This window comes from Falco peregrinus, chromosome 2, assembly GCF_023634155.1.
Source record: "Falco peregrinus isolate bFalPer1 chromosome 2, bFalPer1.pri, whole genome shotgun sequence".
Classification (NCBI taxonomy): Eukaryota; Metazoa; Chordata; class Aves; order Falconiformes; family Falconidae; genus Falco; species Falco peregrinus.
Window position 1 is genome coordinate 41,350,909 of NC_073722.1, and position 71,763 is coordinate 41,422,671.

The 71,763-nt window shown below is 46.7% G+C and overlaps 1 protein-coding gene across 1 annotated transcript; it reads right to left on the bottom strand.

Annotated features, from left to right (window-relative positions):
• Window positions 1-6,152: 6,152 nt before the first annotated feature.
• On the bottom strand, window positions 6,153-56,850 carry ADRA1D (adrenoceptor alpha 1D). The gene is made up of 2 exons (XM_005230652.3): window positions 55,712-56,850; window positions 6,153-10,662 (listed from the first exon to the last, which is right to left on the bottom strand). Exons 1-2 carry the CDS (start codon window positions 56,676-56,678, stop codon window positions 10,094-10,096), a joined length of 1,536 nt encoding a protein of 511 aa, XP_005230709.1. The 5' UTR covers window positions 56,679-56,850; the 3' UTR covers window positions 6,153-10,093.
• Window positions 56,851-71,763: the final 14,913 nt, after the last annotated feature.

Sequence of the window (71,763 nt, forward strand, 5' to 3'; positions counted from 1 at the left end):
ATTATCAATGCTAATTAACCCAGCCTCATTCCACTACGCTTACCTACGATAAATATTTGCCTGAAATCCAGTGATGGAGAATCCACATCCTTTCTAGGTAACTGATTTCAGTGACGGAATATTAGAAAACTCATTATTGATTTCTTCATCACCCAGATGGTGGTTCAGCTGCTGCACTCAACGGGCAGACTCTTGGGTGGCAGCTTCCCTCTCAGGAGGGCACAGGACAATGGTCTGGGGATGAAGTTAGCCCCAGACAGAAGAGTGCTTTTTGCCAAGACAGCACAAAAAAGTATCTGAAGGGTAAAATCTATGCGTATTTTTATACATGTGTAGCTCTATGTAGACATATCTATTAACACATACATAGGGAATGCATACCTATATAAAACTGTATATACACTGACCACCCCCACACCCTAAAGCTTTGAGAAGCAAGGTTTAAACTTGCAAGCCTAAAATAGGTTAGAAATGAAAACGCCATAGCAATTGAAGTTAAATTGGATCCGTACTGTGACTCATCTGTTGGAGACTATAGTAATAAACACGCAGAAAACAAGGGCGATTTGCTCACGGATTAACATAAATGCTGTCAAGGCAGCAAACGTTTTACAGCCGTAAAATTACCTTGCTGTGATAACAACAGGGCTACCCGAGGGCCTTCCTTTTCCCAAAGAATTTGTGGAGAAATTACAATCTGTGTCAAGGCAGCTTGTAAATGACAAAGAGCTTTTGGCACAACGTGATGCAAGTACAGTTTTGCCTTGCGTGTTCTAATCGGTGTATGCTGGCTTGTGGGCTTTAGGGGGTCTTTTCTTCTGTTCCGGTCAGGTTTCTGTATTTCAAACACCTTCTGTGAAACTCTGGAAATGGAAGGTCTCCGTTGACAAGGAGAAAGGCTCTTGCAGTGGTGTTCTTCTCCAGCCGTGCCCCTTGAAGCCTCCATGAATGGGACTAGGCTCTGGGACCTTCTTTTTCCAGAGACACCCTTCTGCCACAACAGAACTCAGATTTCTGATCCATGTGTTAGTCTATCTGGTTTTAAAACAACCACTGATCTGCTAGGAGAGAACAGATGGGTTTGAGCAGGTAATGCTCTGTCTCTGAGCAGTGGTGCTGCAATGAGATTTCTGAATCAACTATAGCCCTTAAGGAATATTTTTTTTCCATCCAGAAAGCAAAAGCTGTGGAGAAAGGAGAGTAAATACTCAGTACAGGAGCTGGACTGGGCCTTGATTTTTTGTGAAATATCCAAATGCTTTAAGGTCTCAGTGAGATTTTTAGCATCGGTCAGCTGGACCTATCACAGGCAGAGTTCCTGCCTTTCCTCAGCCTTTTTGAAGGTAAAGGAGAGCAGTGCAGAAAGTCCAGCAAGTCCAAACTGTGTGAAATGTCCTACTTGAGGCTGTGTTGTGAAAATGAAATCAGAGATCTGGGGATAGTAAATGCAATAAAATGTTCACAGAAAATACGTAAAAATTATTTTTGATGCCTGCACCCTACCTCGAAACCCCAAGACATCTATTATCCACCAGCATTGCACACAGAAAATCTTTGAAGTTGGATAATTTTGGTTTATTGAACTGAACAGAACTGAACATTTTGCTATAAACTCTTTTTTTTTCTGGCCTCATGGGACTTCAGGGTAGGTTACTATCTCTGACTTGTCCTTCCCACCCTCTTGGCAGGACTCTCCTAAGATGCCGTAGGGACTGGGTGGTGTGGTCCATCCTGCAAGTCAAGCGTTGCTCTGACTTTTGATCTGACTTACATTCAACCATGGTAAATATCCTGTGTCCTCTTTACCCTAGGGAAAAGGGAGGATCAGACCTTCACTTTCTGCCTGTTCTTTGCCCAACATTTACTTCTGCTCCCAGCTTACAGATCAGATCCTTCTGCTGTGTTCCTGAGTCAGTGTTCCACAACAGGTTTTCTGTCCTATTTCCCAGCCATGTCTTGGCCACGGTCTTGGCTAGCCTAGGATGGCTCAAATGGCATGAAACACCTGTATTTAGGTAAGAAGTCTGGTTTTTTTCCTCTAGATACTCATAATGGAGTTTAAACATCTGGTTCATAAACAGACAACTTTTAGAAATGGAGATGTCTCAGCCTGTGGGCTGAATCCACTGAACGTACCTAGGAAAAGCAATCCCGCTTGTAAGTGGCCTTAATGTCATTATGCACGACGTGTGTCTCTATGGAGGGACAGTCTGAGGTCTGAAAGCTGAAAAGAAATTGAGACCTCTGCAGAAGATGGATGGAGATTTCTTGGGAAATCTCTGGGCAACTCCCAGCTACAAGCCTGTCCTCTGTGCAAAGATCTTGAATGTCAGTCTCTTGAGGAGGTGGCTTTCCATTTCCGAGTGGTGCTCAGTAACAGAAATTTCCCTGTGGGAACTGGCACATAGACGGCAAAATGGTCTGACCTCGGTGATTTAATGTGCCTTGGAGACTAACCTTGAGCTTTCTGTGTATTTTCTCATTCTAGCCCATGGGCAGAGAAATGAAGGATGAGGCTGTGGCATGGCTGGGCTGCCCAGCATGCAGATGAAGGGGACACAAATGGCTGTACTGGTTCAGAGCCTGGGTCTAGCTGTGTCCCTGCTCTCTGATGATGGAAACTTCAGGAGGGATACAGGGAAAGAAAAAGCCTGCAGTGAATATCCCTTGAAATATTCTCCCAGCTGATACCAATTGCTGCCTCAGGGACTTCTCAGCTGAGAGATTATGCAAAGGTTTCCAACAGCCCTTGATGGACTTTTCTGTCATGAAGGCACCTGACTGCTGTTCTGACCCCTATGGAATTTTGGCAGATGCAGGATCTCGCGGTGATGAGGTCCACCATTTAAATAAGTGCTGTGTGAAGAATTACCTCACTTTGTTCATTTTGGTAATTGGGTTTGATGTCATTTAGTCCTTGTATTATGAGAAGCAGTGAATAATCATCCACTGTTCATCTTCTCCCTGACACTCCTTATTTTATAGACCTTGTTTGTGCTCTTCCTCAGTCATCTTTGTGCCTTTTGTGATGGATGTACTTGACCCCTTTTTTTAAGGGGATTTAATTGTTCTTTGGGTAGAAACTATTACATATCTTTGGTTATCTGTGTCAGCCTTTTCTGAGCCCTAAGTCCATTCTATCCTTCCTGATCTGGGCTAATCAGAAAAAACAAACAGTAGTCAAATTACATCACAGATTTATTCAGAGATGCAGAGATATTTCCAAGGTTGTTCTCCATCTCTCCCATTCTCCATGTCTTTTTCCAGATTTCCTAACATGCAGCTTTCACTTGTGACTGCTATCAAATATCGATCCAATGCTTTCATATTATATCCCCTTTTGATTTTCCCTTTCCTGTCTCAGATAGATATCACATACATATTACACATATATATGTGCATGTGTCTCTCATATATTCCAAGAGGTGACCCTCCCCAAAACCCCAGCAGCATTTTTGGTAAGCCTTTGCAAGTGCTTTACTATCCTTGGCAGGTTTTCCTGGTGAGGTTCCCACCTCATGATGTGCCAGGCTCAGGGTGTGCAGGCAGCCCCATAGGAGGGTGCTGAGGAATGGACCACCTGCATTTGACCAGCAATGCTGCAACCCTGGAGTGAAAACTTCTTAGGTGCAGTCAGGGGAACAGAGCTGTGGGTCTTAAATAGGCAAAACAGCTGGGCAGGATTGAGGAAAGGAAGCACAGGTGTAGCAGGGTGAGATGATATGTTGGCTTTAGGCTAGCCAGATCCAAAGAAAACTACTGAAGGAAGCAAAGAGAGACCAAGATGAGATGAAATGAGATGAAATGAGAAAGCAGAAACTGCCTAGGGGTATCCAGTGGGACATCCAAGTGGGGATGCAAAGTAACCAAATACACCCAGGTGGCAAAAATGTCCCTTGCTTCCTAAAGCAGCAATAGGCTTTTTGCGGTGTCTTCTTTAACTACCACTTGTCACTGACAGGGTAATGCTGAGCCTACTCAATAGGCTGGAGTAGGATCTGGAAGAGAGTAAACTTTTTTGGGAGCCTGGGTGGTCAGGCACAGGTCACAGGGCCTAGTGAGCTCAGTTGCCCTCTTTGACCTCAGAAGGGTGCTAAATGAAGAGGCCATCCCCAAGAGTATACTGATGCTCCAACCTCCAAGGCAGTGTCCAGGCTTTGCCCAGGTTTACTGCTGGGACCCAGATACAGCAACTCAATGAAAGCTAGATCTCAAATTCTGACAAGTCCATCACAGAATGGAGAGCAACCCAAATACCAAGTGTTGGCTTCCCTCAAACCTGAATAAAAATGAAAAAAAAAAAAAAAAAAAAAAAAAAAAAATAGTAATTAACTTTGTTGGACGGTTCTTGCCAGGCTTTTAAGGGTGCACCTTATTTCCCTGGCAATCAAAGAGCACATGCTCCTCATAATGGACTGTGCTTTGGGTCATGGCCAGTGGTAGGAATATGTTTTGCAAATCACCTGCCTACTGGTTGTTCATCTGAGCAGAAAAAACCCTCTTCTGCATCTGAAGGTTGTCTAACAAGGGCTGTGCTGTGGAGAAGGGGCATCAAGGCCTCGGGTGAGACAAGGGAACTGAACTCCCACCAGGATCAAGATGCCCCAGCGCTCTTCTTCCAAGTGGATCCATCCTGTCCAGGCAATGCCCAGCCAGCAACTGGAAGGCGTGAGGAGTAGGACTGTAGATTTTGGTGGGCAGAAGGAACAGATTTGGGGGTGCATGGGGCAGGGGAGAGAAGGGGGCACTGGGATTGCACAGGTCACTTATGATCCCCGTGAGGCTGCATGGTCTTTATGGGCTACTGTGAGATGAGATTGCTGAGCCAGACCAGCACCGGCCTGTGCTCTGACAGATGGCAGGATGGCATAGCCCTGGCCCCTGATCCTGTTTGCATTAGCTCAGGCCACGCAGTGTTCTCAATGTGTTAAACCTGGGGTGAGGGAGGATGCCAAAACAAATGTACCCAGCCTAGCCCTGTTGCTCCAAAGGCTCCTTCAGTCCTCGTGGCCACGGCATAGGTCTTTCTTACCATATCCTTGGAGAAGTCAACAGCCAAACACCTAACGCTTGCTTCCTGGCATCCAAGCAAGGCAGCAGCCAGTCTTGACAGTCATGCAGAAGGGAAAGAAAACCCTTTCAAAATATGAGCATCATCAGTCAAGAGCATCCTTTGCTGTGGGTTTGCTGGAGAACACAGCATCCACCTCCCTTCCCCAGCATCAGTCTGGCTCCACCACGCACGGGCATTAGCAAAATGCCCAGTGAAGCCATGGCAATCTTTCCCTGGAGCTGTTGAGCTGTGTTTGGTGGCTGCTTGCTTTGCCTCTGCCTGGAGTCATCCCTGAAGGACAGCCAGCCTTGAGCTGTGCTTCGCCATTTGTTTTGCAAAGCAAAATACTTCTGGAATACTTGTTGGATGTTTTCAGAGCTCAGTTTCTCCCCTCACTGCATTTCAGACTGCTATGTGATACTGCTCTAGTGTCCTACAAGTGAAGCAGGTGTTTTATCTTCTTTTGCTGTTCTCTCCTTTGGGCTTTCCAGCTCAGAGTCCTTCCCATAACACCCAGCTCGGAGACACCAGTGCCCAGTTTCTAGAGGTGCCATCAGGCGGCATTCTGTGAAATGGAGCACCTGGAGCGAGACAGGAGCATAAGAAATGCTATTTCCATTTCACCATGGGTAGTAGTTTTGTGAGTGACTCTGGAATTTTAATTTCAGCAGAAAAATGAAAATTTTCCTGGGAAAACTTTGAGGAGTTAATATTTCAGTTTTTATTTTAAAACCTTACTCTGATGGAAATCCTTTCACCAGAGCTTGTTTCCTACCACCATCTGCACAGCAGCCTGCCCTCCTCCTGCCCTCCTCCACTCCCACGGGTCATGGCTGCATCCGGATTCCTCCTGCAGCATCTGGGAGAAGACAGGGCTGGTGCAACTCCTTCATCCCTGCATGACGCAGAACTGAGGCTGTCCTCTTCTGACTTCTTTTAATCATAAATTCTTGCATGTGGGAGTGATTACCCTTGTGGAATTACAAAAAAGTCTTTGAGAAAAAAGGAGGTGGATAATTTGCAGGTTTTTCTTCTTCCCTCCCTCCCTCATCGCCTACAACACCTGTTTTAAAAATCAGACACAGAAACAATTCACAGCGGCGTTTTAGACAGGTTTGTGCATGTATTTGGTACAAAGAAACAAAAATATGTGCATTCTGTTTCATAGAGCTTACATCAATCTGACAGAACTTGAATCACAAAACAGAAATACTCTGGCTAATAAATACATCTGGGGATGAAAAATAAAAATCTATACATAAAAAATTCCAATGTCTGCTAAAGAAAATGTACACTTATATACACACTGTAAACAATAGTAATGCAACCCAACGGCAGTCCAGCTCAGGCTGACAGACCTTCCTTCTCCCTTAAATAGGACTCGTGAGAGTCTACAGACGTTAAAAGCGGCTGTTCACCATCTTCAGCACTCAGTTTGTTGAAGCAGTGAGGTCTGACGATGCAACAGTGACATGAAGCCAGTGCATTGAGGTGAGAGCTGCTGGGTGACCAAGGTAGAGGTGTGCTGGGAAATGGCCTGCTTGGCAGATTTGGAGAAACAGGGCCATACCCTCAGCTACTTATACCCTTGTGGGGCCAGGGGAGTCAGTGGGATCAGACCAAATTCACCTCCTGAAAGTTTGAGCCCCTTTTTCCAAACCTGGGAGACCTTGGAGGTTAAGGGAATCAAAAAGAAATGCAGAATTTTAGATACTCGGGTCATATTTCATACATTGTCCTTCTTCCCTGCCAGCAAAGGCATCTTTGTCTACTCTACATCAAGTTCCACATGAACAGCCTCAGAGTCCAGAGACATTGCTGCTTCTGACGAAAATACTAAATGAAAGGGGGCTCTGGATTAGGTGGGAAACCAGTATTTTGCCTGAATGCAACACAGCAGAGCTCCAGAGTCACCTACAGCACCGTCTAGGGTATTTCTTGGGGCCAGATCAAATGCAGTAAGTAAAAGAGCCAGAGCTGAGGCATTTATGTGTGTGTATGCATATGTGTGCTTAAACCGACTTTATCCTTATTTTCTCCCTTGTAGGCCTGTTAAGAATTGGGATGGAGAAGCAGGAAACATCCAGACTAATCCATCTTTCCCTTCTGGGTGCTGTCAAGGGGCTAGAGGCTGTAAATATAAGTATTTCAAAATTGGAAAAAAAAAAAGAAAAGGAAAAAGTATATTTAAAACATCAGGGAGAAGCAAAAGCAATAATGTCAACTCATTCATGGGAATGTCAGCAATTGCTAAAAGCCCCTGCAAAGTCTCCATTTCTGGGAGAATGTCTGCCCATTATAGGAGGATGTCTGCTATTTTGGGGATGACGCACATATATAAGTATAGTAAAGTGTGTATGCGTAATTGTATGGTCACGGGTGCACATTACTGTGTCTGTGGGTGCCTGGCTGTGGAAAGACACCAAATAAATCTGCTCCTGAGCATCAGAAAGCACTTAATAGCGGATGTCCATCTTCCTCCTTGACTAGACTTTCACTTCTGATGATTTCTCTATCAGCTCATTCTAAACTGTGCCCGCAAATTGCTTACATTATACACTTGCACGGGTTAGACCTGTAAGACAGTGTCACCCAAACAGGGTCCAACAATGCAGATCTGGGTGCATTTTCTCCCTCCAACAGTGGCATGTGTGCACGTGGATCCCGAGAGGTGATGGAAGGCAGGAGGGATAATGCTTTCACTTTGACCTTCCAAACATCTCTGCTCTTCAGCAATCACCCTCTCCCTGATACCTTCTCTGCTATGTCCCCAGTGCCAGCAGTGTACTCTCCCATTAGGATCCCCCAAAAGCCCAGGAAACTCGTGGCAGCTGCAGACCTTAGGCTGCAAAATGTCTTTCTGTGTCACCCTGTTATCACTGTAGGGACTCACTTTCCTTGAAGGCCAAAGAAATGGGGGGAAAAAAGATGCATTTCCACACAGAGGTTCTCATGGGGTATTGGGTCCTTGCTTTGAACTTCTTAACCTAGCAACCTCTGGCTGATTTTGCAGATGCTGGCTAACATGCAGACAGTAATGAGTCTGGGTTTGGTGCAGGTGCAATGCTGCCCGTGTGCCTTGGTGCCATTTGCTGCTGGCAGGAAAATATTTGGATAAAATCTGCAGGTCTTTGTGCAGTAATTCATCCAGTTTGGAGTCTTGCATGGAGTAAAGGGCAGAATGTTGTTAAGGGTGTTGAGACAGGGCCAACTTCAGATATCACGTCCCAGTATGCACAGTATGAAAAAGTAAAAAAAAAACCTTTTCCTCTGTTTTGATTTCCTTTAAAGCAAATGGACATCAGAAAGAAAGGTGGCGTTCTCTTTGCTCTGCCTAGGAGCCTTTCATTTTCCTTTGGTAGCCACCCTTAAGAAGATTAGCTAGATGTGCTGTAGGCTCATTCATGAAAGACTCCCAATGGGTTTGAGGGATAGAGTGCTGAAGTGGATGGGTTTCCATCCAGGACACACTGAGTGCCATGTTTCCACCTCTTGACTTCATGTTCCTATTCTTTAGTCACCTGGCTTGAGACACTGCACCTCAGATCCAGACTTTGCCTCCCCACCTACGTGTGTTCTGCCCCTTCTCACAGCTTAATCTGATGACAGCTTTTTGTAGCTTATTGCCTGTGTGAAAGTTGATAAAACCAGTGCCTGCAGTACATGGCCAAGTAGAGTTTGGGTGACCATTTTCTGAGTTGCAAAGCATGATTTGTGTGAGCCTGGCTGAGGCAGGTCATGGCTCCCACCTCCCTGAGGTGTCTGGAGGAGGCCACAGTGCACTTCTGTGGGACATCATGCTCTGGGGCTGTGAGCAGGGCAAAAAAACCCCTTATTGGCATTTCTTTTGACCATGCTAGCGGATATAACCAAGGGCAATTGTTGATAGCCACCAAAGGCTTCGATGTACCAGGTATATGAGAAGCCACTTGGGAGAAGAGTCACGGGTGTGCCCCTGGATGAGGAGAAGATCCGTCTACATGAGGGAACTTCAACTGCATGTCAGCTCCAGTTTAGCTTTGACTCTACGGGTAATAGGAACAGACCCCAAACTCAGCAATCGACCTTTCCTGAGCCACAGGGCAGGCTGACATGGGCCTGAGCGAAGCCCCTGGGATGTGTCTTTATTCCGTGGTGTTTGAGCGAGACAACAAAAAGAGCAAGAAGGGGACAGAAAAGGCTGGGAATGACTGACACCAAAAGCAGCCGCTTTCTTTCTGTATCACAGAGGAATGTGCACTAGAGCAAGGTGGGCTGCAAGTGTTTCACCAGAAAGTGAAATGAGAAATGTATCAGGAGTTGGAATTAGAAAGAGAGACCTGCACACCTGCTGGCATCAGTGTATGCATCTGGACTGCTCCTCTGGCCTAAACCCAGGTTATGCGGAAGGGGTAAAGCTGTGGTTGCTGCAGACGTGATGACTGAGAGCCAAGATCCCCCCACCCTGCTTGGGAACACGACAGTCTGCTTGCCCTCCAAAATAAATGCCTTTGCTGGAGGTCCTGTCTGGAGGTCCTGTCCTTGCAGACCTGCAAGCTCCCAACCCATTATCTAAAGGATCAGAGCTAGCTACAGCTCAGCACTGTCCTTTCTGGGTGGTGCCTCTGGATGGAAACGTGATCACACGTACTAAGGCAGGGTTGGCATCTTTTGGGGTTTGATCTTTCCATTAGATTTTATGGTGGTGTTTTTAAGGCAAAGGAGACATCCTGATTTCCCTTAATTGCACAGCTTCTTCCAGAGCCAAAGATAATCATCCATTGGAGGAAACAGCTCTTGTCCTAAGGCCATATCCACCCCACATCTTCCCCTCCTGCTGTGGCTTATTGAAATGGGATATGCTATTGGCTTTTGTTTGAGGAACCCATCATCCCACAGAAGGGGCTGAGCTCTGCGTAGGGGATGCTTGTATAACCTTTGGGCAACTGCATTTTATACCTGATTGCTGCTTCCAGTCTGCCTGACAGACCCACAGATGATACCCCTTCACGCTTCTGCTAGATACCTCTAAAGAAACCATGGACAGCTGTCCCAGTGGCTTCAAATATCTGTTTCCCTCAGCCCGCAGCAGTCTGTTAAGTCATAGGTTTGATAGTCAATGGTTTCTGTGAAGTCATGAGGGATCCCAATAGAGACAGACTCCACCTCGGTTTTGTAGGTGGCTGTCACCCCCCCTTTGCTGGAGCCACCCCGGATTTTGTTAGAAAGGCTGTTCATCTTCTCCTTCAGCTGGGTGGATGCTGGTTTCTGGAACGGAGTGAGCATTTTCCAGCCCTTGAAGCTGAGTGTTCGCCTCTTACTGGCTCTCTCCTGCAAGGAGGAGTTAAATATGAACGAGCTGTTCAGGGTGTTAATCCTGGGTCTCAGGTCTGTCTCAGAGTCTTGCACCGAGCTGTTCATGGAGGCTCCTCGCCAGTGGTGGTCATAGACACGCCAAATGGGCCGTCTTCTGTGGTGGCATTGGCACTTGAGCAGCCTGATGAAAGCTCGCTTGAACTCTTTGCTGGAGCAGGGGTAGATGATGGGGTTCACGCAGCTGTTGAAGTATCCCAGCCAGAAGATGATCTTGAAGACAATTTCAGAGGGCTTCAGAGATGGGAAGAAAGAACCTTGGAAGAGATTAAAAGAAATATGGTTAGAAGAAGAGGGAGGTTGTGGCAGTGCAGGGTAGCAAGGGTGGTGGTCAGTCCCCTCTGGAAGAGGCAAGACCTGCAGAAAAGTCTAAATGTGTGATTCTCCTATTAGGTCCTTGGTTAGCGATGCTGTTGCCACCAGACTGAAGAACTGGTCACTCCAGGACAGCAAGGCAATGATCCTAAAGTGATAGTGATGGATCACACTGTGTCTTTGGCAGGGGTGTCCTATCCCCCACTGCAAAATGGCTCTTAGCAATGGACCCAGCACCCTCAAACACATCTGTGAGCCATTGTGGCAAGCCCATACAGCCTGGAGAGAGGCTTTTAATTGTGGTAGAAGCTACACAAGTATGAGCGGTAGTGGGGATGGAGGGTTTTTCTCACACATCTCTCCAGAAAACCATCCAGCAACATCACCCCCCACCCCTCAAATCCAGCATAAACTGGGTTTCGAATAGATTCCATTCTGGAGGAGAAAATCCTGGTGCAGGACCAAACAGCCTCATGGCCAAACATGTGTACCTCATTGTGAGTTCAGCCATCCTGCTCTGAATTGATGCAGGAGACTTGCACCCAAGAGGTATCTTCCACAACTGGGGCCAGGCTGCTTTCTGAGACCCTATAGCAGGGGCTGAGGGCATCACTTTGGGGAACAGGTTCAGTGGTCCCATGCCTCCCTGGCTTATCAGCACAAGACCACCAGCCCCTGTCATATTTCAGATCAGACAGAGAAAATGTGGCTTGGCTGGTTTGCATGGAACGGTTCTTGGTGCCTGCCTCTTCCTATGTGTCCACTGTACGGTTCACCACTACCACGTACAAGGATGGATACAACCCTATTGCTGACACTGATGGAAGAGCAACACCCCTTCATCTCCTACACATGTATTTTGGGTCATCATTGTCACCCACCCTCTGTTCAAATTTTGCAGTGATGCTAAGGTGGACTCTTGAAGTGGGCTTAGGTAACATCCACTGCTCCCAGCTTGTACCTGCTACTCGAAAACTCTTTTGTCCTCTCCAACCCCTGTCTATGCTTTTGTGCTAGAGGTTCCTGCTGGTTTTCCTGGTGAAAAAGCTGGAGATCTTTTTTGCAGCCACAAGATGTCAGTGTTGCTCCCACATGGCCCACCACAGCCTTCCCCACTCATCTGAAATAACTTTCTGACTCAGCCTTAATTTCTTTTAATTTTAGCTCTGGATGACAAATTGTGCCGCCATGTGACTGAGCGTTAATTTGTATTTTAGTAAATAACATTAGCTCTGGATATCGTTATTATTTGCTCTGTGCTCAAAAGCCTGGTGTCAAAACAGTAAAGCCGGTGCCAGGAGCCAGAAATTCGGGACTGACACTACAGAAAAGGTCCCCAAGCTGTTTGCTGGAGAAAAACCATCATCCAAGAAACCCAGAGCACTGGTTTCAGCCAAGCTTTCTTACTCCCCTCCCTAAAAAGTTTAGAAATTACAGCCAGACTCAGCATTAGGTATGTGGGCTATTCCATCACAGGGACGAGGGAGAAGACAGATCTCAGCATTTTCTGATGGTTAGGCAGGGAAAGCACAGATGCAGCCATGCAGCTTAAATATCTGCTTAAGGCTAAGCCAAGCTATAAGGCTGGAGTATGTGCCGGCTGTCAGAACGTGCTGAAGGAGTCGATGAAATAAGGACAGTGAGCAGGAGTGATGTGTCTGCGCTGGGAAGACCCGGGGCCATCATGGGAAGGGATGGCATGTGCCATTCAATGAGCAGCTGCTGGTGTTGCAGCCTGTGGCTTTGAACAGAGTACTCATGCCGGGGTTAAGTTTTGTAGAGGCAATGACCCCACCTTGGTTGTTTTGATTAAAAGGGTTTATTCTTTCTGGGACAGTGGTGAGCTTTATGGGTTGGTGCTAGGCTGTTGGAGTCCCCCCATCCAATTCTAACCACAGCAGAAACACCAGCCCGAGTGTTTAGCTAGGAGTTTTTAAAACCCCCAGTGGTGCTGGGGACAACCCCCCTTTGCACTGCACGTAGCATTTCCTCAGTCCTCCATCCAGCTGTGGCTTTGAGCCTTCCCCCTCTCTCGCACCACCCCCAACCCGCACCCTGGAGCTACAGGCACCATACAACGCTTTGGGCAAAGTCGACCAGCGGTGGCTTTCCAAGCCCAGCATCAATTCCTCTCTTCAGTCTCAGGTCCTGGCAATAGCAGGTGGCTGTTCTCCTGCCCAGATCCACCCTGTCCCCTGCCCAGATCCACCCTGTCCCCATCCTGCCCGGGCAGCAGCCTCTGCCCAGAGCCCCCTGCTCTCTGCAAGGCAAGCCCTGGCTCAGCCCTAAGGAATTGCCTTGTCCCTGCTTGACCGTGCTCTAGCTCAGTGTGAACATTTGGGGCCAAGACAGGTGAAGGACTTCATGAAGCATGTAATCCTGCTCATTCCCTTGTTGGGGAGAGGTTTCATGCCTCAGTTTCCCCTCTGGAGAAAGAGGCTCTTTTACAGTGTTGCTGTGACCCCTGTTTTGCAGCACCCTGAGTTCTCAGAGGAGTCGCATCTTTATGTGGCCTTTTTAATGTTAAGAGAGAGGAAAAGAAAACAAAAAGCTATGGTAACAAAGCAAATAAAAGAAGGGTCTATTTAGAAATGAGGCTGGTAATTATGCTTGAGCCAGGCTACTTAAGAGATTGGTGCTTGCTTAAACAGCCTGATGGTTGTTAAAATAATAACTTGCATCTAGTGTTTAGCAGTTCATTGCACAATGCGGTTTCTGTACTACATGCTCTGTCTTTTGCATCCAGATAAACCCCACAAATTTAAAAGAAAAAAAAAAAGCTACGAATTCTCTGCATTTCATCTTTGGCTAGAACCTTGTGTACATCTGAAGACAAGGGCCTCATTACCATGCAAATAAGCGTGCCTCTTGGAAGAGACGTGTACTGAGTGCATCCACAGTTTCCCCATTTGATCACACTGGGATGAACAGAACTAGACAGGGAGTCCCCAGAATAAGGTCCTTGGCTGGTGAATTTGCACCTGCTAGAGCATCAGGCTCTCTTGATAGGTGCTGGGAGGCTGCATGTGAAGAAGGGTGGTGGGGTCTTATTAAAGGAACGTGTAACGAATGGAAGAAATTAGCTCTTGCTTTCATACACACGAATATGCAACGATATTTTGAGAGGGAGGGGTTTTGACCTGGGCTGTGTAGCAGTTACTGTGCAAGAGCATGGATGTTGTTGAGATGTGTGGAAGACAGTACTGAGTAATGGACACTTGAAGAGTTCAGGAAACACATGGATGTGTCAAAGGTCCAGAAACAGAAGATGGGAGTAAAACATCAGATACAGCAACACAGAGTGATGCACCAGCACTTTAGCCTGATACCTCAGTATAAGAGCACTTTTTGATGATCTGGCCCCAAAAGAATCAAAGCCGGAACAGGGCAACATCAAAGAACAGCAAGCCCAAGTACTGTATGACCTGTGCCACAGCACAAGTTTGTGAAACCTGTTCTTGTTTCAAAGAGGAGCTCTTCCTACTCACTCAAAATCAGCCCTCTGGACACGTGTTTTGAGCATCCAGCTCAATGCTTCATGGCAAAGCTTGGTGTACTTTCTAAAGGAGAAGGTAGTGACACCTACCTTGGGGACATCCACCCGTAGGGTGGTCTTGGTGTGGTGATCACCAACATTATGTACAGTATGTATGCTGGGATCTGGCAACTGCCTGCCATGCTGGAGCATCTGGGACTTAGAGAAAGGACAACGGAGGCCTGGCTTGCCCTTGCTGTGCTTGAACAGGACTGCTGCTTGTGGGGGTAGTGCTACCAGCAGGGAAGTCTCCACCCAACCTAATCAAATCCATACGTGAGACACAAGACAGCCTGGGGAGTAGAGACAGACCTCTGAGGTGCCCCTTCTCCACCCTGACTGTCTACTCAGTGATGCTCGCTGTCCTGGTTGATGGAGGATCCTGGTTGTATCTCAGTGTAGGATGCTCCAAGGTAGAGTGGGATGCAGAGCCTCATCCTTCATATTTCCCACTGCCTTGCTGAGAAGGCTCCATGTTGGCTTATGGAGATCCTGCTGAGGATTTTGTCTTCTAATAAATAAAAATTTTATAATAATACTGCTGGGGGGTTGAAAGTCCATTTGGGACCTTTATAACTTTTGTCATTTTATAAAAGGTCATTCCACATCTTGCAAATCTGAATCCTAGTGGTAGAGCTGAGTCTGAGCAAGGGTTGCAGGTCCTGTTGTAACCCTAGATAATTATCTTCAGGGTCATTAAGAAATTAAGAAAGTTGCAGGGGAGCTCAGGAAAAGCTTGTCTGCACTGTGCAAAGTTCCTGGACTCACAAACTAAATGTGATTTGAAGACTGAATTTCATTTTTTTGAAGGTGCAAAAGTTGAGCCAATAAAGTATGTGCTCTGAAGTGAAAGCAAACAAATAATTTATTTGCTCTTCTTCCAGCATGTGTGTATGTGCAGGACATGCATATGTGTGTGTTTGCTGTGTGTGTGCACCTATACATTCTTTTTCCTAGTTAATGTTACCCTGCTCCTATCTGGGGAAAAAACAGCTAGGTACAAATCTCTGCAGCCACAGGCGTGCAACACCCTGTGTTGGGTGGTTAGGGGCTGCAATCTTCCCTCCACATATCCAAACACATATTCCAGGGTTTTTTTTAGGTTGTTTGAGCACAATCTCATGATCTTTCCTTGTGTGCACTTCTCCACCCTGCCCTCCCCATGACTCACTTGAAGGTGATATCACTGGATTGTTTGGAGAGTTGCTGGTCCCAGTGTTCAACACTCAAAAAAAAAAAAAAAAAAAGCAAAGCAAGAAAAAAGACAAATGCACAAATGAAAATGGATCCGGTCCAATCTAAATTCTGGCCCTGGTTCCCAGTACGCAGCCAGAATCTGTGAGCAGGCTTGCTTTCTGCCGCAGTTGGCAAAGAGCATCTTTGTTTTAAAAGGTCCCTGCTTTACAGCATGTCCTGAATAGTCCGTGGCACAAAAATGCTGCAGATGTGACAGCAGGTGGGAAAAACAAAGTGCCAAAGTCATGCCCCAATGCCCTCCCACCTTGAATGGGGAATATGGGGACTGGCAGGGTTGTTCATGCTGACAAGGGGCCTTGCTGTTGCTTGGTGTGGGCTTTGTAGCAGGAACGGCCCTGGACAAAAATAGCTTATGGAGGGCTGGACCTTGCAGGTGTTGGTGGAATGCCATGGAGAAGGTAAATAGGGAGGTTTATTCACTACCTTTTCTGCTACAAGTGGCATCACAGGAGGTGGAGACCAGCAGGTGGTAGGTTAAAAGCAAAGAGGAGGAGATGGTTCATCTCACAGCATGTTGCTCAGCTGTGGGTATCCCTGCAGGAGGAGGCTGTGGATGCTAAAAAATGGCCAAACTCATGCAAAACATCTCCCAAGGTGCAAACTACTCATGTTCTTCAGTGAGGAAGCTCCAGAAATCCATATATAGGATTAGGCCTGTGGTGGGGACAGGTGTCCCATCACATGAGCTTCTTCTGAATGTGGCCTCAAGGGCCAGGAGGGGTCTGAGGATCCCCCCGCAAGATGCATCAGAGCAGCAAGTCAAAAGAATTGCAGCTGGTATAGGAAAACCCCTAACATAAGAGGTACCACAGCTGCTGAAGCTCACTGTGGGTTCTCCTGGCCAAAGAAATAGTCAGTCTCTTCTTTTTTCCTGGCTCTTACAAAGTGAATTCATTAAATCTGGTCTGAAGTCATAAAGATCTGCCACTTTCTGCTCACTACACAGCTTGCACCCCTCCTTGCCAACTCCTTCCCAGGCCCCCATGATGGACAACCTCCTTCATGTGACTGCTAAGCTATGGGAGAACGGGCTGGAGATCAGCAAGGATTTCTGCCTGTGTGGGGGACTGGGAGTCTCAGCTTCTCTTTCCCAGCCTTCTCCTCCATCCATTACTGACCACCTCCACTCGGCATCTGTAGGCGTACCAGGGTCCCTAGAGGGTTAACACCTCCTTGCAGCTGGTGGTGTGTCTTGGAGTGATGAGGGAGTTCACTGCCCTCCTAGCATGGATCCAAGAGCTGCTTGGCGTAGGGAGGAGGACAGCATGTTCGCAGTGACTCCGGCGTTTTCCCTAGAGGACGATGGCGTTGGGATATCGGGTAGAATTCCTCAGGCCTGTGAGCCTTCCAGCCAACCCCACATAAACAATGTCACAGATAAACGAAAGCTTCCGTCATGCCAGTGCAAACTCCAGCAAGCTGCCTGCGTGCCTCTCTGAGCACAGGCATGCTTGCTTGCTCCATCTTCTACACTCTGACCTGGCTGAGAAGTAAAGTGGGGAGAAGTTACCCCTCCCCTGCCCATTGCTGACCTTCTAGGCACTGTCACGTTGACCCAAGTTGATGGCTGGAAAGGTGATCCCATGGAGCACCTGGCCATACCACAGCCCATGGTGGGATGTGCTTATCTGGCGTGCGAGGTCCCCATGAGGAGGGAGGGCAGCCTGTGGGGTGGTGGGGCTCAAGGAAGCATGGTTTAGTCTGGGGGTGGTGGGGAGGTTGCAAAGGTGGGAAAGACCAGTCTTGTGTGTGTCAAGGGCTCTGAAAAACACCAGTACTCTCAAGCAGGATCTCAAAGCTGAGGTCTGAGTGAGGTCTGCTTGTCAGCATGAGAAGGATAATGCAGCAGAGCCTTGTTCTGCTCATTCACTGGTCTAATTCATGGTCCCCAAAGCTGTCCCCTGACCTCTAGACAGTATGTTTCTAGTGATGTCTCCAAAGCTTTCCTCTAAGTTGCAGCACATCAGTAGGGCTTTGAAATTGCCCTTCATTCCTCTCAAATCTCATGTTGGAGCTTTTCTCAAAGCAGTCCTGTGAATCTGGATCCCTGATGGGAGTCACTACCATAACGGTGTTTCTGTGGCATCACATTTCCTGAAAAATGTGTGTCTCTTACGTGAATCACCTAACTGAATTTAGGTATCTGAGCAGGTCCCTGGGCTCCTCTTACCGTCAATGGTTTAGTCGGTAGACTCTGCAGTGAGAATGGAGTGACCCATCTCACTGTAAGTGTAAGTCTGTACCGAGCAGGTGGATCACACTAGGTCTCAGATGACTGGACCCAGACTCCTGGCTCATGGGCAACCACATCGTGGGCATCCAAGGTTACTCCTGATGGATTTCACCCTAAATGTCATTGGCAAGAGATGGTGTCCTCTTCTCTTAGGAGGAACTTCCATAACTTCCCAAGCATCAGTTTTTCTCCTGTGCAGGACAGAACTCTCATCACAGGAAGAATTTCACCAGTGAGCCTCCCACAGTGGTGAAGGGTGAAATAACGAAGAGTCACACAAGAGCATCTACACCTTTACCCAACAGAAAGCCAACAATGTAATTTCGAGCCTTGGATTGCGCACACTGCTAATTTGCTTAGCATGATCCAGCTAGACCTCACCACATAAATGTGGTCCAGGGAACAGTTCACTCCAGATACCATTCCCAAAAAGCCATAAGGACCTGCCAGTGCAGTCCTCCAACATTGTCCCAGCAGGCTCTGCACCCTTAAATTACCTCCATATACCCTCATGCCACATCACAGGTCATGCAATGCAAAGCGTCTGTTTCAGACTGAAGATCCGCTCTGGTGGGCTGCCACACAACACACCCTGCTCTTCCAGAGATTCACAACTCTACAAAAAAGTAATTATGTTGTAGGGACACTGGGACACCGCATGGAGCCCAAGAGAGGCTTTGGACCAGGTGCTCGAAAGTGCTTTGCTCTAGTCTGCTCTACTGCCCTTGCTCTGGGGGCTTGTGGCCATAAACATTCTATTTTCTCTTTTATTTTTTCAGCAGTATTGCTGACCCCTAGTAGTTTGCTTGGTTCCTGAGCAAGTGGTAGTTAAAACTGTCATTTGCTGGATACTGTTTAGAGTGTGATGCTACTATAGACAGGTGAGGGGACGCACAGAAGGTTCAATATGCCAGGTTTCTTGCAAAGGCACTGGCCCTTTGGCTGGGGGCACATAGCTGAAAGCAGCAGCGTATACCCAGAAGGTCATTACATTACATTCTCCTTCCAAGGACCTGGGTGTCCCATGCTAGCACCATGCACAAAACTTCGTTGCTCTGAACTGAATATACTGCATTGCATCCTTCATTAGGGATCTATAAAGGAGAAAGTTGTGCTCAAGCTAATGAAGGAATAATTAAGAGATTGTGGCCTGCTAGTGTAGAGGGGTTGATATATAGAGCCCTGGGTGTGAACACGGGTCAGGAAGGGATTGCTGTCAACCCTGTGGCATGATGACAAAGCCATCCTTTTGAAGTATATATGTCAGCAGGATCAGGATTAAGAGGAGCACTGTGAGCAGGGATTGAGAGGGCGCACAGAGAAGGTGTCGCAGTTTGCACCCCTGTTGGTGCAGAAGGTCTCGTGAGAAGGGCCATGTACCCTGCTGGTAGCCCCCACAGCCCAGGGAAGCACTCTAGGTTTCTGCCAGGATGGTGGGCACTCGTCAGAGTTAAAACCAGTGTTTCTACAGAGGAAGCCCCTGAGATGTCTGACACTTCCACCTAGATGGAACTCAGTACAGAGGGTAGGTTGAAACAAGTGGGCAGACCCTTCTCCTACAGAAAAGGTAAGCACCTGCAAAAGACGTGCACAGGTTGATGATCTGTTATGTCAGGTGGCCAAGTTGTAGAAAACAGTTAAAAGGCTGTGTGATATTAGAGGGACCAAGACACAGAGAGAGAGGTGTTTCCAAAGCCGTGCTCCTGTAGTGCCCGCCACATGACAGGATGAGGCACCACACCAGAGAATGAGGCACTTTGGATCCTGGTGGCCCACAAAATCAGGACTCTGCTTCAGTTCCTACCCTACAGTATCACAACCAGAACCAGATATGAAGCTTTAACAGCTGTAGACAGCTCTGAGCAAGGTCTGCAAGGAGAAATTGTACCAGAAGCACACAGTGGATACTGCAAAAATAAATGTTGAATGCTCATAGTGGGTCGCTCTGTTAAGGGGCACCGAGGCTCTCATCTGCCAGCGTGATGGGGAGGCACGTGAGGTACGGTACCTCCCGGGAGCTAAGGTCCAACATGTTGCCAGAGGCTGCCAGAACTTGTCAAGAGTACAGATTACTGTCTGCTGCTGCTCTTTCACGTGAGCATGAATGACACTGCAAGCTGGAACCTGGGCAGAATCAAGGAAGGCTACAAAGCCCTTAGGGTGCAAGCAAAAAGTATCGGTGCCCAAGTTATCTTTTCTTCCAATCTGCCAGTCAGAGGAAAGGGTGCACTCAGGAATAGAAGTACAATGCAGATCAACTTCTGACTTTGTGGATGGTGCTGTCATGAAGGTTTTGGCTTTTATGGCAATGGAACATTCTTTGATTACTATAGCCTGTTCGGGAGGGATGGGATCCATCTGTCTAGTAAAGGCAAGGGAATCTTTGGCAGCAGGCTGGCCAACTTGGTGAAGTGGGCTTTAAACTGAAGGCTTTGGGGGGTGGGGTCCAAAGTGGCAACACTCACACTATTGCAACCAAGGAACAAGCCAGGCCAACCAGAGCAGCAACAAATGTTCCTTAGCTGCCTCCCAAGAAGAGAACCAGAAGACCAACCACCTCAAGTGTATGTATACCAATGCACAGCACCTGGGGAACAAACAGGAGGAACTGGAGCTCCATGCTCAGAAAGTCATGATATCATAGAAATAACTGAAACCTGGTGGGACAACTCACATGACAAGAGGATGGCAATGAATGGCTATAGACCGTTTTGTAAAGAAAGGGAAGAAGAGGAGGAGGAGTTGTGCTCTGTGGTAAGGAGAACCTTTAATGTATGGAAGTCAGCTACAGTGATTGAGGAACTCCTATCAAATGCCTCTGTGTTAAGATCAGAGAAGTTGTCTCCAAGGGGGATCTTAGAGCAGCATCTGCTGCCAATGTCCAAACCAAGATGATAAGGCCAAAAAAGTAATATATGGGTCACTTAAGCAATGAGAACAACCAGCCATTGGAATAATCTCCCCAGGGAAGTGGTGGATTCCCCAACACTGGGCACATTTAAGATTTGGCTGCACAGGGTGCTGGGCTATCTTGTCTAGACCTTGCTTTTGCCAAGGAAGGTTGGACCAGATGATCCTTGAGATCCCTTCCAACATGGTGTTCCATGATTCTACGAGTTTTTCCCTGCTTCTTAATTTTTAACAGGAGCTCTGTGGACCCTACCCAGCCAGGACTAGGCAGAGGAAAAGGAGAGAGATTTTGAAACCACACCTGCTCTTGCATACTGCAAACCAAGTTCATTCTATCACAAAGCTTTTAAAAGGGTTAAAGCAATGCTTTCATCAGGGAATGAGGAACAGGACGAAATCTCTCCATTGTGGAAGGCAATGCTGTCCCGTCAGCTTCCACATGCCTGTGATGAAACCAGGACTTAGGCTCTGTGTAAGGACTGCTGCTGACCATTAATCCTGGGCCACCCGATGAGCCCATTACCATGAGTATTTTGCTTACTCTGTGGTGAAGAGCGTGGCTGGTTCAGTGCTGGAAGGGGACTGTACAGAGGGCTTGGTAGCCCCAAGCTTGGTGTTAGGCATTATCCTCCCCATGCCCTCAAACCAAGCTGTCCATCACTCCTGTCAGCACTGCCCTGCCCAGGAGCAGCCTTTTTAGCTGCTCGGTTCATCCTCCATAAAGACCCTCCATAAAGGGCAGCAGATTCAGAGCCACAGACAATGCTGAATACATCAGTCAGTAGGAAGAAGGGCTTTGAAAATGAGTCAGAGAATTAAAAAATATTATCTAGCTTCTGGTACAGAGTCCCTTAAAGGTAATATTTTTGCAATGCTATATGTGTATCCAAGTGCCTGTTCCTTAATGATAATAGCCTGACTCCAGCCCCAAAGAGGGCTTTAAAACCAATCTTAAAATCATGAGACTCAGCAAAAGGATATAAATAAAATCAGGAAGGAAAAAAAAAAAGCCTGGAAGATTGGCCAATCTGGCAAATCCAAAGGGAGATATCAGGAAGGCTCTTATTTGGCAGATGCAAATGAAGAAAAAAAAAAAGAAAGAAAAAGTCTCCTGAGAAAAGGAAAAAGTCAGGATAACTGAGTCGCATGTCAAAAGCTCTTGTCTTGCTGCCTGAGCAGGAAGGAGACTGGAATCCATGTGCTGATGTTAGAGTGAGCATGGCAGAGAGCACAGTGAGATTCTTGCCTGGATGGTTCAACAGAGGAGACACGCTTGGGGCTGTCTTTGAAAAGAAAATTTCCGTCTGGCTCAGGATCTGAATGCACACAATGGCCTTGTGGGGTTGCTAGGTTCCCTCCAGGCAATGTAAAAACCAGCTTGTCATTCAGAGAGGAGCACTCCCGTGGCTCTCGTCCTGCCAACGCGGGAGCATCCTGAGCATGAATGTCTTGCTGCATCCAAGCCTAGGAGTCTCTTCTCCACACCACAGCATCTCGGCCACGCTTCTGGGTAACACAGACAGTATGACCAGTCCTCGGGGAAGGGAAGCATTTATGGATGAGCTGACTATCTGCCAGTTGCAGCAGAAGTAAGCCGTAGGAAGGACAACTCGTGGACAGAGGTCCAACCATAGGCATAGGTTGCAAATAACAATTATCAGAGATGCTTCTTATTCAAATCCTGTGTGAGTTTACCCATGACTCAAACAGCATGATGGCAAACTGTGTAAGTTCTTGGGCTTGGATAACTTTGTCCTTAACTGCTGGCTTGCGTAATGCTCTCTTTCGGTGGACCATAACGTTTCACAGCAGGAGGCTATGTTCTTACCTTTCTGCTGCTTGAATTGCTGTCTCACTGGTGTGATGCAACTGGTTAAATATAGGAGGCTAGAGCCATTCTAGACAGCCTGGTGTATCCTGGTGTACTGGTAATGTTTCAGAAGAATGTAGGTCTTTGGTAAATTGTCTCATGTCAGCCAGACCTGTGCAGGTGCCTCAGAGATGCTGGGGTGGTTCAGATGGCACTAAAGACTGGTGTTTAGGTTAATGAATTGAGCCCTGGATAGCTGGCTTTTTTACTCTAGCACAAATCCACCTCAGCAAAATGAGTCTCATACAACTGGTGACAAGTTACCTTGGGCTTTGATCTATGATCTCCCAAGCAAACCTGTGTTGTGCCAAGCCAGTGTCACGGCCACGAAGACCTTTAATCCAGTGCTTTTATTATGCACAGAGAAGCAAGGGAGGTTGGCTACTTTGGAGTCTTGTGGTAGCTGGTTTGGGAGTGCAGGAGGTCACCCCCACCACAACCAAAAGCCTTCCTCTCCTCACTCTGTGACATGAAGAATTGCCTCAAGTGCTGCCTTTTAAGAAGACCCAAGCACAGCTATCCAACACCAAAGGCCATCACTACCATCAGTGCCTGCCGCAGGTTTCTATTCCCTTCATGATGGGCTGCAGGATTAGTCAGGAAAATAAATTCTTACATGGGATTCCTCTGGAGTGGAGGCAAATTCACCGTGGGGTTGGTTAGGAATATAACCTTCACATTCCTGTCTGGCCAAAGCCCCCTGTAAAAGGTGGTGTGTGGGTTATGAGGGAATTTCTACCTCTTTGGGGTCCCAGGCACCTCGCATTAGGATTCCAGTGGATCAGTGTTTCAGTCTTTTGCCCAGGCATTTCAATGGCTGACCAGCCAGCTGAGACACTGTCCTGATATAGCCTGAATCCATCTTACAGGGTTTAGCTTTCGAAGTCTGAGATAAACAGAGGGAAGAATTGATGCTCTCAGGCAGGTGGAGGTTGCAGACTGTGGAAGGGACAAATGTTGGGAGAGGTTCCCCATGCACCTTATGGTAATGTAACATCTAATTGATATTTGGAAATACTGCATCACATTCTCTCTTAAATGTTCCTTCCATGGACTACTCCAAAAAATCAACAAAAACTTCATGATCATCAGCATTATTACTTAAAGAGATGAAAATATTGTATATAGAGGGCAGAGAACTTACGTACATACTGAACTAAGAATAAATGCCAACAGCCAAGCAAGAGAGGTGCCAAAAAGGACTCTGGAGGGTCAGCTGAAGATTCATCACAATAATCTATTAGAGAAAACCCTAGGTGTTATGACGAGAGAAGCAATGACAAACTTCCCAGCAAGTTGGGTAAGTTAGTAGAAGCATTGCTGTGGCTTAGTCCTGTGATAACACTTTTGACCTACATATTTCATGGAATATCATCAAAGGTGGTTTTTTTTGCAAGAAGACAGCAAAAATGTTTCTTCAGCCCTTGCCACAAAAAGCTGTCTGCTTCTGTATCTGTAAATAGTGAATGGACACAGCACAGGGTTTCAGACCAGTGTTTCTCCAGCTTTTCTGAATCAAAAAAATCATCTTTTTTTGCAGACTGGCTGGCTTCCTTAAAATCTGGTTTTCCATGAACCATTTACCAAACCTTCATGGACCATCAAGATCTGGAGACCAGAGTTTGGGAACCACTGTTCTAGACTACTGGTTCTCACATTTGTTGGCAGACACAAGGGCACTTTGTGGTGAACACTCCAACCGGCTGCTTCTGTGCAATGCCTTTTAACAGCTTCCTTACACCTCCCTTTGCCAGTGGCTACTGTTCCTCTGTGGCCACTGTAAACAGAAACCTGGCTTCAACTCACCTCCAAGATAAAATGTTCCTTTCTATCAAGCTGTCTCTTCCACTCTGGTCCAAAACATTGGGAACGTGTATTTTTTCCAACTAAAGAGCAAGCTTGGGAAATCCTGTGGAGGGGAATGATTCTCAAGCAAGTCATCCAAGTCTTGGAAAAACCACTGTATTTGCTGGGTCAGACCCAAGACTACTCTTTGTTTTTCCAACTCAGAAGTTCTTTTCTCTGCACTTGGTTTTCTAAGAATGTGAACTCACCCGCCCCGTCCTGTTTACAAGCTCGTAAATATGTAGATCAGATTTGGCTGAGGGGTAGGCCTTGGAAGGGCTGAATCCTGCTGGGAACACATGGCATTTTATGTACAGCGAGGCCAGATCTGAGCTGCACAAAGGAAAAAGGCAATTTTTCATTGGGTCCAACCCAACCCAGGAAAAACTTCTCCCCCAGAGCAAAATGCATGAGTCCTAACTTTAATTTACAGCATGAGGTGAGCAGAACTCACCTTGGGTGAGCATCACCAGGACCCAAACAGAGATAGCATCATTGATCTAGAAGGATGCTACAGTGGAAGGTTTACTTAAGCTGATTGCAGGTAACGCTGGTGGCTCCGAGTCTGGAGAACTTGCTAGTGGCGGGATGCCAATATTTGGAAAACACACTATCAAGGGGAGGTGTGGGAGCTTCCTCAGAGTGTTTCCACTGCGCCGGTCCCAAGGACATTCTGTTTATATCAGATTTGAGCAGACAGCACGTCACTGGCCATGGAGCCTGGCACTGCAGCACTTGCAGCCCGCGTCCCCCTCCCGACGTCGCTGGCTGCAAAGGATGCTGAACAGCATCCTCCAGAGAGCCGCACCGCTGGACCCTGGCGCTGTGACGTTGTTGAGGAAAGGGTGGAGAAGAAAGAATGGGGGAGGTTGATATTTTCAGCTCTGATGAAAAACTGGGACTGGCTTTGCAGGCTCTGGAGGGGTTATTGAAGACCAGCCAGCCAACTTCTTGTTTCTTTTCAAGCTTGGAGGGGAAAATCCTCCAACGCCTGCCCTGTTTCCGCACCCAGCTCCAAGGCACAGCCCTTCTGGCTATAGCTTGCAAGGAAAAATCTGCAGTTTCTCATTGCTTGCATTCTCAGTCTTTCTGTTGGTTTTCTTTTTCCAAAAAAAAAAAAAAAAAAAGAAAGCTAAATTTTTTTTTTCATATTTCCTTCTTCTCACCCAACCTGGAATTATTCAGGGAAGATAGCAAAGAGTTGCTCTGTCTTGCCCCAGCCCTGAAGGCCACCTTTCAGCTGATACCAAATTCGGAAAACATTGCACGTCAAAAGGAGATGTTTTCCCTCTCTCAGAAAACAATGGGTCAATGTAACAGGGCTCCAAAAATATAACAGGAATGGTGAGATAACAACATCCTCATGGCTCCCGACAGTTCCTGAAGCCCTTAACTTCATAAAGCCTTTAACTGATAAAGTCTCCTGGTTAATGCTGCATCGGTTGTCTGCAAAGCATCCCTTTTACTCAGTCCTTTCCCCTGTCTCCATGGGGAGGGTCATGTCATCTGTCTGATGTGACCAGCTGTACATCTCTTATCTGATTAGTTGGCAGTGATGCACTTAAGCCATATCTCTGCAGGTACAGCGAACAGGGACAGGATAACAGACCACATTTTGACTGAGGGGCAATAGGCTGTTAGCATGGTCCCTGGCATGACTTTGTCCTGGACATGGTGCAATGGGTAGCAGAGCCAAGGGATGTACCAGATCCCCATTTGGGAGGGTTTATCTGTGGCAATGCCAGGCACATGGCTAACAAATTGACCCTGATCCCTTGTATTTACTAGCACTGATGTGATGGGGGGACCACACTTTGTGTTTGGTGCTGTACAAACAGAGAGTGGTAGGAAAACCAGTCCCCGAAGAGGGTGTTTGCTGACTAATGCTGAGCAGGGGTTCCCTGCATGCCTGTAGGACACACAGAGTTTGTACCCCAGGATTTGTGATCCATGACAATATGTTTGGCAGCTTGGATGGGACAGACTCCACCATGTTAGGAGAGGAGATTGCTTGTGATGCCTGAACTAGAGCAGTCCCCAGAAGAGTTGGTGGCATGGTATAACCATGCACAATGGTGTCAGTACCTGTTGGTGGGAAGGGGTGACAAGCCCAGAAAACATAGATGGTTGGTATTTTTATTACCTGAGCAATCCACCCGAATGTCATGGCTGAATAGAAAGTAAAATGACATAAAAGGCAACAACTGGCTGCCTGGTTGTCTAAGCCATAGAGCTGAGCCTGGGACAAGCACAAAGATGATGCTGGGGAGGACCAAGAAACGTAGCAGCAGACCAACCATTGTAGCATGGTGGTTTTGTTTAAGCTTTACAGCCACATGGAGTTTTAAGGACACCTTTCAGGAGAGAGAATGCAAGAAACTTCCTGCACTGCCTGATTTAAATACCTGCACAGGGCAATGGGATCTCTGCTGAGAAGAGATGAGTGTCTCAAAGTGCTTCATTATGGTGATGAGGCTCATTCTCCACTGACATGCTTCCTGCTCCATCTCTGTCCTATCTCTATTTCTTTTTAAATCTCTGATCCTGAAGGGAAAGGATGGAAATTCGCATGTAATTTTCATGGCAATTTGAGTATCTCCCATGAGATATCTGTCTGCCTCTCTCTTGCCTTTTCATTAGATAAACAAGACTTTTCACCTCCTCTGCTCTTCACTCACTGCTCAGAAGTAACAGACATGAGATCTGCGGTGCACCCCCTGTCTTGATGTGGTCTTAACTCCTAATTAACTTTTGGATATGCTAATTTTGCATATTAACTTCTCATTCCAGGGAAGTGACCCTAAGTGGACTTCCCACCCTTGCTTAGGAAAGTGCTCCTTCTGTGGACAGCCCCTTTCAAGGCAGGAATCAACCCAGGTAACTATCACCTTCTCTTCTTCCATCATCACCAATGAGTTTCTGACTTGCCACCTCCCTCTTAGGAGACTTTGATGGGTCCTCATGTCAAGGGAACAAAACCCCCATGCTGTATATATATAACTTGCTTTGCTTGTGCACTCCCGCCAGCAATGTTGTCTAAAGGCAGGGAGTCTGGGCGTTTGACAGCAGGCTCCCAGTGGGTCTCCAGGATGCCTTGGTCAGTAGGTCCTCAAGCAGAGGTATTCAGTATTTTCTTGTGCAATGAATCTCTGGCTGGGTAATGAGACTATATTTGCTGTGAGAGAGGAACCAGATTCCCTACAATGCAGATCCCCTACAAATTTTGCCTCCAGATATTCATAACCCTGAAAAGAGCAATTTCCCTGGCAACTGAAACCATATATGGTTTCACCAGTCATATACTTCTTCAAGACTACCAACTTACATGCACCTAGAGACAAATATCTTGTAAGAGTGAGTGAAGCTAAGCCACCTGATGATCCTTAACATGGATGTCATGGTACAGGCTTTAAAGGCAGTTACACATTGAACTCTCAATAAACTCATGGGCATTAAACGTGAAAATATCTTCTGAACATGATGGTACCCAATGCCAACCCCAGTATTGCTTACATTAGCAATACTGTCAGTTCTGGATCAGTATTCATGCCCACCCTGAACAGTAGTATCACATGGGAACATGGTGCAACAGTTCGTTAGAAGAATATTTTTACTTCCAGTAATTGTTGATGACTTGCTTTTACAGCTACCTCCCTCACAGAAAGGCTGTCAAGGGTGCTGGCAAAAAGGCATGTGTGATCCACCTAGGAGTAGCATTTCACAGAGCGTTAAACAAAAGCTCAGATCATAAAAAAAGCCAAGAACAGGAATATATCAACCAGACCAAGGAAGACTGAAAAATGGAGGTTGCTCGTATGGAAAATCATGTCCCATTTTGGTGCCTACAGTGCAGAAAGGAAGTCAAGGAGACAGAAGATGCTCTAAGGAGCTCTGCAAGACAATGCAAAAGTCTGGAAAACTTTGCTTAGAGCATGAGATTAAAGGATTTTGATCTACTGGCATTATCATGAGAAATGGAAGTGACTTGCTCATGCATTGTGGTGAAGTATAGAGGAAGATGTTTCTGATAGCAAACATATCTTTAACATAGCCAAGGATGGTAGAAAAATGTAATGGCTTGAAGTTAGAGCTAGATAAATTTACCCTGGAAAGAAAGCAGTCAGTTTTAGTAGCAACACTAGAAAGCAGTTGGAAAGAGCATAACTAGAGACATGGGTTCTCCATTATTTGCCATCCTGAGTTAATGCTGAGTGTCTTTCTAAGGAGAAAACTGTTTTTGAGTAATGAGGGAGCTGAAGAAATTATCGAACAAGTTGCTTAGGGTTGCAGTCATCTGTAAATCAGAGTAGGTAGTTGGAGCAGCCCCTTCTAGCCTTGCAAACTACAACTATCACCTGCAAACTCCATTCCAAAATGCAGTAGGTCTTGAATACAGAAGAGTTGTACAAATCATCATGTCACAGAGGGTCTTCAGAGACGATAAGTGCAAGAACTGTTTGGGAAACAGTTGGTCTGTTCCAGTAACTGCTTTAATTGGGAATAGCAGTGGCCCTTTATTCCCCATTGTGAGATCTTTCCCTGGGTTTGACACATGTACCCTGTGATGTCTAAATTTCTATGCATTTGATCTTAATTAGAGGCACTGACAATGAGTCAAGCATCTGTGTCAAGGGGTTTAATTGAGTATGATGAAGGTTTTGCTTGTTGGGGATCATGTCAACATTTAATTAATTACAATGAACTGCAATGTTGGTATTTGAAACCAGTTAGTCTCTCTGTACTCTTACATCCAGAGCTAATATCCTTTGGTGTGCTAGTAATTACGCAGAGCAAACAAAGCTGGGAAGAAATAAGCACTACAGAGTGCTGTCTGGGACCTTCCTCTCAAAGCAAGCTGCTGCCACTTTCTGACACTGATGGCAAGGTCTGCAAGGATGCCATGAACAGAGACCTGAGCCAGCTGCGAGCAGTTATTCAAGTTCCAGCAGCATTAAAGCTGCATTTTTTGTGCTGCTGAAGGAATCAATGTGTGACATGCTAATATTGCTTGGCAGCTCTGGGGGCAGCGTGGGGAGAGCAGCCTGGGGTGTCCTTGTGCTGTGCTGTTTGGTCCCTGGCTACCTGCTCTGCCTTGTATTTGTGGGGCCCACAGCCCACCTGGGAGTGGTCCTAAGGACCCCCAGAGGAGCTGGAAGAAAAGACATAGTAATGTAAAACTCCACGAGAAAGAGCTTTTCTAACAACACTCCTTTCTCCTGATGTGTGAGCTTTCCCCTCTCAGTCCAGCAGCAAATGTATAACCAAGATCAAGAGAAGAAAAAACCCTCAAGCAATTGAAACGGCTTATTTTTTTTTTTTTTTTTTAAAAAAATCTCCCTTCTTCTAGTGCATTCCCTGGGGAGACTGTCCTAAGGCCCCCACAAAATTATCTCCAGGGCAAGCAAACAGCCTCTGCCAGTGACCCTCTCCTGTGCTTTCCTCCCTGCAGCCGCGCCCCGCGCTGGCAGGACAGGTGCCAAAGGACACATGCTCACTCCTGACCATGCCCAAATGAGGCAAATCAAACCCAGGGCAGCCCTGCCTGCAAACACTCAGCAAGCCCTGCCAGCACCACAGTCCTGCACAGCATCAGCATATGGCATCGAGAGGCTTTGTGACCTGGCCATCCCACCACCCTGCATTGCTTCTCTTCTCGGTGATGGGCAGGTGACTGCCTTGTTCCTCCATTCCCTCTACATGATTCCTCTCCCGAAGGTGTTTCCACCTTATTTCCTTGGCTCTCCTCTTCAATGCCAGCTGCCTGTGGCCTTTTCCTCTGCCATGCCCCTGCCACCTATAAGGAGTGAGGTAGACATCTGCTGAGAGCCTCAGAAATGGAGTTAGCCATGCCAGAAACCAGCCTAAGTCTTCAAGATAAACCATAGGGAGAAAACCAAGTGGCAGGATGGCATCATAGCTGCTCTCATATTTTCCCAGAGATACATTAGCTTCCCAGAGATAGATTAGCTTCCCTCCAGGAGGATGTCTCAGCCTCATGAAGATAGGTCAGGGAGAAAGCAAGGAAGCTGTTCTCAAACATCTCTCAAGGTGAGTGCATCTTGCACACCTGCCCATGTAGATCCAGGCAAAAAGAGGTTGTTATTGCAGCTTTTTTCACCTTGGATGAATCCTTTGACTCCAGGTGTCAGACACCTTGTAGGAGATACAGGCTTTCTCATGAAAAGATCTCAAATCCCATGACTCCAGCACAGAAGCATCTGGGGTATTGTTGTATCCTACTGTGAGTCTTCAGTAATCACCACCCTGCTCCTGACTTTGAGAGGTCCCCTCAGCTTCTGCTGGCCCAGAGGAGATGGGGCTGCTCTTCTCTGACTCATCTGGGGTCCATGTCACCTGGACCTCTCGCTGCAAGGTGCTGAGGGAAATCCTTGAGGGATGGAACTTTCAAAACATGACTGCTTTTCTGGGCCAGACTGGGCAGCTAGAGCTGGTCCGCTTTCCAAAATGAAATTAATACTAAGAAAATAATGGTAACAATATATCTCTGGCAAATTGGCCAGGATGCTTTTTGGGATGTAGGATAGAGAGGCTGAAAACCTGAGTGTGAACATAGAATAGCAGTGGCTAGGACGTGAGGCTCTTATGTCCCTGGGAAGCAAGAGTCAGCATAAGACTATGAGAGAAGGAGATGGCTCTTTTTCAGTGAATACCTAGAAAAGTACGGCAGGCCAACAAACATACTTTCCTCAACACTAATCTCCAGCCGGAGCTGCAGTGCTGGACTTGTCCTGGATGGCTGGAAAGGGGGGTACATGAGGCTATGAAAAAACAAACCTGTGTCTCAACACTCCTCTTTTCTAGGAGCCAGATCTGCAGGTCCAGCCGGCACTTCAGAACTCTCTCTCACCACCGTCCCCCTTTTTAGGGAAGAACAGAGTGTTACTCTGAGGAGCCAGCTGCAGCTCTAAGAGGCTTTACAGAGCCTGGCCTGGCCTTGTATCTCTGCCAAGCAATCACCATTGATGAGTGCCTTTAATAAATATAGTTTATTCTAAGTGTACCTTGGATGCTGAGCTCTCTGTTGGGCGAAGCCCGATGGCACACAGAGTGACCTCCTGGCATTTGTCTCTAGAGGAAAGCATAGTCCCCTGATCCCAGCTCTTCCAACAGTATATGCCGATGGATGCTATCTCTCAATTATGCATCAAGCCATGCAGCATCACTCGGATGCCCTGGTCCTGTCAGCGTATGCATCTGGCTTCCAGGTGCACGACCCAAGACAGCGGGGAGCAGGGCAGCAATTGCTGTTTGCAGCCAGACAACTCCTCTGCTGTTTTAAAAAAAAATGCTATTGCTGTTCTAACTGAACCAAGCTCTCACTTAAAATCTGGATGTAAGCATGTATCTGTGTTGGGGTATGTGCATGAAGCAAAAGGTGTTTGGGCTGCTGCTCCTGTCTGTGGGGCCCAAACCACAGAGAATATATGAGGCGGGGCACTTCTGCCTTCTGCCTTGGATATCTGGAGGTGAGGCCTTCCCTAGCACCCCTGGGCATTTTTTAATCCTCCCATTTAATTTAGAAGGCTCAGACCACTCCGCAGATGAATTTTCCATGAAAGTTCAGCTTATTTGGTTCCAAAACTGCCCACAGCCATGGGGCTGCCCAATGTCTAATTTCCAGGGTTGAGTCTCTTCAGGTGTGTTTTAGTACTGTCCTCCAAGCTTGAAAGCTCACATTAGCTCAGCTGTGCTTGCCCTGCTCTGGTAACCTCTTTAATACCACTTAGAAGTAACTACAAGACATGAATACACTGCCATTACTAATAACGGTGAAGTTCACGCCTGAGCATGCCCCAGCTCTCTGCCAACAGGGAAGGAGAATGGGATGGACTCTTCCTGAATCCAGCTGGATTTCACCTCCTGTCTGCCAGTGAGCAAACATGAAGGAGCCAAAGATCAGAACTTGCACCACTCCTCTGCAACTAATTTTTCACAGCCCCATGAAGTCTGTGTAATTTCCCAGCTGGAATTGCATGGGGCAGTGCTGTATTCAACCCTCTTCTGGGAATCAAGCAGCAAGCTGTTCAGCAGATGTGCCCTTATGCCATGCTTCAGGAGAAACAAGGACAAATGAAAAGACTTACATGTCTGAGTCCTGCTTCAGTAAAGATATGGGGATGTCAGCTCAGAGTCCTTCCTTGACAGTGGCACATCCATTTAAAACAAGGATAGGCTCCGTGGATCCCAGTTACCTCTGGATGTGGTGGATCTTATAGCAAAGAGCAGAAGCAAGAGACCTGCACAACGTTCACCTAGGCACACACATGAAGTCAAGGCTCGCTGGAAGGTGAAGTTGTTGGGATAAGTACAGGCAATGATATGGAGGGAGTGGGCAAAGTGTTTGCACAATAGTAGAATTTGTTAATCTTCATGGTTGAACTGAAACAAACTGTTTAAAAAGAAGGAGAACCACTGCGTGACAGAAAGAAACATAAAAGAGATGTTTTCAATGAGCCAAAACAGCTGGACTCAGATTGTCAGGGGTCTTCAAGGGTAGGATTCATCCCACCAATTGACACTTAAATTTAATTAGCTGCATGTGAGCAAAAGGCTCATTTCCGATGCCCGTGTAGAGGTGCCTTGTGCTGTTTGGCTCTACACAGGATACCCAAAACTTACACAGGGTTGGAAACTGTGACACAGGACCTACAGGAGATCTGGTGCTTTCTGGAGTAGAAATTGGAGGTGAGCTGGGACATCCTAGTACATCTTTAATGGGAAGAGAGTGATGTCCTATTCATGAATAACATGAAGCAGCAAAAGCAGAACCAGTTTCATCGCACCAGGGCAACCAGAAATTCCCGTGTAATGGAAATACTCTACTACATACTCATTATACGGGCCATTACACTTTTTCTCTGACTTGTGGTCGGGGGAGGGACTAGATCATATCTTAAGACAATTTCCAGCCCTAATCATCCCTATTTCTGCAAAGCCAGTGGTGCAAATCCCCATGATTTTAATGTGACAAGAGGGAATTTTTAAGACTCAGTTTTTGAGGAGTGTGTCAACCCATACTCAGGAACAGAGCTATCTGGAAATCCAGATGCCTGGTTGTGGGAAATTTCAGTGCTTAATATTTGTTTTCTTTCAAAAACCAGAATGCAATAAAAAAAATGAATTAACATTTCTGAGGAACTATAAATTGAAAAAAATAAATTCAAAGACCCTCCAGTGCACACTGCTGTCTAAAAGGGATGTATCCCTGGAAACCTGGCAACTACCAGCTGATGTGGAAACACTCACTAATCCGTGAAGACAACTATGCCAACAGCCAACCACCAACTACTAGATGGATCTGCACTGTGGGGCAGTCTCACCCTCTTCTTCTCCATCCTCCCCAGCCACAGGGTGCAGAATATGCCAGGTCCTTGGCCAGCGATGTTTCCTGGGCTTTCCCTGGGCTGAGCCACACAGGATATCCAGGCAATGGAAGTCCTGCGGTCCTTGGCATTCATCAATCTGGGAATCTGGAGTGTCTTAAAGTCCCCCAAATTAACATGCTTGTAGCGGGAAGCCTTAAAGCATGAGAAAACCCTTTCTGGAGCCAGGGTGCTCAGGACTTCCAGGTTACTTGCATTAGATCCAGGAGTCAGCCCTGGGTTAGTGCAGAGCTGCCAAGGTTTTCACTTTGCTGGTTGCGTGGTAAGAAAGCCATGGAAACTTGGCATCAGCGGGCTGCCCTGGAGCTGTGAGTAGTGATTGCAGTAGAGGTTGTTAAACCTGGGACATTTCCGCTTAGTTTTCCAACTGGCTTTTTCCATTGAAATCCTCCTTTGCTGGCCAGCACCCAGACCCGCTACTTGGGTATCTCGTGACTTCGGCGTCTGCTTAAATGCTTCACTGACTTTGGGCCAGCGCACCCAGGAGAATGGCAAGTGCTTTGCAGATGTGCAGCAGGTGGCATCCATGCCCCAGGTATTACAGTGACAAGGCTGAATGTGACCGATCTGCGTTTGCTGCTGACTCTGGATTGATACTGGAGAGCACAGGGCCTCCTGGCACACCTGCATAAATGAAGGAGAAGGGGAGAGGTTGTGCAGATGGATCATTTCTCCATCCTCATTTTAACTTCTGCCAATTGATTTCCTTTTCCTGTTTCTCACTCCTCTGCCTTCATTTAAGTAACACACCATTTCCCAGCTCCTTAATGCAAAAGATGCCAATCAGTCACCTGCAGGCCGTTAAAATGCTGGTTGTGTATCTGGAATCGCCATTTTCAGGTTGGCAAATGCAAACACATACAGGTCTGCAGGGCAATGTTCGTGCTTCGCAGCAGCAGCGTGGGTGCCATCGGACATTTCAGCCCTGCACCCCTGACTGCTGTAGAAACCAACACTTCCATCCCCAGCTGTGCTGGACTGGGCACAAAGTTAAGCTGCTGATTTGGAAGTACAGAAGTGATACAAGCAACGGGAAACAGAGGTCGGTTATTCTTTTGATCACTGATGAGAATGGAGGACAAAATGCTTCTACTCAGCCAATTTAACTTTCTGTTTGAAGGAAGTCCTTCCAGTTTTTGGAGAAGATCAAAACATGCCTTGACAAATGGCTGCTGACTATCAGAACCTAAGGGGGATTTCCCATTTGAGCTCTCTAATAAGGTAACTTTGGCTTCTCTGCTAAATCAAAACACAGAGGCACTCTGCTGAGTTGCAGAACACCCTGCGCTGACCCTGTGGAGGAGACAGGGAGGGGAGCATGGCTGTCCTGCTAATCCACAATTTCCAGATGACTCCCAGTCACTGGGGTGACATTGCATCACAGAATCATAGCATGGCTTAGGCTGGAAGGGACCTTTAAAAATCATCTAGTCCAACCCCCCTGCTGTGGGCAGGGACACCTTTTACTAGATCAGGTGGCTCAAAGCCCCATCTAGCCTGACCTTGAATGTTTCCAGGGATGGGGCATCCACAGCTTCTCTGGGCAGCCTGTGCCAGTGTCTTGCCATCCTCATCATAAAAGATTTTGTCTTTTGTCCAATCTCAACCTACCCTCCCTTAGTTTAAAACTGTTGCTCCTTGTCCTGTCATTACAGGTCCTGGTAAAAAGTCTCAATTTTTCTTAAAAGTCCCCATTACATATTGAAAGCTGCTCTAAGGTCCTCCTGGAGCCTTCTCTTCTCCAGGCTGAACCCCCCCAACTCTCCCAGCCTGTCCCCACAGCAGAGCTGCTCCAGCCTCTGACCATCCCCGTGGTCCCCTCTGGCCCCGCTCCAACAGCTCCACGTCTCTCCTGTGCTGAGGACCCCCGAGCTGGAGGCAGCACTGCAGGGGGGTCTCACCAGAGCGGGGCAGAGGGGCAGAGCCCCCTCCCTCGCCCGGCCGGCCACGCTGCAGGGGATGCAGCCCAGGGCACGGGTGGCTCTCTGGGCTGCGAGCGCACAGTGCCGGGTCATGCCCAGCTCCTCATCCACCAGCACCCCCGGGTCCTTCTCCTCAGGATGGCTCTCAATCCCTTCATCTCCCAGCCTGTACTGACATCCTGCCCTGCCCTTGCACTAGGGTATTTAAACAAGAAGTTATTGGGTGATATGAGATATTCCCCTGGGTGCTGGGTGACAAATCAGTCCAGACTCCACTGATGGGACTCTGTGCTCAGGGAAGCAGGGGGGCATTGGACCAGCTGGGAGATTACTCCCCAGAGGAGATCCTGTGATAAAGGTGGTCTCTGCCCTCCTCACAGTCTGGGACTTCATGCTCTTTCATTCATTCCTTTTGACCTCCCTTGGCTTGGTTCCCTCAGAGACCTCCTTGAGGAATAAAGAGGCCTGGTATCAATTAGCTGTATGAGACAGCTGGTGATAATCTCCTCTTTGATGTCCTGACATGGAGAAATCCCTGGATGCTCCCTTTGAGAGAGAGGAAATGGTCCAGGTTATGGGCTGGCTCTGCAGATCACCAGGGCTCCCTTGGTACTTAGCCTGGGAATTTCCATGGTCATGAATCTGCCCTTGTTCCTCATCTCCTGTGGCACAGGTGTCCCAGCTGTTGCCAGTATGAGGAGGTGTGGGCGATACCATCTATGCCGAGTCCCAGAGAGGGATTTCGAGGTAACACTGGGAAGAATTTGGCTCCATGGCTGAGCCTGACTTGATGCCTGATGCTGCTCCCATGGCCAAGTGCACCGACAACATGCAAGCCAACGATGTCAAACTGATCCCTCCTGCCTGGATTTTGGGATAACTCAAGGGTGAGTATTTTTTAAGGGATGGGTGACATCCTTCCTCACTCTCTGCCACTGCTAACAGTCCATGGCTTTCCTTTGAAAGAGGCCACTTGCTCCCCTAAAATGGCTTTTGGGATGTATGGAGCAAAAAAGGTGCATTTCAGTCTGGGACTTGTTCTGCAAAAGGAAACTGAAAAATGGATACAACCAAGAAATGTCCTAATAGTTCAAAACAGTAACATGTCTCTGCTTTATTACCCAGCCTTCTTAATCATTTTACACAGAGAGATTCCCAAGAGCTTTAGACTGTACCAGGATATGTATTCTGACACCATTCTCATGCAGCCTGCCAGAAAAAAAGACATCTGATGATATCAGGGCAAAAATATATTGGTTGCCTCTTTCATTCACTGAAAAGCATACAGATTGGAGGAGACAAACACAAATTTTCGTGTAGGGCAAACTCGTAAAATTATCTTGACCAAAGCAGATGAGAGAGAGAGTATTTTAAAAACAAATGCAAAGTTTCAATACTGAAACCTTTCTAAGCAGAACTTTTCTTTTGGGGTGGGAAGAAACAGGCATGCTGAAGTACTTTGTAGTAAAATTTGCTTACATTTAAGTTTACAACCCAACCCAACCCAAATTTAATCAAAACACGAAAGGAAATAGGACACTATGGGCCAGTTTGAAAGACAGAGTTTAATTTTCTTTTGTTGACCCAACAATTCTCCCTCTTCCTTCACTAGACCCTAAACCTGCTGATAAAGGACCATTACCAGCCTTCCGGATCTCTCTTGGGTGATTCAACAACCTCATTGTCCAACTTTTCACCAAAACTATGCACATTTTAATGCTTGATATTCTTCTGTGCATCTGCTGTAGACCACTTGTGACAAATGTGATGGTGCCTAGAGGTCAGCAATTTGAACGGTTAAGCTCACAAGCCCAAGGCAACAGAACCTTTAGAGTGAGGAGTTACCATTTTGCTATTGGAGTTCCAGCTCCTACACGTGTGCCCCTGGATGTAACTGAAGTACAAATAGATTTTAATATCAGGAATAACAAATAATGAATTGTTCCCAAATGATCATATTCTTGCATTCTCTGTTGTTTTGTTGGTTTTGGTTTTCTAGTTTGTTTGTTTCCTCTTTGCTAATGGCAATAAACAGCTCGGTTTGCTTTTGATTTGAAAGCCTTTTCTGCATGATTTTGTAGGCAATCACATATTTAATGGAAGCATCTGTCTAATGGGATGCTTTCTGCTCCTTACCAACATTCAGTGTCATAGAGGCAGAGCTACAGCTTAGTACTGACATCAGCCTTGGTGGCTTCTGCCAAAACCCACTGCAGTTCACCTATCAAACCCTGCCCTAGTGTTTCTGTTTTGTCTAGGGAATGAATCGGAGAAACAGGCAATAATGACAACCCAGGAGAGGATGAAATCCAGGGAAATCTTGCTAATGCTGCAGCTTTTTTGAGTGACAAGCCTAACACCATCAGAGCTGGTTAAGAGAGGCTTTCTGAGTAGGATGGAGACCAACAGCCACTAAATAAGGAAGGATTCAACCTTGTGAAGGAAGGAAACAAGCTCTGGGTACAAGGATCTGTATCAGGGTGACAACAGTGGGGACTTCAGTGGTGACCCAAGTGCAGACACCTAAATTCAGTGTCTTACTTTGCAGAGCCATTGAAGATGTCCAGGCCAATGCCTGGGTGCCTGCCAGACCCCTAAGTAGGACTTTTTCTAACACCAAGAAACAGAGGCTATTGAAGGGGAGGAGGGAGAAGAGCAAAGCCCCCTGCCTGAGGGACTGGGAGGTGCTTGCAAAGACAGGTGGGTCCCAGGGGAAATTTTGGGTAGTGTGGATGGGAGAGGACGGAACAGCATGGCTAAGCATAAACAAAGGGCTAGCCAAGGGAAGAGGTTACTAAATTTTTCATCCAAGGGAATTTCTAACCTTGAGATCCATTGCTCCTGTGGCTGGTGCAAAGGTGTTTTATTTTTCATGGGTGCTGAGTGCTGAGCACTGGTGGAGGTACAATGCACGATCACCTGTATTGAAGAGAGCCTGCTTTACCGTAGCCCAGGCTAACTTCCAATTCCTGTCCACCTGAGAACTTTACTGATGGAATATTTGATAGGAAAGGAGGGGGGGATCCAGGTCCTGACACCACCTTTAGCTGGCCCAATCCTTCTGTCTCTTTCTTCACAAAGTGATTTTTCACAGACTGTGACACCTTTTTCAAGTGCGTGTGGTAGAATTGCCTCCTTGATGATTGCAGTTTGGAATAAAATAAAGTCTCCTTGGTCCCCTGCAAGCTTTATCCTTGGAAGTGCAAGTCACTCCTGGGCTGGAGAAGGAGAAGGGTGAGAGGCAGGCAATGACAAGAAATAAATAGAGAGAAAGAAAAATGGACTTTCCCAGATCATTTTTCTGAGGTGCTTGACCCAGTCACCATGGTGACCATGAGCAAGCGTTTGAGAGGCAGGATGACTCATGTTTGGCAATGGAGCAGCATTTCTTAATCCACATTTCAGCAGTGGCTGATGGGGACCTCGCAGCTTCGAGGTACACCCCTTCCAGTAACATGGGGAGCTGTTTCCAACTGAGCTTGGAAGGAAGGTCCTTTGGAAAGTCCCTTAGAAAGCAAAATGGCAGTGAAAAAGATGGACTTATGAAGTAAACCCTCTGGTGCAATCCTGAGCATGCACTTGGACATGGCAGGTAACATTCATTTATTCTTTTAGACATTCTTCCTTGGACATCTCTGTGGTATGGCTCAGAATTCGGAGTCCAAACCTAGCGCTGACACAAAAGCCAGAGCACCAAGCTGCATAGGTTGCATGGTGGCAATCACATGGGACACGCGCCAACACAGTGCAAGTGGTTGCCTTCTCCATCTCTTCTCCAGGTGGACCTGCCACTACCGTTGTTACTAGCATCATCAGGATTACCAGAAAGCACTGCTTGCCCAGACACCCATTTGTTTGGTGCAGCTTCAAAAGTTTGAGTGTAACGTAGAAGGTTGGTCTCCCAAAGTATCTAAACCATCAGTGATATTCTAAAGGGGAGTAAATCCACATGGAGCAGTGGAGGAATATGGATGATAAAAAGGCAAAAGGGATTTCATTAGGTGGGATGACTTTTTGCTTGTTCAATGCAGCAAAAAGAGGCTACAGGGGAAGAAGACCTCTGACCAGCTTTCTGCCAGGAGGGTGAACACCAAAGAAAGATTATAGCTGCTTAAGGAAGAAGATGATATGGACACAAAACTAAATGATTGCAAATGAGGCACGGATATGTTCCCACTGCAAACAATAAAGTTTCTGAGTTGAATGCAGTAAGATCCAAAATGGCCCTCCCAAAGGCACAGGCAGCAGAGGGTCAGAGGCTGGGACACACATGAAGCTCAAGTGATTTTGAACGGGATCAGGCAGTGACAGCTACTCCTTTTCCATGTGGTGACGGCTGCCTGTCGTATTTGCCCATCAGAGCCACAGAGGGGTGCAGGGAGGAGGAGAGACAGGGAGAAGAAGAAGAGCTATGAAGGAAGTAGGTCCTTGAGGGACTGCCAATGCACTTGGTGGGATGGCAGACGTGATCATATTTCTGGCTACGTTGCTCTCCAATGGCTTGTCTGGATTCTGCTGTGAGTCACCCAGTTCTGCTTTGAGCCGTAAATGCTTGGGTTTGGAGCAAATTATTTTTGTTCCATACATTAGACTGCTAATTTAATCATCTGCAGTTTCTCTAAGTGCATGCTGATAGGTGTGCTGTGAGAAGACAGAGAAAGAAGGAACAGGCCTTTTCCAGCTGAATGTGTGGAATAAATCCTGACAGGCTGATGGCCACTTTCAATGTAAACAATCTTCACTCAGCCCCCAACCCCAGCTGCCTTTGACTCAAACAGCCTCGGACACTTGGGATAGTTTTGTTTTGAAGGCAAATACTTTCCCTTGCCCTGAAACTGCAGCAGGAAAATGAAACGGCTCATGTCCTGATTTCCCTGACCTTTGTGGGAAGTTCATGGATCTGTCCTGTAGAAGCCCAGTAGCCACACTGCCTGCTGGGGTCAGCAAGGGATGTTACTGAAGCCCAAGAAGAGTCTGTGCATCAGGTGTGTCATGTGGAGTGTTTCTGAGCCAGTTCTCACACCTCAGGACTAGCAGGTGGCCAGAGACCTAAAGCTGTGATGGGACAAGCTTCGTGCACACCACCACCCTATCCAACAGCTTTACTATCACTACATGTCCTAAATGGAGAGGCCAAACCTACCACTGGCAGGTAACTCCATGTTTTTCATCTATTTGGCCAGCTGGGTCCTACTTGCCTAGATAAATGTGCCAAGTGATGAAGCCTAATGGAGAAACAGGTAGGTCAGATGAGTAAAGTCACTTAGAAGACTCTTCCTCTCTATCTTTGCCAGTCAGCAAAGATTAAGCCCTTCTTTCAAAGACTTTTCCATATATTTCTTACTATTCTTGCACTGAAGCATTAGGTGAGCTCTTTAACACTCGACAGCAATGTAAAGGAAGCCAGACTGATCCCTCATAGGCCATCTGAGGAAGAAGTAGTCACCTCTTTATTTTTATTTTCAGGACACAGCTTCAGAATTAGCCTGTGGAAGGGTGCATCTGCCGGAAAGGTATTAACACACCAAGACACCAAACTTCAGGGCACGACCTACACTGCAGTTTATGGGATAGAGAAAGAAACGTTTTTGTGGGCAGGTTAGCACAAGTATTTTCCACAATGGTGTCTGGTTTTCTTTTTAATTTCTTGGGAAGGCAATCCAGGGTACAATTCAAAGTAGACCCTGAGGTTGCCTACGTGTCTGGTATGACTGGAGATAAATGCCCTGGGATTCCTCCTGATGTCTGGATGTCCCTCCAGAAGAGCACAGGGCTTCTCTAGGTCCTGTCTTGCAACCAAAAACCACATACAGTTCCTTCATCTATCTTAGGGGATCTTGGACAGTACGGGGCATATCTTAGGGAAGTAAATTGCAATCAAAGTCTGGTTAGCAATACAGCTCTCTAGACATGGGCAATAATGGGAGCTGAGACACCCAGCTCACATGCAGACCACCTACCTGTAGACAACTATACATAGAAGCCTTCACATGTGAATCTGGTCCTACCCCTCATCTCTTTGTCTACCTGCAAACCAGAAATTAGTGTTTTATAAGAATTATTATATGCCTTGTTTACCAGAGTCATGGATGAGAGGGGAGGCACTGGTAAGGAGGTATTCAGGGAAGGGGACCCAGGGAGGATGATGGCCAAGGAGGTGATCAGATGCGATGGGAATTGGTGCCTTCTCCTCTGTTGCTTTCCTAGGACAGCAGCAGCTATCCACCAATACCCACACCACTATTTCCTGCTCCTTTGCCTGAATGCCAGCAAAACAGCAGTCTCCTTGCATGCAGACACCACTGGGTGCTTTCCTGCCTCCCACATCCATCTGGATCCACTACTTTGAGCTCCTCTGGGCTAGAAATAGCGTTACTGTTTGTACAGCACCTGACACAAAAGGGGCTGAAGCACATGACTAATGGGCTTGTGCATCATTAAGGCTCTCAGACAGATCATCCTGCAGAGATCCCTGAAGTGCTGTAACCGTGTGGTGTCTCTGGAAGGGAAGCACAATGTGATTAATCCCAAATAGCTCTGTTTTGGCAAGGTAGAAGAAAGGAGAGATGCAAGGTTTGGAAAACTCTGTGCTTTACTGCTTCTTCCTCTGTCTCTGCATACTCATCGCTGAGCCAGGAGTACACGGAAAGCAAACCTGGTGACGTGAAGTCATTCTATTTTGTTTCCCCAGATCCCCAGCCTGAGTGCAATGTTGAGGGAGGCAGACAAGCCCGTGGCTGGCCGCCAGCTCAGCTTCACAACGTATCCTCACAGCTTTCCAGATAATTCCTGTGGAAGGGACCCTGGGAACAGAAATAGCCCATGGCTGAAAAACTTTCCTGGTGCAGTTTGACAAGTGTCTCCTAGAGAACTTGGCTTTAAGGCAGAGGTTCAAGAGCTGGAGGCTGCTATGAAGCCAAGTCCTCTGCTGTCTCTGCTCAGAGCAGGTTGGTGAGCAGCTGATGGTGTCTCCACTGTTGTGTTGTGCATGTGCTTGTGTTCCATGCCCTTCCAAACTGGATTCCTGAAAACACAACTGGGGTGGGAATACACGTGTCAGGTCCCCTGCCCAGGACTCAGGTGAGAGTGGTCTCACCCAGGGCAAGAAATCCCATCACTGTCAGCTTCATCTGGTCACCTAGGGGCTTGAAAGTGGCGCTGAGTCCCTGGGGCTTAGGGCTGGTGCCCTCCACAATCCCTGTCTTTGTCCGTGGGCTGTATCTCAGCAGTTTGTGAGGCTGGTCTGCGGAAATCTGCTGCTGGAAAACAGCCAGGGATGAGATGTGGCATGAGCCTACTGTGCGTTCACCTCCTTCCCTTGGGCCGTCCTGCGGTGGCAATGCCTGGCGCCAGACCATCCTCCTGCCACGGGGGGGGCTCCCATCCCTTTCCCAGTTAGCTTGCCCTAACCCCCTCTTGGCTCATTGACACAAGAGAAGAGCACCCTGCAGTGAAGATATCCCTATTCCTCATTGCCTCTATACTACAATCATCAGGTTTTGGCTTAGGATATGAACTTCCCTCTAAACAAATTTCTTTGTTACCTTTTCCCCATCTCGATGCTTTGGCAAAGCTCTGCTCTGTGGCAGAAGACCTGGGCCAAGACCCAGCAGAGCCCTTCCAGCAAAGCCTGGGGCAGCCTTTCGTAGGGGGGGCTGTCCCCCGCTCAGTGCCTGCGTTAATTGATCCTTGCATGGTTGATCTCTTGCAGGGCTTCCTTATGTTGTTTTTTTTTTCCCCCATCATGGACATCTTTTTGGAGGATTTGCAGCACTTGCAACCTTGCAACAGTCTTGCAGGGGAGGGCAGGCAGGAGTTCTTTAATTCAGGACATCAGGTGAGGTAATGCCTGTGATTTGCTCTAGCCTTTGACTCACTGGGGGAAACACAGATCCCATGAAGTGTGATAAATAAGCAAACTGCAGGACAGAAGATTCCAGGTCCTGAACCCAGGTGGCACCAACCACCTCATGTTCACAGTGCTCCAGGCACTCTTCTTGGGCAGATATGTGTTGGAGAGAGCTGGCTGTAGCCAGCCCAGTCCTTGCTGTCTCCTGCCCCTCTTCCTTTACTGAGTGCCATCATTGTTCCTACTGTGAGCAATGAGAAAGGCGGCTTGGAATTGTCTGGGGAAGGGATTTCTCCCAGCAGGAATCCCTTGCAGCTGGTGGGTTTTTTTCAGCTACTGGAGGGGATAAAAAAAAAAGTTGCATTTCAGGGCGCCTTAACGACTGAGTTGTGAATTGTTTCAGGTTGGAAACTTCACAGGAGGAGGAAATGCCCTCTCTTTAGTGAGCTGGCAGCTGGTATTCTGCCACCAGAGCTGGTGGTTCTCTGGCTCGGCTCCAAATGCATTAGCTAAGGAGCCCTCTTAGAGAAAGACTATTCATTAGGGGTAGCTAAAAAGCCATATCCTGTTCCAGCCACTCCAGTAAATCCATCCCTGGTCTGATTGCACCCATAAATTACACTGTGGGGAGAAGTGAAGTCTTCTGTTTCCATGTGACAGCTTTATACAGCACCGAAACAGGGCAAGGATAGGCAGAAGTTGCTGATGTGTTAGCCATACTGGAGGGCTACCGTGTGACTACAGGTATGTTGGTGATACCTCAGTTTCCTTAGCCAAACAGTGTGGAAATAGATGGGTTATCTCCCTCCCTGGTGACATTTGTGTGTGTGTCCCTTCTTACTATTTAGTCCTTTGAGCTACGGAGCTGGCACTGCTGCGGGAAGCATGTCCCCAATGCACATTGTGTGGGAAGATGTGAATGCTACCTCTGCCACTCAGGGAGGTTTCTTCACCAGCCCAGGCAGCAGATAATTGATACAACAAATCAACTTCATTTGTTGCATACATTTTTTGCATATTTTGTTCATACAACAGAGAGTTCATTTTTGCCTTGCAGTGGCTGGAATTTGCTTTGGAGGAAGGAGGATGATGAGGATGTTTGGGGGTGTGTGTTCAGGTATAGGTGTGAATGGCTAAAAGGTCTTTGGATGGAAAGTGCTTGTAAAGGGAAAGCCTTCAGAAGGAAGAGCTCGTCACTGTGTTCCTAATGGCATTTTAAAGGAAGTATTTACAGCAAATAAGAATGGCAATTAACTGCCGAATCTGAAAGCAGCTCCCTTGTGAAAGCAGCCAGCTTCTGAACTTTAAGCTGAAGCTATTCCTCATGAACCACCTTCACTCCTAAATCCCCAAACCCTTTCAGCTGCAATGAACTTAAGAGCAGGTGAGTAAACAAAAACAAGACCGTAAAACATGTTTGGCTCTTGGAAACACTTTTGTCAGTTTGAGCATTAGGAGACAGAGCTGATGGTTCTGTTTTGGGGCTCTGCAAACCCTCTGTTGTGTGGTCACCTCAGGGAACCTCAAAGCTCTACCACCTCAGGGCTGCTGGAGATAAGAAGGGATCCCAGTCCAGCCTTCCTGGCACCTAGTTAGCCTCACCACACCCCAAGACTCCTGCCCTCCCTCCTCATCTCTTACTGTGCCTTCCAGATCTCCAACTACTTTCCTTGCCTCTCATCACAGATTTTGCATAGAAACAAGCTACCATCCATGAAGGGCTCCACCATAGCTGTAGAGGGTTGCCTGTCTCTGACCCCACGGTCCCATTCAAGAGGTCCTATGTGAGGGAGAGATGAGTGCTGTCACATACTCCAAAGAGATGACCTTGCCCACTGGGAGCTATCACCCAGCAGGTGCTCCATAGTAACCTGGTGGGTGAGAGGGCTGGACGGGTCCCGTATGTGAGGTCTGCCTGAAAGACTTGGATTACCTAAATCCTTTTTTGACAGGTTGCCAACAACTGGTATGTTATTGCAGACCTTTTTGCATTACAAATGGCTCAAAATAGTAATTAAGCCTCAGAGCCACTGAGACACCTTGTAAAATGTGGAGAAGACCCTGTGTTGATGTGGATGTGCAAGTCTCTAGAGAGGACTAGCCCTGAGTTATGTGGATGTGAGTCACTCTGCACTACTTTGCTGGTGAAAGTGCACGGTTTTCTTCCCATTTTTTCTTCTTCATTTTTCTAGTGGATATAGCCATAGTGGTAATCCTGATGTAGCACCTCCTGTGAAGAATGAAAAAGCAACACCTTGAACTTTACAGCATCCATCCTCCTCTAGGACCTCGCCCATCAGCAAAAGTCACCAATGCCTGCACCACCATTTAGCAGCCAATGCACAGAGGAAGAAAACCCTGGATATCCTCAGAAGAACTCTTTTGGGTTGATGCATGCAACAGATGGTCCTTGATGACAACCCAAGCGAAAGCAAATGACAATCTCAGGGTTATGAGACCACACTTAGCCTTGCCTCCTTATCACATGACAAGGAAAGGAGGCAATTAGTTCACAACACAGAGCAGAAAACCACCTTTACAAAGCATTGTTAGTACCAGGCTTTCCTGGGAAAAGGTCTGCTCAGACGGCAAACCTGATTCACAACTTCCAGAGGACCAACTCAACACAAGAAGCGTCAAGTTATTCTATAAGGAATGATGGAGAAAAAACACTGCTTTGTACCTTCAAAGCTAGATACCTTAGGCAGACTTCTAAACTTTGTGTGTAAAAAGATTAAGGAAAGGGACCAACCTGGGTTGGTCAAAAATGTCTAAACATCTATTAGTTGGAAAACTGGATTTTTCACTACACACATTTCATGCCAGAAGATCTTTTCAGCCTTGTTTTGCCCAAACACCAAACAGCCAAACCCTGAAATATTTTCTGTTGTCAATGACAATGTCATTTTTCTGAGAGTTGCAGTTCAGTTGCTTTCCCATTGCTTTTAACTTGTCTGGGGGATGGTATAACCTGTGATGCAACATTGACTAGCACTTGTTTCTTGGTTTAGTGGGAAATGTGGGCTATACCAGGAAATGCAGACTTCCATCACCATGTGAAGGGTGATAAGGGTAAGAGACAGGGAAAACATCTGTCCAATAGTGCCACGCACCGTACAGAAGTATCCAGGGGTAGAACCATATTTTCCTGAACTGAATTTATGTGGAAAGAGAGATTTCAAAGAAAAATCCTATCTCCTCAGGCAGCTCCTGTCCCCATCAGCCACTTGAATTTAGGAGGTTATATTAAAGAGTAGCTGTCGCTGCAAGCACCACTCAAAATCCCACCAGTGTCCATGGAAAGATGATTGCTGAAAATGTGGTGCATCAGCCACAGCCTTTGCAACTGCTGTTTCTGGGCTTCAGCTGTTGTAAAAATGTATTTTCTCATACAGAGAACAAATATTTTAAGAAATTGTCACACACTTTACTTCGAAAGTGGGTTATGTGTTAAACATTGCCTCGTTTAACTCTACCACTGCTCTCTGCTGAACACACAAAACAATACCTTGCAGACAAAACACACACAACACTAGCTTGTATCCTATAGCATAAACCTGCTAAACGAACACTAAGGACCTTCAAAGGACTCAAAAGATCAACAAGGTCACAGTGAAAATCACATTTGCGAAACTTTGGTTTCTTACATTTAAGGAGTTTAATTCCAGGTTCATGCTATGTTGCCTCTGCAGTGTCCCTGCCATGCCAGCTGTGAGGAAAGGTGGGCGCTCAGTTAAACAGCAGCTCAGCTGAGCTGTTCAGCATCTCCTCACTGGTCAGTATGTGACTCCACACTTCACAAACCCACAGAGCACAAACAGAGCTCTGCTCTGACAACAGAACTATTTGTTTCCTCATGGATATCTGAAGGTACTTAGCTCAGTTATGGCCAAACATTTTGCCAAGAAATATATTCTTCTTTCCACGGCTCTTCAAGGAGAAAAAGATGCTTTAGAGCCATTTGACCATCCCATTTACAAAGCAATGCCAAAATATGCCTGTTCTGAGCGTAGATTCCTGAGCCTTTGGTGTCTTAAAGCGTAACTCCCATCAGCTCCAGCTCCAGCTAGAAGTGTTCTGGACTTTGGCAAAGCTAGTCCTGTATTGGGCTTCCAGGAAGATTCATCTCATCTAGTTTAAATGTTTATTGTGTCCCTTGGAACTCGTGATCTTTGGCCTTCCCCAGAGAGGAGGAGACACTGGTGCTTTTGGAGTTTGACTCATCTGGCTGGTTTAGATAGAAATATTAGGACGAGGCAAACTGCAGCCTCAAAATACCTGTTTTTCATTGTTGGTTATGTAGAAAGCTGAAGAGCAACTGGCTGAAGACCCATCTACTATTGGCATCCAATGCCAGGGACTGTCTTTACACTGGAGAAGATGGGAGCAGTGTGTAACAGCAGTCCAGGGGACCGCAGAGGAGCAGTCACGCCCATTACACACCATCAAGTCGTTGCTCTCAAAAGCCCTCCCCCAGCAAGCTCCAGTCTTGCTAAGATGCGCATCCTCAACACCTCAGAAATGTGCTTTTTTTTCACAGATGTTGGCCATATTGGGCCAGCTTTGTCTAATTCCCTGCCCTGACACAAAGCCCAACCCCAATGGAGCAGCATGCCAAGTTTTTGCTCTGACACATGGTATTCCCAGAGCTTTTTAAACTCAAGGTTGCCCCCATCACACTTCTTTTAGGAGCTGAATGCTGTGTTTTTTCCTGTCATCTTTGTCAGGTATGGCTATCTCATGGCGACTCGCATTTGGCAGAACAAATTCAGTCCGTTACAAAGATGCAGGATGGAAAACTTTACCTAATAGATAACAATTGAAACCAGCAACTGGGATTTTATTCCAGAAGGGTCTCATAATAGGTACTCTCAGCCCTACCTAGAACACAGCACAGCAAACACATCAAGTGATAATCCTCATTGGTCAATCGGAAGATAATTCAGGTTGCTTTCCCAAGGAAATAAACTCATTTTCTGAAGAGCCTTGAGCAAAGTGCTGTATGTACTCACTAAAGTGAGCACGCTCCTAATTAAAACCCTACAGGTAGCACGAAGCCTTTCCTTGCTAACATGACACAGTTGCTAGTACCTGGTTCATGCTGTTTGCTGTGGCAAAACCCATTAAAAGAAATCTGGTAGCAAGAGATTAAGCAACCACCTTTCATAACCATACCAAAGAGCATCCCCCCCCCTCTTCCACTCAATCTTCATTACATCTCATTAACCAGATTATTAGAATTTATGAGCAAATATTTATCCAAATATAAATTAATGATGATATATCAAGCTAATTAAAAACTCCTTCCCAGAATATCCAGGACAAAGTTTTCTGTGTGCAAATATAATAAAACCGTCAGACCCGGCTTAATATAGATTCATTTAATGTTATATGGCGTATTTTGGTATTGGTTCCAAAACTCCTGTTGAGAGATTTTATAACATTTTGCCCACTGAATCACAGTAGTTTTAAGTTTTTCAAGATCTATTTTTTTCCTGTTTGTCGTACATCCATTATAGCAACTCCCTCCAGATGCGTCAAGACACTGCAGTACAAAAACAGACATTTGGCTTTAAATAGTTTTATTTGGTTGGGCAGTGGGTGGACTGGAAGCAGAGTAATCCCGTACATAGGTCATGGGAGACCTGGGTCCTGTTCCCAGTCACTTCCATGGAACACCGCATTATTTTGGCCAGGCAGAGGCAAAGTGCATGTTCAAACCTGGGTGCCCAAATGGTCATCTGAGGTCTCGAACGTAGCATCTTTTGTAACAGCAAAATTGTTCTAAACCTCTCCATCGGTCTCTGGCTTTCTGCACAAGGTAACAGGTAAGGAAGGAACCACGTGCATTCACTTAGGCTCCAAATAATCATTTTCTGCTGGCTACCTCCAAACACATGTAGAACGTTTCCCTGTTGTTCTACACTGTGGTGGCTTCTGCACTAGGGCACAAGGAGTGAATCAACACTGTCACATGCTTTAGCTACACAATTCACTCACAGGGTCACTACCCATGTGCCTACTTGTAATTCTCTCCTGCGTCCTTCTGCAGGATGTCAACATGTTCTCCCTGGAAAGAAACCCAGCTCCCAGGTTGCTTTTCCACAGTGTTATCTCTAGTCAGACACAACTAACGCAGATGACTCCCTGTGACATGCCCACCACATGCATCCCTGCTATCGTGCCCTAGGCATGACATTCTAGTAGGCTGTAGCACGTCCCTAACGCTATTGCAGACCCTCTGAACTGGAAAAAGAGAAGCAGAAATCACATTTGAGGGCTGCTTAAGAAACAGTATGGTTTGCCCAGGAAAGAAATGGTTTTGCCCTCACTGCAATGCTTTAAGAACAATCTTGAAAAACAGGTCAGGAATGATTTGGGGCCAAGTGTTCTTTCCCTGAGAAAAGGAGATGGACTGGAAGACCCATCCATCCTTTACGATTTAATGAATTGATGCTAATTTGGCATAAGCCCATTTGATGGAAACATCCTGTGGTGCAAAGAAGACGAGAAGAATTTTGCCTCTTGCCTGGATGACGTCCAATAAATCAAACCAGAGCCTGGTACCTAGCAGCTTTTGAGACTCCGTGTCTGTGTCTGCTGGCATTTTTAATGAATGTATAGTTCCTGTGGACTAGGATCAATAGAGGACGTGTGGCAGATGGAATAGTTCATTGCCATTGCTCTTCTTCTAGTTAGATTTGATGCTCTGGGCCATAGCTAATTGTTTCAAAGCAGCTGACCATTCCTTTTCCATGCCAATTCTGCCACTTCCACCATAACTCAGAAAATTTCAGGACATACATGAGACTTCTCTGACAATCCAAGTAATTGAATGGCCTATCTTTCATTCCTCTTTTTAAATCACACTTTTGATTGGGTCCTTCTGTACACAACACAACTAAATAAGTTTGGTTTTCTGTGGAATTGTGTCTCATGGTGGATTTTTAGTGGGTATTTTCTGATGTCTAACCAGTGGCTGAGCTCACTCTGCAACCTTCCTTCTGTGATGGAGAGTATGAAAGTTCCCACTCCTTTACCCATCTGCCCATTTTTATAGGAACTTTGTATACTGTGGACTTTTAGCACTTTCTCAGATGTAATTGAGATTGATGACACGATCCATCAAGTGGTGGGGAAAGGCTGACATGCACACAGGCTCAGGGCAATGACATAAGACCTTTTTGTCTTAGGAAAACATGCTAAATGCTCTTCTACCAGAATTAGATTCTCCACTTCTACCAGAACAGACTTGGTCTCATCTGAAATGTGTTTCTACCTATGTTATCTGCCCCATTGTTTATTTCACAAGTGACAGCACTGCTGTGCCTCTGTGAGCCTGCCTTCTGCAAAATGCTTTGTGAAAGGACTTCTGCCCTGTCAAAAAAAATTCTACAAGAATTATCATTTTTTTGTTTGTTTGTTTGAAGGAGACCTTTCTGAGCCTGGTTTGTGTAGCAGCTGCCTTTCCTTCCAGATGAAAGTAAAAAAGCTAGTACACTGTTTTTCTTAAAAGTATTAATAAAATATTTTTCTTATAAATCTTAAATAATACACTTTCTTAAAAACGTGTATTGGCTTCCACTGCAAACACAGGCAAGTCACCACCCCAAGGCAAACATAAGACCATGAACATGGAAGGTTTTGCTTACACTGAGGGATCCCTGAAGTCATTCCTTATCTGGGTAACCTGCTGCTGCTGGAGGGACAGCGTGAAGGGAGCCTGGGTTATGGCCTTCATCCATGTGTGGCACCAGCTCTGGGTGCTGCTGTGCCTTTCTCACACCAGTCTTGATTTCTAACCAAATCCAAAGGATAACAAATATGGGAGCCCACCACCCAGACTTGACTATGCTTCTTAAAAACAAGGGACATTGAGACGTGTACATCACCATCCTGGGTGCTGGCCCTGACCCCAAGGGTTGGTTGTTTCCTCTTAAGATGCTTCTAGGGTGGTGATGGAGAAGGCCTTTGCCTCCAATCCTGAGACGGGCCCATCTGGGGTCCCACATTGTCTTTGCACGCTCCCCAGCCACTGAAGAGTAGATGGGGAGCAGGGCTCCATCCCTCCTCCTATTATTTCCTTCCTCCTGGATCAGGTTTGAGGAAGCAGGTCACTACCTATCTGTAGGTGTTGTATAGGGGATTCTGGTTCCTGACCTGTTGCATAGCTGCCCACCTGCAAGGATGAAGCCAGCACCTAACTTCTAGGAGGGGTTTCCATTAGCAGAAGTGCCAGTGAAGCCTGAATGGTTGTGTGACTTAAGAGAGATTTTGTCTATTCTCTGTCTCTAATAAAAGATGGAGCTGACATAAGGCTCAGCTTTCTCTCACCCAGGCATCTTGCTTCTATTAAACTTAAAAAAAAAATAATATTCAAACTAGGATACACCCCACCTCTTTGCAAATAGCTGCAGTGCAGACACCATCAGCGGGGTTAGTGGCCCCTGGCTGCTTTTGTAGTCAGGGGAGGGGAAGAGGGAGATTGACACTGCAATTCATCTCATCCTAAGGTGGATGTCCAAAACAGGTCATGTGAGTCACACCTTCTGGCACTCCCCTCTGAAGAATAAAGGGCACTCTGGGTGAATACGATGGATTGATCTTTTACTGATGTTGCTCAGAGAGGGAGATGGACCTTCAGAGGTCCCTTCCAACTAGCATCTTCATGATGCTGTAACTAGCTGAGACGAAGGCACAGGTGCCTGAGACAACCAAAGGGAGATGAATCCTGTCCTACAGAACACCCTTAAACTCCTGGTTCACATCTCTGAGAAGCCTCCAGTTACTGTTCTCTTGACAGGTCTTTGCTAAGGGAAGAGGAACCCTGGCATCAACCACACAACCACCACCCAGGATCCCCTAACAAAGCAGCTCAGTAGAGCTCTACCGCACACCCAGCAAAAGATACAACCCACACAAGAGTTGTGTGGGTAATTAGGATTTCATCTCTTGTTGAACAACCAGCTGCTTAAAAAGTCTCATTAACCACAGAAACTGTTAATTGTGTTAAAACTCCTGGTGATGGCATCCTGTGCTTGGGGATGTGTATCACAAACACAGGAATGAGCCACGTTACTCAGCTGATAAGTAGACTGTAGAGGTATTGGGAAGTTTGCACCAATTTAAAGAAGAATCTGTAGATTATTCAAGCGTGGAGAAAACAGCTGACAACATTTGGCACATGCATAGGTCCTGTTATTTAAAATTATTGGTTACTTTTGCTTCCCAACACTGTTGTGATAAATATTGCTTCTGCATAACTGATGTGGAAACTGTGTTGCAGAGAGTTGCAAGGACGTGTGCAGCCTCATACGGAGCCTGGTGACAGCCAGGACAGAAGTTTCTGATTGCTAAGCAAATACTAAGTAGAGCTGGGAGTGTTTTTTCAGCTGACAAATTTACTTATCCCTAAAAAGTATAACCAGACAGCAGTCAGTCAACAGCGTAAGTCAATGACAACTTCTTGCAAATTCACATCAAATAGAAAAAAAAGAAAAAAGTCAAAACACTTCAATATTTTCAGAAGGAAATAGAGCACTTATTTCATTTTAATGTGACAGTTCATTTGGAAATGTATCTGAGTACTCATTTGTTAATAGTGTTCCACTCAAATTGAAACAATAAGTTTCACTTCAATTGAAAGTGAATTTTGTTTCCCATGAGTGTTTCATTTTCATTTAAAATGAGTATCAATATCATTTCCAGTTGCCCCCAATTTATTTCTCCTAAGTTTGTCTAACAAGCAAATAAAAAAGCCATTCTACTTAATCATTTACGATCTTTTCAAGGAGAATTGGCCCTGCCATGTTGCAGTTTGTGGATTTAAAGTGAACTTTGCTGATTTCTCCGAGTTTCAGACATGTCTCCTGAGCTGTAAACTCAGAGATTAGATCTTGCAGGAGTTTCTGTTCTCCTTCTAGATAGCATTGAATGATTCTCAAATTTGAGTAGGAAATTGCAATTAATAAAAGGGGGGCTGAAATCAAAGGCAGCATATTTTGTCATAAAATAAATGAACTTTTGCTGTGTTTATATTATACATATAATACAGCAGGAAGTAAAGATCAAAGCCATGTTTATAAAGGACTTGGCAAGTTGTGTGCTTGGAGGAAGCAAATGGGATCATGGGAGGTACTTAAAGAACGAAGTTTGGGTTTTTAACCGGTGTAAATCAGTGTATCTCCCTTGACTTCACTGCAAGGGTGGTGATGCACGTCAGTGGAGAAGCTGGTTCAAGGGTTTCAAGGGAGGACAGAGAAGGCACAACAAAATAAAATATTTTTTGCTACTGAAAAGTATTTGCCTCTGTTCGCTCTCTGTTTCCAAGTACTGGGGATCACTCAGAGGAACAGGATCCCAACTCCCAGCTTCATGAGCTGCCAGGTGTAAAGGTTTGAATGAGGTTTGGAGCTGGTTTCTACCCTGCTGATTGACGAGTATCAGATGGGGGCTCAGCCTTTGGGAACTGGCATCTTGCCAGCCCCACAATTCCCGAACTATTTATTTGCAGGCTACAAAAATCCCCCAATGCACCCGGTCAATTAAGGAGAAACTGAGGCACAGGTGGGCAGGATAATTCATCCTGGGTCTTGTAGCAAGAAAAGTTCACTGCAGCCTTACTGATCCCTGCCTGAGTTATACCACGAACTCCCAAGCTCACGCAGGATGAAAACTCTTCACAGCAGCAATTTCAGCCCTACGAAGTGCAGAGACAAACACACCAAATACCACCCGCACCCAGAGAGAGAGACTGAAGCAAAGAGGCACAAGACAGCAGCATGGTGAGACCACCCGAGGGACACCTCAGCTCCCACCGCTTCCGGTGAATTATCCTGCTGAAGGGCAGGTGGGGACTGAGTGGCCTCAATTATGTGTCAGCCTTGGGCTCCAGCTGTTCCCAGGGGGGGACACAGTGCTGGAGGGAGATCAAAACCTCACCAGATCAAAATCTGTCCTGTGGTCACGATGCTGTTTCCACTGACTTGAGAGGCAGCTTCAAGCAAGAGGGTTTGAAAAATCCTGAGAAAAAGTGCAGAACTAGCTGTAGCGTTTCCCTGGCTGCAGGGTTAGTTGAAGCCAAGTGCCCAAGTGGGCTGCGGGACACGTGGGTCCCACCCAGTAGATGGAGTGACAGACCTCCCTGCTTTGCTGAGCTCTGTGCAAAGGCCATCGTCAATATTCAGAGTTATTTTAATCTCTTTTTCTCCCCTTAGCTTTAGCTACACCGTTCCAGAAGCTTAATCAGGTGCCCTGAGCTGGGTGCCCATTGTTACGTGAGGTGGTGATGGGGAGCACTGGTTTTGCATGGCCACGGGTAGCACTGGTGCTGGAAGGGGACGTTGCTTTGGGCATCACCCTCCCTGGTGGGCTCTGTGCCCACGCAGCCTCCTCTGCACGCAGAGGACTGCACCCGTTTCACCCGGGCAAACAACTTGCCAAAACTTTTAGAGCACAACTCGTCAGACAACCCCAAATGAGCACCCAGTGACACGGGCACCGTGACAGGGCTGGGAGCTGAGGGCTCGACTCCTGAAGGAGGGGGATCAGTCCTGGGAAATCACTGAGGACCATCACCCTTGCAGATATGACCTGGTCCTGCTCCAAGTCCCTGCACAACCATGGCATCCCGGGAAGTCTGCAAGACTTCTGCTTCAGACTCTGACACGCTCCTTGGGGGGGATGAAACCTCACTCATCTGCAATACCTTCTCCAGGTCACAACAGAAGTGGGAGCCCTGGGCCCACGGGGGCAGGTCCAGGTGCCCTTCCCCAAACTGGGAGGAAGGGATGCGGGGGGCGGGGACGGCAATGCTGTTTGGAAACCACTGTGCCATAATCACAGCCTGTTTGAAACAGAGTTGCTTCCTCCTTAGCCTGAACTTCATTAATTAAACTGCTGAATGTAGAATGAATTAATTAAACCAATCATTATCCTGCTATTTTATTCATTTGCTATTTACTTTGATTGATCATATGATTCTGATTAATAAATATTGAATAAATATTCATTAATTGAATTAATTAATCACTGGTTTATTCACCTATCAGTTACTTACTCCTCACCTCCATGCAGGAGTTGTGTCCTGAAAGTTTGTCCCAAGAAGCAGTTCCCCAGGGGTTCAGCCACAAGCAGATGGGCTGGGATGGGGGACAGTGTCACTTACCAAAAGGCAGGATGAAGAAGAAGGGGAACCAGCAGAGGATGAAAACACCCACGACGATGGCGAGAGTCTTGGCTGCTTTTTTCTCACGGGAGAACTTGAGGAGTCGCACAGAGAGGGAGCTCCTGAAGTTGTGCCCCTTGCTCCTAGTGCTGGAGAGAGGCTCCTCCATTACGCTGCGGCAGTGGATGCGCAGTACCACCTCCATGGATTTATTCCTCTCCTTCTTGACCCCTGCTTCCAAGCTCCGTGTGGTGCGCCTGGCCACCACGTAGATCCTGAAGTACATCACCAGGATGACCATGAGGGGCAGGTAGAAGGAGAAGAGGGAGGAAAACAGGGCATAGCCCGGCTCTTCTGTGATGCTACAGATGCTCTCATCTGGCGGTGGTGGCTCCTTCCATCCCAGCAGTGGCCCAATGGAGATGACCATGGAGGAGAGCCAGACCACCACGAGGATGACCCCCGCCTTCCTCTCAGTCATGATTGTGGGGTACTTAAGGGAGTACTTGACACCAATGTACCTGTCCACAGAGATGATGCACAGGCTCATGATGGAGGCAGAGCAGCACAGCACGTCCACCGCTGCCCAGATGTTGCAGAAGATGCGCCCAAACACCCAGAAGCCTAGCACCTCCAAGGTGGCCGAGAAGGGCAGCACGGTGGTGCTGAGCAGCAGGTCGGCAATGGCCAGGTTGACAATGAAGTAGTTGGTGACTGTCTGCAGGTGCCGGTTGCAAGCCACCGAGAGGATGACGAGGATGTTCCCCACGATGGCCGAGAGGATGAAGACGGCCAGGAAGACCCCAACGCCCACCGCCTGCACATCCAAGGCGAAAGTCAGCGTGGTGCCGTTGCCTTGGGGGGTCTCCTCACCTTGCAGCCCCCAGGACCGGTTGGCACCGCTCTGGCCACCCTGTCCCGTCCGGTTCCCACTCAAGCTGCCATTGCTCAGCTCAGGGAAAGTCATTGTAGAGAAGGTCTGGGCTCCATGGAGGGCGAGGAGAAAGCGATGCCGAGGCGTAGCCCCCGCGGCATGATCCCTGCAGCCTGCTCCAGGACTCGCTCCGCACCTTGCTGCCCCGCTGGGTCCCCGCAGCCGGGGTGGAGGGATGGATGAATGGATGGGTAGGTGGGTGGGTGGTGGGTGGGGGGCAGCGGGATGAGCGGCTCCTCGCCCCCCCCCCCGCCCCCAGCCAGCCCGTTTCACACCGGCCGGCTGCGCTGCCCCCCTCCCCACGCCCGGCTCCGGCTGCCGCTCAGCCCCTCCGCCGGCCCGCCCGGGGGGGCAGCGAGCTGGGTGCCCCCCCGCCGCCCTCGCATGCTCCGCGGGCTGCGCTGGGCAGCGGCCGGCAGCGCCCGGCGGCTCCGCTCCCTTCCCGCTCGCACCGAGAGCGCCGGGAGGGGCGAGGGAGGGAGGGGGGCCGGGCCGGGGGTGTGGGGACCCCGCGCGTCAGGTGCCGCCGGAGGGGGGGAGGGCGGGCGGAGGAGGAGGAGGAGGCGGTGGCAGCGCTGCGTGGCGGGACAAGGCGAGCCCGGGGCAGGGTGAAGCCGGCGGCAGCCCCGGCGGGGGGAGGCGAGATGGCGGGAGGGGGCAACACGCACTTGGGGGGCCGGCACCCACTGGTGGGGGGCAGGCTCTCGGGAGGGGAGCAGGAACAGCGGGAGAGGGCAGGCGCGCACCTGGGGGGCAGGCACCCACTGCGGGGGAGAAGGCACGTCCAGGGACGGGCAGGCACCCACTCGTGGGGGAGGGGGGGCACGCAGCGCTGAGGTGCAGACACCCCCGGGGTGGGGGTCGGGTGGTACCCCGGGGGTGCAGCCGCCGCGCCACCTGACGCCGCCAGGGGGCAGCAGAGCGCAGGGTTTGCCGGCGGCGCGGCGGGTCCCCCCTGCCCTGGGGTCCCGGCGCGGCGGGGCTGGGGCTGCCCCTTCCCACCGCCCTGCGCCCTGCGTGCCCCCCGGCGCCAGCGTCCCGCCAGGACGGTGCCCCGCAAAGCTGGCAGGTCCCACCAGCCCCATTATCCCACTAGGGGGATTCCCTGCACGGCTGGCAGGACCACCCCCCCCACCCCCCAGCCCCATTAGACCGCTAGGAGGATTCCCTGCAAGGCTGGCAGGTCCCCCCAGCCCCATGATCTCGCTAGGTGGATGCCCTGCAAGGCTGGCAGGTCTCCCCCATTATCACACCAGGAGGGTGCCCTGGAAGGCTGGTAGGTATCCCTGCATCCAGGGCTGCCAGCTAGCATCCTTCCTATGCTAACCCTGGTCCTCCCGCTCTACCACTCCTACCCAGGTACCCTGCTGGGACTGCAAGCGCGGCTACCCCTCACTAGTTCCTTCCGAAAGCAGAAGGGACAATCAGTGTCCTGCATCCAGGGACAGCTGTGATCGGCAGCTCTGCCGAGCTCTGTGACTTAACCCTGCTGCAAGACTTGGAAACGGCAGCTTGTCATTAAAACATATAGGCACATACTTCTAGATATTTTAAACAGGGCTGGTTTGTTGTGTGGTTTGGTGGGGTTTTTTTTCCCCCCCCTCCCCCTCCCCCCACTGATAAAAGCAGATCCTGTTTACACTGGTTTCCTCCCAGTGACCCTACCCTCCTGCCTCCATACATTGCAATGGGGACTGACCCCAGTGTTGAACAGGCGCTCTCCCTCAGCGCCTTTCTACTGTACACAGGAAATATTTCCTTGCAGTGTGTTTATCCATGATTTTTCAACTTTTCTTTCTTAAAAAAAAAAAATTATTTCAAAGGGCAGTTCAAGTGGACAGTGAGGTGGTTTAACTGTTGCTCTATCAGAGCATGAGAGATCTGTTGATTCACTGGATATGATGGTGGACAAGAAAATATAATAGTGTGTTTAGTCCTTTACTTTTCTTGAAAACCATTGCAGGAAATGACATATTTTTAGTCTTCCTTACTTCTTTCATTAATTTTTCCTTAAGATTTCCCCCTCCTTCCTAGAGCTGGATTTTTGACCCTGTTGGGAACAAGTAAAGTAGAGCAACTGGAAAAATCAAGCAAACAGAAACAAATACTGTACAAGAAAAAAAAAAAAAAGGTGGTTTTGCTTAAAAAAAAAATCCAGCAAACCCTTTGGTTGGGTTTTTTTTTTAATGTGAATTAAAGAAAAACAAAACCAAACACCCAGCACTTGAGGTCAAATTACTCATTTTCCTTATGTTTTGATGAAAACATGTCAACTACCAAAATGAAGTATCGTTTCTTACTGGGAGCTAAACTCAGCACGAGATGATCTCAACCCGTGGAATTTTGTAGCCGTATCTTTGCAGCTACACAGATTGCTGTCCAGATAAATATATCTCATCCAATCTATCCAGTGACATACAGAGATAAAGAAAACATGAGCCTTTCTCCAAAGTTAAGGCTGGACTGAGCTGCTCATGTGCAGTGGGACTTGAACCACCTTTTTGGTCAGAAAGTGCTTACAGATTTCTCAAGGGCCAGTGTCAGGACGGGGCCAGGCTCTTCCCAGTGGTGCCCAGCGACAGCACAAGGGGCACAAACTGCGACACAGGCAGTTCCATCTGAATGTGAGGGAGAACTTTACCCTGAGGGTGGCAGAGCCCTGGCACAGGCTGCCCAGAGAGGCTGTGGGGTCTCCTTCCCTGGAGACATTCAAACCCGCCTGGACACGACTGTGCAGCCGGCTGGAGGGGAGCCTGCTCTGGCAGAGCTGGACTAGGTGATCTCCAGAGGCCCCTTCCAACCCCAACCAGTCTGTGAGTCTGTGAAAAGGAAAGTTGCTCCCAAATGACATGATAGGAAATGTCATTAGGGTGAAGACTGCACCTGCCCTGCATCTTGCCCTGCCTGGGTGAGCTTTCCTCCTCTCCTGATCTCTCTGAAGACAACCTGTCCACATTGCTGAGAGGCTTGAGCTGGCATGGATGGCAGGGTTCAAATGGGATGCAGGGGTGGGATAGCTGAGCTGAAGGTGCACCTTTTGGTGGGGGTAAGGCTGGGGGCTGCCACCTGGTGTGCTGCTCAGGACCTGCCCCAGCCATGCATAAACCTTTGAGGTTGCACTGATGCCTTTCCCCTCCCGACCAGGGCAGGGAGAGAGCACGTCCCATGCCATCACCACAGCTCAGCTAGCGAACACCAACTCATTAAGATCCAGTTACCTCATTGCTTTCCATCTGTCTCCTTGTTTCAGTCTAAACCAGGGTTATTATGGCTGATTTAAACTAATGAGGAACAGGTTTATACTAATGCACTTAGACCCCAAGAAGTCTTTGGTTAGGTCTGTGTGGAGGAACTGAAGGGCTTGAAGTAAACACACATGGAGATCTGTGAGCACCAGGGACCCTGCCAATCTGTTGAGCTTGAGCTGAAAGGAGGTGCAGCTCCTTCCCCTGGTGATGTGTTAACACCTCGTTTTTCCCTCCTTTTCCCCCCTCTTTTACCCTTTTGTGACAGAGGTTATCCTAGGACTTGGGTAGTGCCATATAGTGGTGTGAACAGGGCTTTTACATGAAAAGACAGACATACACACCTGATGAACAGTGTTTGTCAGACTGTAATTCCATGTTACACCTGATTCTTGAAAAGGAAGGGTAATTTTTTGGTTCAAAAGACCACAGGTTAAAGGATTTTAGTCACCATTTACATGTCCTCTGGGTTTCTAACAAGCAGAGTGGTGCCCTGGCTGCACTCTTGCTCTGCAAAGGAAGATTAGCCATGGGGCAGGTGCCTGCAGCATCTCCCGGATGCAGAGTTGGGGGAGAGGGATCCTGCTCACATTCAATGCAGAACAGTGCTGAACTGATAATATTGAAGTGACTGTAAAGGTAGACCTGCCTTGCATTAAGCAGGACATCCGAAAATCCTCTGGGAACCCAAGATCAGTCCCCACTGCATGTCCCTCTGAGGCCATGTCCTGCTGGAGGTTTGTTAGCTCTGGGGCCCTTGGTGTCCAGCTGAGCCCAGGTCTTCAAGCATGTTTAAAAATGGGCTAGAAGTGACTGCAAGGGATGATTCAAACCTGTACTGCTGTCCCCCAAAGTGCCCAAGGTGGGGCTCCTGAGAAATCCCAGATAAAGACAGTAATTGGGAGGGGAAACGGGCAAAACATGGACTGGACATTCCCAGAGAGCATTAGAAGTGTGACAAATTTTTCTTTTAATTGAGGTTAAGGGATGAGGGCTGGGGTGTCTGTAAATTGCCCATCTTTGTTGTGAGGAAGTTATTTTGGCTTTGCTGTGGGGAACTCTTTTTGCTGATGTAAGTGAGGCTTGTGAAGATTGTGTGATGAATGTATGTTTTAGTGGTGGTGTTGGATTGTTGCAATTTTATTTAAGTCTAGGAAAAAACAGGCTACACTTTGAATGTTTATGTCTTAATTAATGAGGCGAGAAGGATAAAGAGAGGAAATAGCTTATATTAGCTAACTGATAAAGGTGGGGCAAAAGAAAATCAGACAGTCCTCTTATGACATCTACCTAAAATTGCCCAGACATGTATTATACTGTCCCTTTTCCCTCCTTTTCCTCTCCCCCAACCATCCCAGCCGCTATCACACCAACACCATTACTACATTTACTGTTTGCCAGTTTTCTCCTTTGCCTGCAACTGTGTCTGGTTTGGTTTTTAACAGTTTACTACCTTCCTGCAGTTCTGGTGGCCATCAGCAGTCCCCAGGCCACACATGGGAAGGACAGTGGTGACCTGGCCGAAGCCCCTTTACTGAAGATGGATCTGTCCCTTCCAAATCCACTCTTCATGGTGGCTTTCTCCTCTTGCAGTGGATTCCCTGTCCTCTTGGTTAGAAAGTCTCCTCTGGTCTAGCCTAAACTTATTTCATGGCTTGTTGCCGTCTATGTGGAGAGTATTACCTTCCTCTTACAGGTTTTGATTTAATTTTGGAGCATATAGAATAGAAAAAGGCAAAATAAAGGGAAAAAGAAAAAAAAAAAAAGGAGAAGGGTTATCAGGCACATTAACTCCTTTCTGACCACGCTTTTAGTGCAGTGAAGGTGCTTTTACAGAGCCTGGCTGTGATTAGCAGTGAAGACTCATGGAAGCAGAGATTATTTTGTGTTCCTGGGTGCAAGAGCTGACACGGCAACTAGGGGTCCAAGGCTGAAGCTAACAGGAGCCCCTCTGAACTCAAGCCGAGCAGTCTCATAGAATGAGGTGGCAAAGCATCTTTCAGGCCATCAGCAGTCAGTGCCCATTGGCATGCACGTGCTCCAGGCACTTCAGGAGGAGCAAGCCCCCACCCCAGGCCTCAGACACAGCCTAATTTGGTGGACAGGAGCCAAGGGAAGATGCCAGATGTTTTGTGTGCAAAGAGAACAGCTCTGAGTGCCACGCTGGTATCTGGGCAGCCAAGGCAGGTGGGCTGGGTAGATGGAACAAGCAGATAAGCGTGGTTTATAGAGCTGGTTGGACATGTTTGTTATTTCAGTGGGAATGTTGATGTGTTCAAAATGAAGCATTCCTCAGAGATGGTTTTTTTTCTGTCTTTTGCTCTGTTGAGAGCCATATAATAAAATACTTCAATACCAAGCAGAACATTTTAGAGATGCATTTCAAAACACTTTTTTTTTTTTTTTCAGGGGGAAATGAGCAAAGCATAAGGCCAATTACTTCAAAAATTACAAACAGAATTAGCAATTAGCAGAACAATTGCTAATGGTGATGTAAAAAGAGCAGTCACTGATGTATAGAATAAAATAAATAATAACATAAAAGATAAATCACAGCAGAACTAAATATATAAATTAAAATGCTACAATAGGTCAAAATTTCAACGAAGGGTTTCTCTGTTATCACAGAAAAATATTACTGTTGGCGGTTTTGTTTCTTTGAGAAATTTCACTTTCCCCGAATGCCAGCATTTATTTGCCGTTAGTGTATTTTTTCCTACGAGTTAGAAGTTCAGACCTCAAAAGGCAGTCATGGCTAGAGCCCTGAACCAAAGCCCAAAGACCGGTGAAGGTCTGCCTCTCATGGCTGACTCTTTTGCTCATAAGTAAAAGTCCTGAGAAGCAGCTTTTGGAAGAGGATACCAAACTAGGACTAGGCCCACAAAGAAGTTGTCATGAAGTTGTTCCACCCTGGCAACGGTAAGACAGCCATAAAACTTGAGAAAGTCATTGTCCTAACAGCTGCTATTTAAATGAACAGGGGCTGTAGGAGCTGGATAGAGAACTGGAGATGTCAGGAGCTCTAGGAGGAGGGGTGGGTTAGCAAAGAAGATCCTTGGCATTTGGTTTGAGGATTTCCCTTTGGCAATCAGGAGCAGAGGACAATTGCAGGGCATGAGGGTCTTTGGCCTTGGAGACCACATAGTGTCCTACATGGTGCATGCATGTGAAGGCACCTCCAAGCTTGCTCCTGCTATAGACCTGTCCAGGTGTCATCCTGGACAGGAGGGGATGTGGGCAGGGAAGGAGGTGGGGGAAGGTGGTGTGGCCACAAGGAGAGAAGAATGTAGAACAGAGGGTGAGAATGGGTGGCCTGGGGATGCTTTGTTGGTAGAGGTGAGCCAAAAGGGTGAGTTGACCCATGTGTGTTAGTCCCAGCCAGGAGCATGCTTCAGAAGCAAGGTAATGATCTTGGTTCTAATAGAGCACAACAGCCTAAACCCTTTTGGTAATTCAGTTTGCATGATGCATAAATGTAAATGTACAACATGTAAATATAAATATAAATATATTATTACTATTTTTATAAATTCAAGTTATACTGTAATTTCTCCCAGTAGTGTGTTTGTTTTCTTAAGAGAAGACAGGGACCTCCCAGCCTTCCACCCTCTCATTTAGCACAAGTAAATAAAAACAAGTATAAACACATGGCATGAAAATGAGTAGCATCAGCTCAAACTAAAATTAAACTCCGCAAACTGGGTGCTGTTCCTCAACTTTGTCTTCAGTTAGAAATAACCAGAGTTACTTCAGCAGCTACCTTGTGACAGATTAAAAAGATCCGGGTTCAATGTGTGTGAGGTTTGGTGTTTGTGTTTTTTTATAAGCCACCTAAAATATTGAAGGATGAGGAATAAATGTTGGATTCATTTATTTCTGTGGCATTAAGTAAGTTCACCCACTGACTGGTTTCCTCACCTCATGCCCACCTTAAGGTAGAAGTCAATAACATGTGTGCTTGCCCAGCTACCGGTGGGCACGGACACATGGCACAGGCAGAGCCATGACCTGTGGGTGGCTCACTCTGGAAACTTCACCTGGAAGAAAATCTCTCTTGCATTAATATCTTTAGTCACCAGCTTTGTTTGTCTCCTCTTTGCTGCTGGTGTTTTTTCTGTTTCCTTCTCAATTTAATGCTGTGCATACTACAGAGACCAAATTTTAAACAGTGGAAGTTGAGATTGTGCTTATATAAAAGCACACGAGTGTCTTGTCTCCGTGAAATGTTTGCAAAGCATAGGGGGTGTGGGGGAAAAAAACCCCTGCAATGCATCATTCTTTTTCCTGCTTTTAATGCCAACAGCGAGTGGCAATGCCTGATGGAGGCTCGTTCCTGCAGTTCCTCTCAGTGCAAACAAGGGCATTTACCAACCCTCTGGGAATGAATCCAGACACCTTTCCTCCCCCCAAAATAATGGCACCATCCTGTTTTACATCTTCTGAGATATTTGGCCCAAAATACCAAGGTGCTGCCCAGCTGGCTTGCTTCTCCATCCAGCTGAAGCAAAATCCCTCCTGCCAGAGGTTTGTCTTGCCAGTCCTGGTGCCGTGCAGCGCCAGCCAGCTCGGGCTTTGCTCGCGTAGCCAGTGCTTGTGCTCCAAAGGTGGCCCCTTCAAGAACTCCTGTGCTACCTGGGAGTGTGCAAAGGCTGGACTGAGCTTGGTCACCTCTTTGCTTCAAAATCTTAAAGACTTTTCAGGGTCTATAGCACGGGTAATTAGGGGCTGAGAGAGTTACAGCTCTTCTGTATGTCTCGCTTTTTCCTTCTGATCAAATGCAATCCATCACAGCGCTGAGAGCAGGAAGATGACATCTCCTTATCCCTGTTTTAACACTGTGATGACCAGTTCAGCCTCCCATGAAAGGTCAGAAATGCTTTTCTGGGTCTTTTACTTGGACCCTCATGTGGCTTACCTCAGCTTCTGCAAATCCCACTGTTAAACCAACACAGAGCGTCCCCATGACTGATGTTAACCTGACAGTTTCCTAGTCTGGGAATATTATTTCCAATAAAGAAGTTGCATATGTATAAATATACAAAGTTATTAAAGGAAGAGGAGAAGAATATCTCTAGCTGCTGATCCAACTGTTGCAATCTGATGCAACCTACAGAGTTAAGCATGGCAATGAATTTAGCAACAGGCAGAGCGATGGGTATGTAAAAGCATTAGCCAGATGTTTGCATTTAGCCTGACACACGTAGGGTAGGCTTGTTCTCTTCCCCCTGGCTCTACAGTGACTGCATGACTGCATTCTGATTTAGAGGCCAGAAGGGAACATCAGCTTCATCTTGCCTAGTAAAAACAAGAAAACACTCTAGTTTGGAGGTGAACTAGGTCAGAGAAGCCGCATTAAGGTAGGTAGGTTAAAGAAACGACCTTACTGCGATGGATAGGTTATTTGGATGGCAGCATCAGTTTGTTATTAGTTGTTCCCAAGTGATTCTGTGCTGCTTTGTCATTGCAGTCAGTGAACTTGGCCTTCCAGTGCAGGGCTTTCTGTTAGGAAGTGGAGCCAGGGAGGAGAACAGGTAGTAATAGATAAAAATATGCCTGGGTCTCCAGAGCTCGAAAGAGCAACTGCTTTGAAAGCCAGTGACCATGTGCAGATGTATTTACCAGGTAGATGCCCATCCAAGGAGGAAAAGCAGGTAATTTAAGCCCTTGCAAGGCTTAAATGAGATGCCTTGAATCAGACTTCTTGGTTGCCTACTGTAAGGATGTCTCTTCAGACGGGAAATGGTACGGAGCTGCAGTTCCCAAATTTCGTCACTGGTGGCTTTGCTTCTCAGTACCAGCCCTTTTTCTGCAAATGAAATTTCGTGGTGTTTGGAAATCTTCCACGTGGTTCCCAAACCCCATGGAAGTTCAGCAGCCTTACCTGTGGTTGTGACACCTGGCTGTTGTGGAGAAGGGGAGGTAGTCATCTCCTCTTCTGCGGTGCTTCTCCAAGGTGCTTTAAACAACACTGTTGGGTGAACTTTTAACCAGGGTATTCCTAAAGCTGAAACTTCTCAAGAAACCACTTGGTAACTGTCTCATATACCTGATTTCCTGATCTCCTAGGGAGGACGGTGGGAGATCCAGACCTCACACGTGGGATCAGATCTCTGCCACTGGTGAAGGGCTAGCCTCATTTACCGTGTCCTTCAAATTACACATCCCAGTTGGAAGGAAGGGGTTAGAGATAAATTTCAGAAATATTTTACATATTATTCCCCAGTTAAAGACAAAGAAACAAAGGTATTAACCAAGATCCTTCGGGGAAAAAAGCCAAATTTTCTGTCTCTGCTGTTAGATTTCCTGGATCACCATGGTCCCTGGTGAGCCGAGCTCAGCTGCCCCACAAGGCTGCAGGTTGCAAAGGCTGAGGGAGCTGAACTTCAGCCTGAGGATATCTTGGCAGCATTCAATGTGCAAACAGCCACCATTTTAGAGAGACTGGCTTTGTTTGGTGCTGTTCCACCCACCTCCCCCCTTTTCCCATTTTGAGCATTCCCTTGGAAGTCAGAGAGTTCTTTTGTGGGGACACTGTCAGAAGGTGGCTGCCACACAACATGCCAGCAACATGCTAGGTGTCGGAATAAGTTATCTCAGGGCACTTGGTAGGGTCGTGCTTCCTTCAGGTGATAAATCCACGGGGTCAGTATGCATTACGACCTCTTAACAGAAACCCAGGTCTGACATGCAAGTCAGGAACAAACTCCCAGAAAGTACTATCCAAATCAATCCTTCTGATCTTGGCTATTAGGGATCTTGAAACCTAATGAGTCAATCAGACAGAAGACGTGACTCCCAAAGACTCATGGAAATTACTTTGGAGAAGACAATGAATAATCTTCTTGCATCAGCTAGCTAAAGAGCTAAATCAGGTCAAGGAAGATCAGTCATTAAAACGATCATCATTATTTTTAGTAGGGACTAGAATATAAATATACGGAGAGGAAAAGATGAAAAATACGTTTCAAGAAAATGTGTGTTATAAGCAGCTTGGCAGTCAGCGAGACAAAATGGTACAGAACAGAGGCAGCAATCTGGAAATTACTGAGGCCACATTAAAAAATGGTAGGAATCCAATGCAGATTTTTTCCAGCTCTGTTCCAGGAAGGAAATGTGATTTACTGTTTGCTGTGCAGGGTTTGGATAAAGAAGCACCCATAAAATCCAAAAAGATGTTCGTGCTGTAGAAGTTACATTGCAATGCTGTTAGATAGGGGAAGCCTGGAATGGTTTTGAAGTCTGCAGCTGCTTCCAGCTTCTGGTTTGGAGCGGCAGCAGATCGCAGGCCATGATGCAGGAGTAAAAAGGAAAGTGCAGTAATCTAATACAGATGTTTCAGCAGTGAGTGAATCCTTGGTTTTGACAACAGTTCTCTGGCATTCAGGAAATTACTGTGGTTAGAGATTAATGCTTTCTACTGCTCCACTTCCAGGATGAGGAAAAATAAAACATGAAAGATGGATGCATAAGTTATTGAAAACTGAGAGGCGGTCTTACAGTTTGTTTTTTCCCCCCATGTTTAAAGCCATATTTGCTGGAGAAAGTGTGAGAAGCAAATGTTTGCCTTAGCTTGTATTTGTTTATGGAGAATATAAAAGCCAGATCCTGGAGCCAACAAAGACCAGAACTCAGGTCCTCACCATCCCGGGGTGCCTCCTAAATCCACATAATTCATGTAACAGGAGTACCTTACACAGCAGTGTGGGGTCAGGAGAGAGGGTGAACCTCAGCAAAATTAACATAAATGCTAATTGCTCGTTGAATGCTAGGAAAACTGTTTAGGAAAGTTTTAGCACCCATTCTTGTGTTTTCAGCATGACAATGTATGAAAATCCCTTTGGATAACAGTGACCGACATCTGATCACTTCTTATTTTATGAAATAGCTGGGTGCAGCACTGTACTAGCGAGAAACTGGATTTTCCTGCACAACGGCTACATCTTGACAGTGATGGCTGTGTCACAGCTGCCAGATCATGAGTATCTGAGGATGGAAATCCTTTTGGGTGCAGATTACCCATTAAAGTGTAGCCAGAATTCCCAAGAAATTATCTAAATGATGGAAAAAGGGCTGGTAAGGATATCAAACACGGAGATACCACCTCTGCCTTTGGTTGCAGGAGTAATACACCTATATACTCTGTTGACAGTATAGGTGGTATATACTCAGCAGAGTATATAGGTGTATGGCTAGCTATCTGCTCTGCTGTTATGCTCTTTCCTAAGCACCTTGCTACTGCTAGAAAAAAGACTCAAGACCTTTTTCTTGTCCCAGCAAGACCGCTCTTCATGTTCATACCAGGGAAAGAGGAAGAGTAAGGCCACCGCATGAGCAGATATGCTCACCTCTTCCCCCCAGGGTTTCTATTTTCAATAGAATCAAGAAATAATTTGAGAGAAACCAGAGATACAACAACTTGCCACAGGCCAAGCAGAAGGACTCTGGTAATACTTAGAACAGACCGCTGGTCTCCTGAGTTGCCAACAGGATTCATCTTCTTTTTATTGTATTCATGCAATGAAACTTAAACCATATGAAACTGATAAAGAAGGGAGCTGATGGCACAATTTTGTGTAAAAAACCTCTTTGTTTTCCTAGTCTATGTAACTGTTTTTTGAATACTTCCATGGGCATTGTCTAATTCTTTAAAAGTAACTATCTCGATTCAGATGAAGAAAAACTCCATGTCTTCATGGAGCAAAAACTAATTTTGGGGGGTTTTACAGCACACGGAAAGAGCTGAAGCTGAATGTGATGAAAATAGCATGATGCATTCAGCTGAAGCAATACCTTCAGGTGTCAGGTTCAGGGACTGCAAAAATGACCTCGCTTTACACTAGATACCTAAAAATGCAGTCAGATTTTGGGGTTATGATAGATATTCCTATAAATATGTAGGATTTCTATAAAACAGCCCAAAGCTCAATAGAGCAAAACAACAAGCACCACAAAAGTTAGCAGTGGAAAACACTGAATGTTATGACAGTGCATAAATCCCTAGTATTTGGATTTTCCCACATCTTGAATACTATGTGTAAGTTTGGTAGCCTTATCTCAGAGGAGATATAGGAGAATTATGGGGGAAGGCAACAAATCCAGGCAGCTGCTAGCAACAGTGTTTCTATGAAGGCTGATTAAGTAAGTAACTTAGGACTCCTCAGTCTGGGAAAGAGATGTTTAAAGATGAGGACAAAGAATTAAGGGGAATGGAGGTAGTGGAGAACAACCAAGTATTCCTGGTCTCTTCCAAAGTAAGAACTAGGGGCCACTGAATGAAACTAGTATGTCAGACTACAAAAATTACAACAGGTTTCCTTGTCAGTGGATGTTATTGTACGGGAAGTTTATTTGGCTCCTGGAAGGGTTTGCATGAGTATTTGAATTATAATAAATTATAATTATAAATTATAATAAAATCTATATAATAAAATGTATATAAAAAGATTACTAAATGAGAAAATTGCATCAGATTCAGAAAATCTTGTGAGCTGAAAATAATAGTGGGAATGCACAAGGAAAAGATCATGCTTTTGTGCCATGTTCTGTCTCTCCCTGACTCCACATGAGGCTGACAATTTTAAAGCCAGCTCCAGGAACACCACCAACAGAGAGTCCTTCTCAACCAAAGGCACACCTTTGATGCCTTTTGCCACACTGGAGAACCGTGTTGTTACCCTCAGTGGTGCCCTGTTAGGGTTGATGTGTCTCACTAACCTGTGCTGCCCCATCCATCCCCTAGTCTACCCAAAGGGACAGTCTAGGGCAAGAGTGATGGGCTCAGTGCTCTGAGGCTGTGAGTACCAGTACCGCCAGGAAGGCTGGTGGTCCTACCATCGTACTGGTACCACTCACGATCCCATGACGGGCTCAGTGGATGCTCGGCTTTATGTGCCAGGTTGAAGGAGGTGTGGAGAATCTGGGAAGCTATGCTGGGAAGCAGCCTTCAAGATCTGTCACAAGACTAAGACAAAGGGTCTAAAGCTCTTATCTGAAATAAGCCTTGGTCATCTTCCCTTTTCTGGCTATAAGTGTTGTATTTTCCAATAATGACTGGTTCAGGATCACCAGACTGGTTAATGAACTGGAACAATTTCATAAGAGATGAACCCGAACTGGAATTCAGCCAAGAAACATAAATGGTTCAACTACCTGATTAGGAGATGAGCTTAAGCCAATTTGCAAGCAAAACCAAGGTCTGTGGGATTTAAGTCAATTCTTATCGCGGTCATCATCTCAGGAAGTGAAACTTAAGAGAAATGAATCTCCATGTGGCTGGCAAAGATTAGAAAATGTGTTGTTTCCTTCTCATATGATATACTTAATTCCTAAGTATCTGCTGGACAGCTTGAGTGGATTCTTTGCAGTGCTGACTTTGCCAAAGCAACACTATATCCTCCAAAAGAATGTACCCAAAGCAACATGTTCCTATTACGGAAAAAACTACACAGTTGAGATATTTGCTTAATTGGAGCTTGTGTCCAGAAATTAGGTTAGCTCCATGATAGCAAATCACAATGATGGTCATTTAATTGAGATGCGTAGCCAAAGCAGGGCATGCCAGGCAAGGCATCAGGGTGTGATACATTATTCAGGTTTCTGGGACATTCTTCCAGATGATGTTGAACAAGCTGATCAGCCCAATACTTGGCTGACTTATTTTGTGTGTTTGCATTGTATCCTTGCCTCCAACTTTTGGCAATCACAATCACGAATCATCATAGACAACCCGCTCAATGTACTTTTTTTTAGGTAGATGCATTCAAGTCCAGGAGAAGAGACAAGCATGGCTCATCTAGCAAACTCATAAAGTTGCAAGATTTTAACAATATTCAGGGGCAGCAACACTTTTCCTAACAGAAAGTAAACTGGAAGCTGCAGAAGGATTTTACATTTATGGTTAATTATATCATACAACAGGGTAATTCGTGACTGAATTCTCAGATGAAGAAGGGTTCGAGCTGAAATATGTGGAAGATCAACAGTATCCATCAAATGACAATTTCAGCTAATGATTTCACTCTTCTGATGCAATAAAATTTCCTTCAACTGGGTAAAGCTCCTCTTGTTCACAGCAAAAAGCTGTCAGCAAGGCTGTTGACCTAAGGACCACCATCTCTCTTTTCCTTGATCCAGACTTTTTAAACATCAGTGCATAGCAATGAGACTAATACATATGGTGGATTTAGTAAATGCATTAAAAAACCAGGAAAAGACTCCATACACACAGTAGAAGGGGAAAGATGAGAACAGTAATCACCATGTAAATAATGCAAGTCACATAGCTTAACGCATTACCAGGAATGCTCAGGCACAATGTGATGAGCATAATACAGATGAACATGCCAAATAGGAAAAGATATCAGAGAGATAACTCATGCAATCATTAATGTTCACCTTTTAAACCTATCAAAATAGCAGGATCCAACCAATTTTCCTTCTATTGTTCCTCTGTCAGTTGAACGCAGAGCCCTAAATTAAAATAAGCTGTGTGATAAAGCTTCTAATTGAAGCATTACAAGAAATTTCCTAAAGGATATTAAAATACCCTAGAATCAGATTTTAGATGAAATAAAGTGCAAAGAAATTCAAGCACTAATTAAGCCAACAAACCACAAGGAATATAAACAATCCAGCCTATAAACTGGGGAAAAGCTCTTCTCCATGGAGCTTGGCCATATCCTGTATAAAACTGTGTATCCAAGAGGTGCAATCAGAGTCAATGCTGGAACTGGAACAGTCTTTGCGTTTCCTATAAAGCTAGGATGAGAATGACCCCAGCAAACACTCCACCAATGGCCCAGTGCTGTTGGTAGCAGCCTTTCCTGCTGTGTGCACCAGTTGGCTTTATTTGATGTTTGATTTGGTTTTAGTGT

What these genes read in the sequence shown, in the direction of transcription:
- ADRA1D (XM_005230652.3), bottom strand. Translation starts at nt 56,678, where the DNA reads ATGACTTTCCCTGAGCTGAGCAATGGCAGCTTGAGTGGGAACCGGACG. An exon ending in CTTCTTCATCCTGCCTTTTG is followed by an intron (nt 10,663 to 55,711) that starts GTAAGTGACACT and finishes ATCTCTTCCAAG; the next exon opens with GTTCTTTCTTCCCATCTCTG.